The 72089-nt window shown below is 42.2% G+C and overlaps 1 protein-coding gene across 3 annotated transcripts; it reads right to left on the bottom strand.

Annotated features, from left to right (window-relative positions):
• Positions 1 to 22775: 22775 nt before the first annotated feature.
• Positions 22776 to 65182, bottom strand: ODAM (odontogenic, ameloblast associated). Of its 3 annotated transcripts, XM_078677490.1 has the most exons (12): positions 65124 to 65182; positions 56651 to 56724; positions 56500 to 56541; positions 52924 to 52977; positions 47179 to 47418; positions 44258 to 44302; positions 42874 to 42969; positions 38525 to 38575; positions 34552 to 34638; positions 32720 to 32872; positions 27135 to 27201; positions 22776 to 23178 (listed from the first exon to the last, which is right to left on the bottom strand). In XM_078677490.1, exons 2-11 carry the CDS (start codon positions 56702 to 56704, stop codon positions 27172 to 27174), a joined length of 852 nt encoding a protein of 283 aa, XP_078533616.1. In that variant the 5' UTR covers positions 56705 to 56724; positions 65124 to 65182; the 3' UTR covers positions 22776 to 23178; positions 27135 to 27171. The 3 variants fall into 3 exon arrangements, with proteins under 3 accessions (XP_078533616.1, XP_078533617.1, XP_078533618.1); XM_078677491.1 differs by lacking the exon at positions 38525 to 38575; XM_078677492.1 differs by lacking the exon at positions 42874 to 42969.
• Between the last annotated feature and the right edge of the window lie 6907 nt (positions 65183 to 72089).

Here is a 72089-nt window from a genome sequence, read left to right as displayed (position 1 = left end):
TGGAGCACAACTGATTTACAGTGGCTGAGATTAATTTGAGCATTCCATCCATCACCGTGTTGTTTTTGCATCCGGTCCAACTATAAGCGAGGTACAGGCAACAACCGCTGCAAGGTTAACAATACATATTTCAGGGACAGCAAAAGTGTTGTCAGCACGGGAGACCTAAAAGTGAACAGGGAGTTGCTCATTAAGACATCAGGATGCTTTTATACTTGAAAAAGCCATAGATTCCTTTGGGACCACTGGGGCATACAGCAGTAACATGGCAAGTACGGGTAAAATACACATTTTTCAAATATATGTGTGAGAGAAAGTTACGTAATTTGCAGAGATCCAGAATATTCCTACCACTCAGTTGTACCATGTGTGAATGGTTAACAGAATGCTGCATTATATTTATGACTTCTACTTTTTTATTATTAATTGACACTAGGAGACAAGAATGCTTGACATGAGTATCAGATTACTTTAAAAAAAAAGCCAGGTTTATTTTTATTAGTTTTTGGGTCTACGGAGATTAAGTAATTTCAAACTTTGGGTCTGGTTACATTGGCGGTGGGACCGCCACGGTCAGGCCATTGGTGGCAATCCGTCCGCCATCCACCCAAATGGATCCGACCATCGGATTAGGATGCAGGCAGTTGGATCTCGGCTGGCGGGGGAAAAGACCGCTGCATCCGGCAGTCTTATGGATCTTGTCAGTGCAACGGTCAGACTCCTATTCCCTACAATGGGGTGGTACCGCAGTAGAGATTAGGATGTCCCTTTCCGCTGGCCCTTTCATGGCAGTTAACCAGTGACTATGTGGGGCCCCCTACCCCCGGCCCTCCAATATAGTGCCGCCCTAAACATCCCTGCACCATGAGGCAGGGACCACATGGTGCCTGTCACATGGTGCAGGAAAGTTTTAAATGTGTATATTTTATACTGCCGAGTGTGCTGCAGCCCACAGCACATGCTGCAATGCAAAGTATACACATTGCGACTGCCGTGAAGACAGTTGCATTATAATGGGGACAACTGGACCGACAACTTCTAGTCAGTCAGTCCTGCTCCCGCAACAGTGTCCGACCGGCATCGTAGTAAGGCCCAATACTTCCAGATTACAAAAAAAATGACTCCGGCCCATAAAATCATAAAATGCAACTGCTTCGAACTTAACATATATATATATGTATATATTTATATTCTTATTAATCCACAACCCCGAAGTACGGAGCTTCACCGCGGCGGTCCTGGGCGGGCTCTGGCTGTTCCATCAATCAGGCAAATACTTCCCCCTTTCGCCGTGAACGAAATCCAGGACTCACAAAGGTGCTGTTTTTGAAGTTTATTAGAGGCAAGGGAGCGCCTCACCCACGCATTTCACTGAAAAGCTTCTTCACGGTTTAGCCTATATATATATATATATATATATATATATATATATATATATATATATATATATATAAATATATATATATATATATAAACACGAAGTTGTAGCGGTTCCCCAGCCTCTGTTTCGGCGGGCTCACGGCAGGGGTAGCCACCCCCTTAAATCACTCACGTTAACACCAGCGTGTCCCTTTCCAATCGTCGCGGAAAGAACTACACAGGAGCCGCGGCCACAATCAAGGTGCAGATTTATTTACCAGACACAATTGTGTCTGGTAAATAAATCTGCACCTTGATTGTGGCCGCGGCTCCTGTGTAGTTCTTTCCGCGACGATTGGAAAGGGACACGCTGGTGTTAACGTGAGTGATATATATATATATATATATATATATATATATATATATATATAGAGGTGTATATATGGGTATAAACAGGTACATAGTTATATAAAATATGTTATTATTCAAACAAAAAAAAGCTTCTTTTGGCCAAATGTAAATACTTTATACCAAAAGAATTAGTGAAAACAAGCATTTTCCATTCACATCTGCATATTTTAATTGCAAAAATAGATTAAAACGTATTGCTTAAAACCATGCCATAACAGTATTCGGTGAGGCCTGGGCAGAAACAGCTGCGGTGCTTTAGGGGAGGCATAGACAGAGGGGCAGGCACCAACATACATGTAACAGCTGTATGTCTAAGCTTCCCTCTGCGGTAGGAGAGGTACAAACCGACGGGGACGCAGAAATAGTTAGAACACCACCCAGAAGCAGGGTTATAATAAAACACTTCCTAGAAATGCTCACAACTCCAAATGTGAGCATCTTTTGGAGTTGTGAGCATTGCGTTGAGGATCTTCTCGTCTAAATTCAGCAGGAGTTAGTGTACAATTCGACCTCAGCCAGTAGGATTTTTTGGCTACTGATGTATTGTGTGCTTTTAACACATGTTTAAGCAGCCATGGCCCCATAAAAAGGGACTTAGGGTCCCGAAATGCATTGGGCATGGTGTCATCACATGCAACAATCATCGAGTGTATTCGCAATTTTGTTTGAGTTGTATAATCGTTATTGGTGCACTAACAATTCTGACTTAATTTCATTGTCATTCAATCAATGAACTGTTTTCAATTTCAATGTTTCATCCATCAATGAATATTGATTGAGACACCATTTAAGAATATTGTGGTTCATTTTAATTTTCGCGCATGAACTTTTAAATGCGTTTGAGTACTTATTTTGTGAAGTTAGCAACACAGTCATAGGCTGTGAACATAGTTCTGTTCATGCTATCCCGCTTAACTCACCACATACTTTTAGTTAACCCTCCTGCCAGGCCCAAACCTTCATTTTTAATACATATAAGTCACCTCTAAGGTAAGCCATGGACAACCCAAGGGCAGGGTGAAGTTTATTTAAAAAGTAGGACATGCTCTTTTTAAGTTTTACATCCTGTGGTAGTGAGTAACCCTTAAATTCATTTTTCACTACTGCAAGGCCTATCTCTCTCATTGGAGAACATTGGGATTACCTTATTACGTTTTATAAGTGTGATCTCCAATTGAGAAGAGATTTGACCACCAAGTTTGGTGTCTGTGAAATCACAATTTATGGTAAAGTCAGTTTTTAAATTGCAATTCTGAAAATACCACTTTTAGAAAGTTGGCATTTTCTTATTTAGCCTGCTGCCTGCCTCTGATCACTTGTCTAGAGTGGGTGACAGCCGGGCTTTGTGTATTTCCCCTGGAGAGCCACACACAATGGGAGCTTTGATGTGACGTGATGGGCCATCCTGGGAGGATCAGTGGGAGAAGATGGAACCAGCCTCACTTATGCCTAAATAGGCTGTGTCCTGTCCCCTCACAAAGGGATTCATATCAGCCTGTAGTGACTCTGGAGCCAGGGCAGGAAGGGCTGTGCCTCTGTGCACTTCAAGGATTTCTTTGAAGTCTCTCCACTTCAAAGACACCACTGGGTATAAGAACTGGACCTCGGACACCATCACTTCAATATACTTCTGGACCTGTGGATACTCTGCCAAGAAGAAAGACAGCGGTGCTGCTGAAAGGATTGCCATTCTGCAGGACTGCTACTCTGGAAGAGCTGCTGCCTTGTTGTGGAGACCTGCTGCAGTCTTGCCTGGGGAAAGAAGAACTATACTTGAAACCCATCTTGAACCCAGGACCCCAGAGTGACTCAAAGGGTTGGTCTGCTGGCCTCCTGATCTGAGCCTCAGGGACATAACAGGCTCCCCACATCTCCTGGACCTGTCTTCAATGAGCTCCTGTCCCCCCAAGAGGTGCCCTTAAGGTCCTGTATCCTTGGAAGTTTTTTTTGGCTCCCTACATCAAGCTTTTGGGCTCTTCGCAAATGGGCCTGTTCACTCTGGGACCGTGCTGCTCACACAAAGAATCAGGGCAAGCTGCCCTACACTCTGTCTCTTCCCACAGCAAGCATCTTTCACCAGCGTGGATCGCCACTGTGAAGCTCCAGCCTGCATATCCTCGATGCCCAGCCTCCTCATTGGGCCACACTGACCACCCGTAACAACTCTCTTCTTGCTCTGGGTGACCTGTTTCCCCGTGAATGGGACTCTTGCCACAAATCTTGGGAAGGTAAACCTTAAGGGGGACTGATCTGTAACTGTATCTGACCTGCTCCATTGAAGTCAGTCTGGACTTTTGAATTTTACCAAGTCTAGCTCGACCAGACATCCCCGGTTGGTGCTTTATTCTTTAAAGCACTATTTGACAATTTAGTCTTTAAAAATTCATAACTCAGATTCCACTAATTGGAGTTGTGTTGTTTTGGTCTTGCCTTGTTCATTAAATCAAGCTCTATGTTTTTAACCGGGTGTGGGATCTTTTTGTGTGGTGTTTTAACTGTTTTAAGTGTTGCACAAATACTTTACACATTGCCTTTGAAGTTAAGCCTGGCTGCTCTGTGCCAAGCTATCAGAGGTTAAGCACACGTTAATTTTGGGTGTATTTGTGGCTTACCCTGGCTAGGATTTTCCTTACTAATTGATCAGAGCTTGTATCCCAGTCAACCAGGAACCCAATTTCTAACACATACCTTTTAAGTTATCCTCTTACAACACACACTTCATCCTCTGAATACTTTTCATAACTCTCTTCTTCAAGGGAACTACTTAAATCTGCTTAATCAAAGCAGTCTGTTCTGAAAAGGGGAACAGCTCCCAGTTTCCATATTGTGGTGGCCCAAGATTTTGCCTCATTATAAACTTTTTATTCTATGACAAATGGGTCAACACACAAATAGCTTCCCAATTTTTTCCAAACCCTTTCTCTAACTGAAATCCAGATCTATTGGCTTTGCCAATGATTGTTTTGTATTGTTCTTATAAAAACACTTTTCCTATCATGGGTATGTTTTTTCCAGATGATCTTTTATGTCATGAATAATGATACTACGTTGCATGAATGATAGAACAGTAATTAATTTTGAATTTCAAACTGTAATTTTGTCTTTGCTCTTATGTTGGATTACTGCAACACTTTGCGTGAGTAAGGGAAAAACCAGAAACGCGTTGAGATACTCATATAATATTGTGGCAATCGTATGAATTGCAATTTGAAAAATAAGCATTTAAATGAATCAAAACTATTTTTGGGAGAATTGTTTTTTTAAATGGAGTTGATATCCTTAAAATGTGTGCTTTACACAGTTTGCACAATATATAATTGCAAGGGTTCATGGTATTCCACTGCAGGTCACTGAACATCTAAATTAAACAAGTGTGACATTTTAGACTATTCCAGGTTACCTCAGGCTGTAGGGGTGGCATGAAAGTACTAGTTTTAATCTTTTCCTTTCAGTGTTTTGAATTGTTGAGCACTCTATTAAGATGTTGTGCTCCAAAATAAGCAGAGTGCCACCATGTGGTGTATTCTGATTAAAAGGTGGCAGTGTTTAGAAATCGGTGCCAGTGCTAGGCACCAACAAAAGCCAGCAAGCATAACTTACGCACTGACTTTACATCGTTTGAAGTTTTGTGAAGGCAGCATAGCAGTAAACTTGAGTGGCTGACTTTATTTGCGACTAGCACCCTCAGATATTGGAAAATGACACTAGACTGAGGGGCTCATTTACAAGCCCTGTGTGATGCCGAAACATCACTTTTTGTGACATTCCGGTGGCACACACGACTTAGCCATATCTACAAGGTCATGTAAAGCCATCCTGCGTGGCTTTTTTATGGCCTTGTAGAAATGAAGTGAGGCAAAGTAGCACAAGTCCCTGCGTTGCCTCACACTACGATGGAGAGTTGTGCCAAGGGCGTTACTGTGGGTGTTCCCATGTAACACCAATGGCATTTGACACATTCCCGGATATACAACAATTTGTAAACCTGAGGAGGGATGGTGGCTGCGGAGTCCGCACAGCCTCAGGTGATCTCTTCCAGGCCCTCAGCAATGGTGTTGGCACTCAGCAGGCAGGCAGGCAGGCTGGCGTTCCTTTTCTCGGTGAGTCCTGCTGAGTGATCGTAAACCCCCTTACTACTTCCTACGCGTGGTGCAAAGAGGTTACCGGTATCGACGAGACTCCTGATTCCCTCTCTTCCCTTTTTGTGGGTATTGGAGTGCTTTTCAGCGCCGACTTTGGCGGCATGTTTCTGCTCCCCTGGCGGGTTTGGAGCCCGCGGCAGGTGAGGAGCAAAGATAGAGGCGGGGTCGCGGCCGCTTTAAAGCGAAGTGAGAACGCTCAATGCCGGCGCTGGAGCCTTCGCTTCCCTGGAGCCTTCGCTTCCCTGGAGCCTTCATTTTGCTTGTTTTGGCTGTTTTTTCTTCTACTCTGTTTGGAGCATTCTTCCTAGAGGCGACTGTTCTGCTGTGAGCACAAGTTGAAGCACCTAATTAAAACAGTAGAAGAAAAGCGATCTCTTTTTTTTTGCAGAGTTTTATATAGCGCGAACTAGACCCGAACCAAATCAGGTATCAGAGCGCTTTACATATTTTTCCAGTTACGCTACGTTACATGAGGACACACTTTCATTTTTAGGCACGGGGAGATTAAGTGATTTGCCCAGAATCACAGGAGGTTTTTGGCGTCGTTACCGAGACTCGAACCCAGATCCCCAGGTCTGAGGTCGAGCGCCCTACCTTCAACCCTCCTTGACATCTGTAGGGAATATTGATTTGAACTCCTTGGCTGAGATTCGCAGGGAGAGGAAGACGTCCTCTGCTTCCTTCACAGCCTATAGCAGGCCAGAGAGACTTTTGCTCCCTTTTTACTGCTCCCATAAGGGATTCCTTTTGTTTTTGGTGACTTTTAAAAAATACGCTTCATCCTGGGAGAATTACGCTTCATTAAAGATTTATTGGGGCGTTTGGGAGAGATTGTGAGAGACTGCGAGAGACTGTTCAGAGGTATATGTTCACAGAATAGCACAAAGAAAGGGGCTAAAATTGATAGTGGAGTCGGAAAAAGCCGGTCTAAAAAAAAAATTTTTTATAAAACTATCTTCCGCGGTGCTAATTTTAAACGTATGCAATTTTATAATAAATGGCTAATTTATAGAACCCCCTCTTTCCTCCACAATATCTTTCCCCAAATTGCCGACAAATGCTTTCGGTGCGAAGAAAAAGGTACCTGGAAGCATATTGTCTGGGAGTGCTCAAAAATTCAGCCATTGTGGAAGGAAATTGAAAAATACCTCTCTTTTGAGCTCAAAGATTCTATAGTATTTGATGATCTAATTCCTGTCTTAGGATGTTCCTTAATTTACACCCCACACGACGAGTCACTTTTCATAGCTTCTCTTATAGCCAAATCCCTTATTTTGCAGTCCTGGAAAACAGATCTAGTACCAACATTTCAGGCATGGAAGGCAAAATTATTACGAATCCAGGGAAGGGAAAAAAAATACGCACTGAGATCAGGGGCTCTTGGAATGTATTTGAATTCTAGACTGTTCTCTGACAATATCTAATCTGAATCACATTTTCTTAATATTAGTTTGCTAGATTGCTTCTATTTATGCACATTGCACTTTAAAATTAAGTTTAGAATTGATGAAATTTGAACAGGTTTCTGTATTTACGTGTCCAGTACTGTATGATTCTGTTTTTATCACTGTGTTTTGAAATGCTGATTTTGTCTTCATGAACTCTCAATAAAAATATACAAAAAAAAAAGGAAAAAGCCGGTCTAAGGGGGGAAAAAAGAGAAAATGGGCAAACTATTGAATGCTCGCATTAAAGCAAAAACCCGCCGACTCCTGGTCAAAGAAGCAAAGGAAGCGGCTCGGATGGCCGGCAAGGAATCTTGTCAGTTTGCCTGAACTTAACTCCACATTTGAGAGCTCAGATGAACAGGACTCACCCCCAACTGCATCATCAAATCAGACTAGCACCTTAGTAAATGTGACGACGGTCTACATTAATTCAATTACTGCTAGTCCAGCGTCGTCTCTGCAGGATAATGTGAGATCTGACGGTCTTAAAAAAGTAACAACAATTAAGGAGTCAAAGCAATTTTAGATTTTTTGGAAAAAGACAACTCCACAGCCCTTCACGAGTCCTGCTTTAGATTCACGGCCTGTTGTTGAAGCCTCTGGGATTAGCCAACCTCTAGCTGCTTCACCACGAGCAAAGCTTGACATAGCCAGCCATGGAATTCCTCAGGTTAATACAAAAACTAATGTGTATTTAAACACTGCACCTCTGCTGGGAATGGTATCCCGTCAGGATGAGGAAACATTGTTACTGACTGTTCACAAGGAGGTATATTCAGGAATCATCGAACCAGTACAAGTCTCCAACCAGGCAGGGGGTATCTTTAGCGCCCCAGGTACTCCACTGATTCCGCTGGCTAAATCCCAGATACAACTTAAATCTGCTTTACAGAAGTTAGCTCCGTCAGAAGACAAGCTGTCTCTGGGTGAGCATATGGACAATCATATGGACAATCATCTACCCTGTATTCTGGATCCCTTCCTCCCCGTCACTAGTTTGGACACTGAGTCAGCAAGCGAAGTTCAGATGACTGTGAAAAACATGTTAAATTTAATTCTAGAGGAGGTTCGGGAGTTGGAAAGAACACAGAGAGCTGAACTTTCCTCTATACATCTGTTATTGAAGAAATTTGAGGATGCAATTCCAAGTTTCCCACTTAAACTCCAGGAAGTTGAGGCTCGTATATCAACTCTAGAGGATCAGATGACGGTGCTAAAGGCAGATCTTAAGGCAGGAAAGTAAAAGCAAGCAGGCACTTGAAAATAAACTGGATGAGTTGGAAAGTTACACGCGGAGATCCAACCTTCGAATAGTTGGAGTCCCGGAAGGGTTAGAGGGCTCTAATATGGTTCAATGGTCACCTTATTCATAAAGCAAAACGTCATTCCAGAGTTTGAAGGTGACCTTACTATCACTCGGGCACATCGGGTACCTGCTCGCCCATTTCCTAACTCTACGTTGCCACGCACAATACTATTACATTTTACAGACTATCGTATAAAAGAAACAATACTATCCAAAGCTATACAACAAAGACAGTTTGCAGTTAATGAAACAACAAAGTGTAGAATCTTCTCGGATATATCTGCAGTGGCGGCACGGAGGAGGAAGGAATTTGTGAAAATTCTCCATCTATTTAAAGCCAATGGAGCACAAGCTAACATCGCCCAAAAGTCTAAACTGAAAGTCTTGGTTAAAGGCAAATTCTATATGTTCTCTGATTTAGATGAAGCCCAGGAATTATTAAAGGAGATATCACAGGGCCAGAAGGGTTGAATGAAAGAAAGGAAAGTTAAGACCTCTGCTTTACCTATATGGTGTGTTCAGAACTAAGCTTTATTTCTTAACTCTTGTTATCGCCGCCGTCCCCCGCATCCGAAGAACGACAACAGGAGGAAGGTCCTTCTCCCACCTGGCCGCCAAGACCTGGAACTCCCTCCCGACCGACCTGCGCCAGACCCAAGACCACCTCTCCTTCAGGAAGAAGCTCAAGACCTGGCTGTTCGAGCAGTAGCAGCACCCCCCCCCCCCCTAGCGCCTTGAGACCCTCCGGGTAAGTAGTGTGCTCTATAAATGTCCTTGATTGATTGATTGATTGATATTTGATCTGTGTGTCGTAAATCAGCAGGTTTTGACTCTGGATTCACTATTCTTCCACTAGATGCTCAATTAATCAATGGAGGATATGTATGTACACTTTCTCTCATTGCTGGGGGGGGAGAGGAGGGATCACATGGGTGTAATAACATGACACCCAGCTTGCAAGGGGGAAGGGAAATGTGGTTGGTGTGGTGGAGGGAGGTTGGACTGACTTCTGGGGAGAGGGGCACAGGGGTAGGTTTAGGAGCACTAAGGAGGATGGTAAGGGTCACAGTAGGTGGGTTGGGAGTAAAAGTAAGGGAAAAATGAAGTCCTTTATTTTGTTTGTTTGGTTATTTATCAATCTAGGTTTTTTGTATTTCCTTATGAGGGCGAAGCGTCTGCAAATTTTGTTAGCACTGCTTTGAGGACTAGCAAAGAACAACTGAAAGTGGTATCATTTAATGTCAATGGCCTAAATAATCTTAAAAAGTATGCGGGCCATAGAAATGTGGATCGAAACAGAAAATCCCTCTATAATTCTCTTACAAGAGACTCATATCTCATCTATAAAACTATCCGATTTCTCTATGTTTAGGACCTGGGCATCACACCGAGGCTTTTCCCCATCCTCTGCGTCCCATAGAGGGACAGCTGTTTTTTTAAACAAAAACATTCAAGCAGAGGTTATAAATTCTGAAAGCGATCAGTTGGAGCGTTGGTGTTGGGTAACCTGTACAGTTAAACATAGACAGAGACCTATAACTTTTGTTAGTTTCTATGCACCGATCGATGACAATTTTAAGATTTATAAAGAGCTCTTTCAACCCTGACTGACTGTTATAGGTGATGTGATAATTGGGGGTGATTTTAATATTCTTATCAACCCTATAATAGATTCCTCTACTCAGACAAGAAGACAGCTAAAGCCTAAATCCTTAAAAATGCTGCAAAATTACAGAGCTACCCTTGACTTGCACGATCCTTGGCGTAGGAATTTTCCAACTAAAGCAGAACTTACGTGTTGGTCAGGCAGATTTAAGTCCTCACCACGAATAGATTTTTTTTTAGTCTCTAGAAATCTCTGTTTTAGTCAGCAGAGATTTCTCTATAATGGATTTTCGGACCACCATCAACATCAAAAGATATATGAAGAAAGCAATTTCTCGGGTAGATTTTTGGCCTGGCAGGCTAGGGAATATGCTGCCGCATTAAAATGTCCTCTCACTGATTTAGTGACAGATGACTCGATTTAAATAGGAAATATAGTGCTTAAGCACTATGAATCCATTTAAGGCCAGTGCCAGAGAGTAGATACTCTTTTGTTAGAAACTTTCTTACATAATAATGAACTACCCACACTTTCAAAAATAGAACAACAATCCATGGCCAGTTCATTTTCTATGGAGGAATTAGAGAGAGTTATTAAAGATCTTCCTATGGTAAGGCCTGCGGCCAGGATGGGTTTCCAAGTCTTTTTCTGTACATTTGCTGATTTTTTTTCTTACTTTAATAAATTCCATGTTAGAAGGAGGGACAATACTAGAATCCTTCAGACTGGGCAATGTAGTGAGTTTCTTGAAGAAGGGGAAGAATAGCGAAGATCCAAATTCTTATCGTCCGACAACATTGTTAAACTCGGATTACAAAATAGTAACTAAAATACTATCATTACTTTTTAATCAATGTATGGTGAAATTGATCCATCCAGATCAGAATGGTTTTATTGCGGATAGACAGTTAGTTACTAACACTCATTATTTAATTGAGGCTTTGGATTATTTTCAGACAAGGGGGATACCTGCTTTAGTTTTTTTATTAGATGCTGAAAAGGCTTTCGACCTTCTGGTGTGGGAGACATTGTTTATTATTTTAGGTCACTTTGGGGTTTCTGTTAAAATGATATCCTTAATTTGTAATCTCTATACCAATGCCAAAGCTAATGTAATCATCAACACCTCAGTGGCTGGGTCTGTCTTAGTTAGACGAGGCACAAGACAAGGATGTCCTTTATCACCAGTCTTTTTGCTTTTTTCATTGAGCGTCTGGCAATAGCAATAAGGAACTGTGCGGAAATACCCCCTCCAATTCCTTCGATGGCAAAACTGAAATTATATGCGGATGACATCATGCTTATTATAAAACCTAAATTGAGAGTCCAAGCTAAAGTATTTCAGCTTTTTGAGGACTTTGAGGCCTTAGGGGGATATCGTATAAATAAATAAAAAACTGAAATACTACAATGTGGGGTCGCAGCTTTGGAGTTACATTCAGACAGTCTCTCTTGTACCAATACTAGACCCAAGAGATATCTGGGAGATTTTTTTTCACCTTCTGTCAGGGATTTATATCATCTGAATTTTGATCCCCTTCATCGAAAGGTTCAGACATTGTTTTCACGTTGGAATTCGCTGCCATTATCTATTTTAGGCTGTGTGGCTTTAATCAAAATGTCTGTTCTTCCCCTGTTTAATTTTTTGTTTTCAACCATTTCATGTCCTTTGCCAGGCTCTTTTTTTACCCGAGTTGAATCTATGTTTACATCCTTTATTTGGGCAAAGAAAACGCCTCGTATTGCACTTAGCACCTTATATGAAGATCTGGACCAGGGAGGGCTTGCACTTCCAAATCTCAGGGATTATTATAATGCATATTTTGCACAGTATTTATCCAGATTTCAATTTCAACCACAAACAAAAAAAATATTTATAAATACTTTTTTGATCTAATGTGCAAAGAAAATCCGATAACTGCTCCGTGCAGATGTTTAAATCTCCCAAATTAGTTCGCTATAAGTCCCTACAGTGGTTTTTAAAAAAACATCAGGCTCTATTTAAAAGATATTTTATCTCCGCGATTAATTCAACAACCTTACTATCCTAAATTCTGCCACTGGCTGGTGCTACACAAAGTTTAAATCTTGCTGTTAATTGAGCTGCGGTAGGATTTTTGAAAGTCGCAGATTTTCTTAGAAATGGGAAATGGATTACCCTGGTGGAAATGTCTCAATTGATTACTAGGAACGTAATTCTACTAGGGTCATATAACATTCTGTACACATTCCTTGTTCAACTGGATATTCTCAGATGGACCAACAAATTCAATTAGTCAATGAGTTATTAGTTGAAGTACCCAATAGAAAACCCGGGGTATGGAAGCGTCATCTTGCCCAAAGCCGGAAGGTAGATCTCAGTCAGAAGGCGATTAAAAAATGGCTGGATCAGGAAAATCAGGCTATGCCTTTGAATGTTTGGTCAATGGTTATTAAATTTAATTTCAGCACATTACGAGGGGCAAATTGGCAGAGAATGTTATTTTTTAGTAAGTGGCTACTTTACCGAACACCTTTTCTATTTCCAAAATGTATCCTAATCATTCTCCACATTGTTTTCGATGTATACATCATTCTCCAGCTAACTGGTCACATGTCATCTTTCATTGTGCCAAGATCTCTAAATTTTGGGAAGAGATTTTCCGCTATCTTCAGATCAAATGTGGTATCAAGCTGGTAGTGAATGATAAATTAATTTTGTACGGTTTTGATCCTGATCTTTCTTTTCCTGACCAGATGGCTACATTGTTATATATTGCTATGGCAGTGGCTAGATCTCTTTTGTTACAACAATGGTGTACAGAGCAGATTCCATCTATCTAAGAGTGGATACATAAGATGAAAAGGGTTAAAAGCAGTGAGCGGACTTCTTTTTACGAGTTGGAGGTACTAGAAAATGTTATAAGATCTAGGGGGCATTCTTGGATTAAAATCGAGAGGAATTATTGTTATTACCTGATGTAGTAGTTCTTAAGCTCCACAGCACTTTATATGCTTATATTGTGATTTTTAATTAATTCCCTGCTTTTGTACTGCTTGGTGTATGGTATATGATTTATTTATCAGGCCTATGTAAATGTTTTCTATGCTAAAAGAGTTTTAAAAGTGTTGTTTGGCTGTATATTATTTTGTATTGCTATGAAGGACTTCAATAAAAAATAAAAAATAAAAATAAAAAAACAATTTGTAAACCTGGCAAAGTGTCAAAAGCCGAGGCCTCCCCACGGGAGTAGTAGCAGATTCCCCACGAGGAGAAATACCATTATTTCTCCTAGTTATCTCCTATTTCTATGTGTGCTGCATTCTGCAACACACAATGAAAGAGGAGTTTGCCTCAATAGATTATTTTTACGCAGGAAGGTTGACCCTTCCTGCACAAAAACAATCATCTCTACAATGCGGACACCCTTGCACCATGGTGCAAGGGTGCCTGCTTTGGTGCAGCATATAGCCATGTCTGAACTGGGGTGGCAGAGTGGGCTAAAGAATGTTGATGGATTAAACCCAGATCTGTTGGCTGGGTGTGAGTGTTTGATTGATTCAGATGCTCCGTCCATCACCACCCCCTTTTGTACCGCTGCTTTGGTGCATGGCAGCCAATTGAGCACCACCGCAGAGAAGAAGGACAGGAATGCACCCATATCTTATAGATATGACACACTGCTGCTGTTTTCCTTTGCCGCAGGGCAGCACAGCAGGAAGGCTTGCTGCGCTGCCCTATGGCAAACGTTTGTAAATGAGGCCTTTGGTGTGGAGGTGACTATGATTATTTATAATTATTCACAAACCCTACCAATGCCCTTTATCACGCTCCTCGCACTGCTAACTTATGGCTGCTTGACATAATCAAAAATGGTACAATTGTTGAAAATGACAATATATATGTACATAAGCGGCGTTCATTTGTGTTCACAGTACCCCTTGTTGTAAGCAGAACGGATATCGCTAAACGCTGACTGTGTTATCCCGCCAGCATAGACCCATGCGCACACGTACAAGACAGCCATTTTAGGCACCATGGCCTCTCTGCCCGTTTGTTAAACCCCCGGCACCCCTCCCCGCGCGCACTGCTCATGCATCAGCCACAAGACCCTCTCCCTCTGCGTGACCCTGCTATAGAAGTAGCACTCCTGCTTGACCCACACCCCCCCATTTCCTCCCAGGAACAACATTCCCCTCAGCTGACAAACCCCCCCCCCCGGCTACACTTGACCTTTCGACCCGGTCCCAAGTCCTAAGACCAAGCCTCGGGGGTGTACATCCCCCTTTTCCCTGCCCAGCACAACAAAACCGTGATACACCAGCCAAAGTGCACGATCTTATCGCCTGCCCAACCTTTGATCTGATCATCCCCTCCTGCCCTCGTGTCCGGTAGGAATGTCCGGCTGAGAGATCACAATCCCTTGTTACATTCAGGAGGGGAGGATCACATCTGAGCGACTGGTATGGGAATAGGCCTGAAGCTTGGATTCCAAGCATGCTTTCTCCTATTTTCAAAGCGTCTTTATTGCAATAAGGAATGTTTGTGCATCATAAACATGTGTATAAAAGACGAAGCCTCAGAGAAACTTGGCAGAGCACCTCCTGAAGACACTATGCGAGTGTCCGAAATGACAGGCTCTCCTCATGAGAAATAAAACTCTATTCTTGTTTTCCTACCTCCAGCGCCCGTCTCTTTATTTGGTAATTGTTCAAGATGGGAACCAAGAGGCGTCCTGCGCCAGCAGCCTGGGCATCAGGTGCGTTATGGGCTGACTTTTCCACAATTGGCGTCCCAACGCGGGGCCCATCAGCGACATGAGGTCCGGTAAGAGAGGTCCAGACGATGGGGTGAACATCTAAACGATTGGAGTATACCTGCCTTGAGAGGGCCCTCGTCCGGCTGCCGATTGAATGAACTTCACCGATTCCGAACGGACCTCTCTCAAGTGACCTACTGTCCTGACTGGAATCCCACAGGAATGCTGCGGTAAAAACATGGAGAAAAAGAACGATTGGGCGCTGGAAAAAGGAAGGCGAAGAATTGCCCACACGGTCCGGTCCGGGTAAGATTAAGTAGGACGTCTTTACGTCCGATTGGTAGGATGGCTTTATCCATCTGATTGATTGATTGATGGTATTTGAAGTAGTGGTTCTCTTTGAGACATTTTCTATTTGCAAACAGCGATGAATAGGAACGTTCCTCTCTCTTTGCAAATAGTAAAGGATAGGTAATGCAGACGTTTGTCCCCCATTGTAATCCGTCATGCCTATTTTTCTCCCCACTGATTGTTTGATTATCGATTTTTATCGATTATTGCTCTTTGAGATATTCTCTGTCTACAAACAGGGAAGAATAGAAATATTCTGCCCCCCTTTGCAGATAGTGAAGGATAGGTAATGCAGACTTTTGTCCCCGTTGTAATCCGTCATGCCTGTTTTTCTCCCCATTGATTGATTGATTGTCTGGACATTTATTGTTCAAGGAATAGTTCTCTTGAGGTATTGTCTGTTCGCAAATAACGTAGAAAGGAAATATTCGGTCTAATATTTGCAAGTAGTGAAGGGTAGGTAATGCGGACCTTTGTCCTCCGTTGTAATATCTCGGGCCTATCTACTCCCCACTGATTGGTAAACTAGTTCCACCCGGACCATTTATTAGAGGTAGGTCATCTGGCTTGATCAGAGGGCACCCCTAATAAAAAGGACATATGCAATAATAATGAAGTAATCACCGTATCCTGTTAACAGAAACTTTAGCATGAAACACGATAGGAATAAAAAGGGAAGAAAGAAATAAGAAAGCAAAATCAGTAGGCCACTGATGAGTTTTTGATTTCGCTGCAAATAGGAAAACGTTAGAAAAAAGCTCACGATAAAACACGTGATTTCGCTAGAAATAAGAAACGTTAGAAATAAGCCCGTAATAAGAAACATGACAATGGTGGGAGAAGCTAAGCTTGACATCACGGCAGCCACGAGGCAACAAGGCTTAGTCACCCCTCACTGCTCCAAACATGTCTGCCCCACCGCCTGCCACGCCCCAATAACGGTAACATGAGATAGATACAAGTCAACAGATACCTACCCCCATTCTGGAAACTCCCGAATGCAGCAGGTTCACGGCTACGCCCATCCGGAAGACGAGATCTTCGGCACGTGTAGGGCGGGTCCTGCTGCCAGCCGTCGGCCGGAGGTCATCGAGTAAGGTGGGCCCGAAGAAGAGCCGAGGCCGACAGGGTCCGGCCGTCCCCACTTCTTCAATAATGGCTGCGACAACACTGGGGGGGGATGTCTTGCTCGTGCCACCGACCCCCCCCTCGCATCTGCTGGTCCAGCCACGGCTTGGTAGAAGCTCCCCGTCGGCCCTGAAGCGGCACCTTGCAGGCCAATGGGGGGGGGATGTCTTGCCTATGCCTCCGACCCCCCCCTCTCTCATCGCCTGGTCCGGCCATCATGTATATTAGCGCCGAGGAAAACGGCGTGGGGTGCGCTGGGAGGGAGAGGCGGCGCGAACGAGCCTCTCCCACCTCCCCAGGTGGAGGCCCCCAGCGGCACCCCCAACGCTCCACTCACCCGACAGGGGTTCGCCCACTCGTAAAATGGCGGACGATCCTGCTGGAGCGGGCCCGGGGTGAAGAGATGGCCCGGTTGCTTGTTGATTAAGAAGCGAGTCCCACCATCATAAAAGTTCTCCTCGACCTTGAAGATTCTATAGGAGCCACGGGGGTCCCCGACCCCCGCAGATACCCCCGAGGGGGAATGACTGCCATGATTGCCCGCGGAACGATGAAAATGTAGCCGCGGGACGTCGGCGCTCCCATGCTGACGCCAGCCTCAATTTGAATGACTAAAATCCTGCAGACTACAGTTCGGATCAGTTCCGGTGAAAAAAACCCAGTATGACCCGGTAGGAAAAAATTTTGCCTCCCTCCCCCTCTTTTTTGACTGATGGTTCATACTGCCGATCCCTTTCTGTTGCCCTTTAACGGAACTTTTTGGACTGCCGAAAGAGGCTCTGGGCCAACCACGAGTTGGTGGAGATTTTGACTATGCCTAGATCTGCCTGGCTGCACCCAAAATGGCGCTGGTACAAATGAAACTTTCAACTCCTTGTTGTACCCCGATTGCTCAACCTTGGTGTCATGAAATATGTATACAGTTTAAAAAAAAAAACCAATGAATTGATATGGGATGGGTACTGATTATGTGTTCGGACAATGAATTGAAGTGAGATAGGTGCTGATTGAACATTCGGACAATGAATTGTTGTTAAGTTTGGCGCATCATGATTATTGAAAGTTCGAATTTCAACACTTATGATACTTGCTCACACTGAAGTTTCGATATGATTTTATTGCACTTGTCGCACTTTTATTATGAAATCAACGACCACCGACTCCATTAGGTTTTCCACTAATAAGTATCCCCACCTGTACAGTTCTGGCCGGCCCACGGGTTTGTAGGCTCGTATTTATGCACCGACATTTTTTATTAAAGATTTTTGGAGAAAACGTACGTAGTTGTCACGTGTAAATTGGTAAGTTTCGAATAAATGACCACTGTTTCCGATATAACTGAATTACAGGTGAAATGGCTCAGCTCGATTAGTTAAGGGTTAAAAAGTATAGTACGCAGAAATATTGCAAATATGAATGGTCCAGGTTTTTGTTGTATGTATTTTGCACATTCTTGTACAACCTAAAGCAACCGCTAAAAGATCCTGGTATTTAGCCTATACTTTATATGCCACCTGTATCAGGAAGATTGTGCTAAAAATGCCCCTAAGTCGCCCCGAAGGAGTGCCACCTGGCCTCCCTGCATACGATCCATAATACCACACTTGGGTGACCTATGCTATCCACCGGCTTCCGATAATCATCTCTCCCACACTAAAAGGTCCACCTGGGCTCAAACGCCAAACTGGCAAGGACTGCGTTCTGTGGAGATAGGCCGAGTATGTAGTAAGTAAAAGCCTTTTCGGGTTTATGCGCGCTAATATGTTTCTAAATGCTGCCCCCGTCCCCCTTCTTTTTCCCTCTTTCTGCAGGTCACATTGGAACGTCGATTAACATACGAAGAAGAAAATGGTGATCTAGCGGACGAAGAGATGGGAAAAAGGGATTCGATTATGGTGCCTACACACGATGAGCGAACAATGCCCTGAACTTAGTGCTTGGGAGGACAGCCTGAAGCGAAAAATACAAAATGTGACTTCACTTGGCACCCCGAATAATACAACCAAAAATGACGTGCACTTATGATTAAGCATTCTACACTTAACTAAATAGGGAAAGTTTAAAAGAATATTCTGAGGTGAGGTTTACTCTAGTACCCTCCGCTTGGAGGACTAGGAATGTTGTCAGTGTTTGGAAATTACTACATCCTTTCCGCACCCTCATGGACCGGAAACTCAAAGCTGCCCTATTGTTCCCCCAACTGACACCCACTGTTGCCTCAGCCTGAAAACACATTAGCCCGACCAGGTTAGTTCTTGACCGGTTGCCAAAGGCGTAAGGGTGTACAACCACAAAGACCAGTAAAGGCAGCCGACAATAAAAGAAAAGAAAAAGGGTAAAAAGAGATTAGATGCTAAGGATGCGCAGCATACAGGAAGAGATCATTATGGCCAATAACGGTTATATGTCTTGTCTTGGATTTTTTTATATAATACGTGTACTGTCTCCCTCACCTGAGTATGTGTGTACGTAATGTATGGATCTACGTCATCCCTCTGCCTGTGTTTCCGTATTACTTAACCCCTGTTGTTCTGTGTTGTGTGTGCACTGAATGGCCCATTATTGTACACGTCTCTCTCTCTCTTTCTCTCTCCGTGTCATACGTGTACAGAATGGACCATTTAGAGTGCGCTCTCTCTCTCTCTCTCTCTCTCTCTCTCTCTTTCTCTCTCTCTCTCTCTCTCTCTCTCTCTCTCCCCCCCTTTCTCTCTCTCTCTCTCTCTCCCCCTCTCTCTCTCTCTCTCTCTCTCTCTCTCTCCCTCTCTCTCTCTCTCTCTCTCTCTCTCCCTCTCTCTCCCTCTCTCTCTCTCTCTAAAGTCCCCCTGTTCCCTCCTTCCTTGTATGGTAACGATTGTGCCCCCCCCGGCACAAACGTAATTGGGCCTCCTCGAACACAAAGGTGTTCGGCAAAATTGACAGGAACTAAAACGATTGTGACTTGCCATATTACTACCTCTCCTTTCTGCAAAACGATAGAACCCGAGTTGGTAATGAAGGAAAGGACAGGTAAGACGACTGATGTCCCCTAATCTGGCCTTTTTATAGGGGGACTATAACGTCAATGGTCTTCTGTTTTCCAGCTCATTAGAAATACAATTCCCAATTCCCAGATTACCTCACCCCTCTGCACTTAAGTGCGGATGTCCAAAGCGTCCCCGCTTCCCCCGATTAACCCCAGCTTCATGTCAGCTACCCTCGAAGCGTAATTGATGACCTTGATTAACGGTCACTCCCCAAGAAAAGCATGTTTTACATCTGCCCCCCCTCCCCCTTCTTCATGACGATAACGCCCCTGCTTGCAAGAGTTAGCCGACCCCAAAGGGAAATGTTAGATTGTCGGTACTTGGGTTAAAAAAAAGAAAAAGGGCGAGTCTCTACATAAGGACTCGATTTTGAGTTTGATATAATACACTGTGTATAAAAGTCCAATTTCTCTCCACATACATCACGAATGAGCCCCAAACAGGTTTATGAATTCAATGATAATGCCCTCCTACATACTCCATAAGTGATGACTTCTGACTGTGACCGATGAACTTATCCCCCACCTACTTAGGAGTGGGGACGGAATTGAAATATATAAATGTCTTCTCCTGCCAGTTTTTCTAAAACTTGTTTTGTACCCATTCAAAGATACAAGCACCGGAGGAGAGGAGCTGGACGTGACGCACAGCCTGGCCACAGATCATGAAGCACGTGTGACAGCGACCAAAGGTGGAGTCACAGAGCAACGAGACGCGGGACGAGGCACCACTCTCAAACTCAGCAGATTTAGGAATGAAGGGCTGCCTTGAAGCCCTCGGTTTGCTGACCCACTCGTGCCTGAAGTCCCCGTCCCTTTTTGAGCCCGACTGATGGGCCTGCCTGCTCGTCGTCCTTTGCTCCTTTGGTCCCTTTGGTGTGCTCTGAGATCTGATCCCACTCCTCCCTCTCTTCCCTTGATTATTCAACAACATCACCCTTTTCGCATAAACTTTTGACTATAGAATGAGGTTTTGCCACGAAAAAAAAAAGAAAGACACGCAGGTGCCCAGCATGAGGCACCCCTAAGAAAATCAGTTAGGAAACAGGACTGTGATCTAACAGCAGAGGACTGATCACACCCTGCAACGTGTAAGGATGAATCCGAGCTGGACCTATAGCTCCCCCGCCGGTGCTCAACAGCGCCAACAAAAGAAGACGGACTCTGTTAAAAAGACATTGTGACTACGACCCCCCCCTTTTCCTGAACTTTCTACTCACCCCCTTGACTAATTGCTTGTATCGAATTGAATCCCTCCCTCAACCATTTTGTATTGCTTTCTAAAATGTTTCATCGATCACTCATGTATTTAGTTTTCCAAAAGTCCCTTATAGCACTGACAAGACCCGAAGGTATCAGAGCACTTTCTACTGTATGTTGATGTCACCGGAGAGAAAGTCAGAACCTGATTCTATAATATGTCTGAACCTTTTTCTTGATTAACACCGACTAAGGGGGTCATTAGGATCGCGGACGGACTTGAGTCCGTCCGCGACCCCAGAGCAGGAGGGAACCTCCGCATGGCATGCGGAGTTCCCTCCAGTGCAATTAGGATGTGACCGCAAGGGTTGCGGTCACATCCTCTATTTATAACATTGCGGCGGGTGGAGCTTCAAGCTGCACCCGCCGCAATGTTAAAAATGCACGCATTGCATTTGCATGCAGTAAGAGGCAGGCACCGCGCGGTGCCTGCCGCTTTCTGCATGCAAATGCAGGGGGGTACCATAGGTACCCCCCATGTGCACCCCCCACCCCCCCTTCACCTAGGGGGCCCGCAACGGGCCCCCGCAGTGAAGTTCCGTATGTTTTTCCACGGCGGAAAACCCGCCGCGGAAAGGCATACTTTACGGGCCATCCTAATATGGTGGACGGTGTCTGACAGACACCATCACCATATTAGAGCTTTTCCGCCGCGGTTGTAAGCCAGCCGCGGCGGAAAAGCTGCGGACGGAAACCAGGACCCACCAGCCATCCTAATGTGGCGGTGGGTCTTTGGTCAGTCCGCTGCGGTTTTCCGCATCCTCTGGGCCGGCGGTGCCTTCCGCCGGCCCCGAGGATGCGGAAAAACCGCGATCCTAATCGGCCCCTAAGTATTATATCGATCTCTAGACTTGTATGAAGAACCCAACAAATGTAAATTCACATGTACCGCATTCTGCCTATCGTATCGACTATATAGAACTGAACTAGCTTATGTAAAAAAGCGGCGACTGTTGAAAATGACAATGTATATGTACATAAGTGGCGTTCATTTGTGTTCACAGTACCCCTTGTTGTAAGCAGAACGGATATCGCTAAACGCTGACTGTGTTATCCCGCCAGCATAGACCCATGCGCACACGTACAAGACAGCCATTTTAGGCACCATGGCCTCTCTGCCCGTTTGTTAAACCCCCGGCACCCCTCCCCGCGCGCACTGCTCATGCATCAGCCACAAGACCCTCTCCCTCTGCGTGACCCTGCTCTAGAAGTAGCACTCCTGCTTGACCCACACCCCCCCATTTCCTCCCAGGAACAACCTTCCCCTCAGCTGACAAACCCCCCCCCCCCCGGCTACACTTGACCTTTCGACCCGGTCCCAAGTCCTAAGACCAAGCCTCGGGGGTGTACATCCCCCTTTTCCCTGCCCAGCACAACAAAACCGTGATACACCAGCCAAAGTGCACGATCTTATCGCCTGCCCAACCTTTGATCTGATCATCCCCTCCTGCCCTCGTGTCCGGTAGGAATGTCCGGCTGAGAGATCACAATCCCTTGTTACATTCAGGAGGGGAGGATGACATCTGAGCGACTGGTATGGGAATAGGCCTGAAGCTTGGATTCCAAGCATGCTTTCTCCTATTTTCAAAGCGTCTTTATTGCAATAAGGAATGTTTGTGCATCATAAACATGTGTATAAAAGACGAAGCCTCAGAGAAACTTGGCAGAGCACCTCCTGAAGACACTATGCGAGTGTCCGAAATGACAGGCTCTCCTCATGAGAAATAAAACTCTATTCTTGTTTTCCTACTTCCAGCGCCCGTCTCTTTATTTGGTAATTGTTCAAGATGGGAACTAAGAGGCGTCCTGCGCCAGCAGCCTGGGCATCAGGTGCGTTATGGGCTGACTTTTCCACAATGTGTGTGAAAAAGGGCATAATAGTAAATAATTAGGAAGCCAATTATGAAGCCCTCTTATCTGAATCTTTCTGCAGACACCTTTTGCACTAACAGACCATTTACTCTGCTGTTACAGCATGGAACAAAATAACATGAACACAATCATTATGTTTGTCACAAACATTTATTTAATCTGGCATGGACAGGAACCCAAAAAATACATCTGGCTCTTTAACAAAACATTTTTAAAGGGGTAACTCAATGCTGTCATGTTAAACGTAACAAGATTCCCTATACAACATGTGACACACGTATATATTTATGTAGGCTATTTCTACCAAGACATAAATTGGTGAAACTTTCTACATATAATTAGTCTTATAATATTAGTCAAATCAGCACAAACATTGCTGTTGAAATGTTTATAAAATAAACCGAGAAACGTAAATACACAGTGTAAATGAGTGTGGTACTTAGCATGTCTGCTAAAGAAAAACGTTAACTTGTAAAAGAATAAATAGGTGATCAAATTAAAATCGGTTTCTCTGGCTTTTCAGCATACTTCTCCCTGTAGGAAAGATAAATAAAACATAATATCAAACACTGCTTTATGTAGTATATGGAGTTTAGACATCATCGTCACTGTTTCACTAAATTATAAGCAATAACTAACATTAATAATACAAAGGTCAGCTAAATCAGTAAATTTGTTAACTATTCACAATACTATAATGGGCATAGTTTGGCGTCCTCATATGCATAGTTTAAGAGGAGTTTATAGATATGTTTTTTTAATCTTTTTCATACTTCTTCCACGAGCCTGTGATATAATAATCCCTCACAGCTGCTTCATCGACACAAACACACACTGACTCCATGACCTGTTACCGTTTCAAAGATACATATATTACCTGAAGGTAAATAAAGCTCGTCACACAATATGCACAATAAACTCTGATTCAGACTAGAAGGCACAAACCACAAGAGGGCGCCAAATGCTTTATTCAGAGCGAGGGGTAGCTATTGTTTTACTCTCAAACGGACACATTTGTGAGGCAAAATTCTGGGAGCACAATTTTTAAATCGGTGCATTAAGTCAGACTTAGTAGTTTGAGTTTCTTACAACAATGTCGCTGGCGGGACCCTTTACGTTAATGAAGGCCTGGGGCCTAGACATTACCTCAGAAGGTACATGTCTTTTCTTTCCACAAATAAAATAACTAGTGTCTGTGTGGCCAATAGCAACTAACGAAGGAACCGCAAGTAGCTGCAACCATGAAAATTACACGTTGCACCAATAATTACATATGTTGTGAACACGGGATTCCTGGCTGTTACAAGGTGGTGTTTAAACCATCGAGCTCAGCAAATTTAAATATTCACCTATTACAGAGAGTCGCTCACACAATGCCTTGAGGTGGAAATGAGAATGACCAAATTAAGTCATAAAACCTCACGGGGCACAGTATAAAAAAAAGTAGCTATATAATAGTTCATAATTGCAGTCCTATCAAATGAACACATTATGAAAAAGTATGTGCTTGCGATATTGGAGGCAAGGATTTGTGCTACCAGCACATGGCGTCAAGCAGTGCACGAGGACAGGACAAACGGGGGGGGGGGGGGGGGGGGGGGAGAGCTCTAACATGCATCTTGATATGGAAGTAAGGCGCCCTTCCAGAGACCAGAAGACAAATGTCACATCTTATCTCCAAGTTTCAAGCATCACTCCTTTCTACCAAGCTCTATAATTCTTTGGCACATCTCATGCAGGGACATTCTATGCTGATGTAGCTATAAAAATGTCCCCGCAATGCAGAACCTCCCTAAACATTCAGGGCCTCATATTTATGCCGCCGGAAGGTCACTTTTTGTGATGCTCCGGTGGCGCAGGAGCCTGCTCAATATTTATGAGGCAGCATTAAAAAGCCACATTTTTTTGCTTAATGCTGCCTCTTAAATATCGTGACCTTTAACCCCTTCGATGCTGGCCCGTTTCCGCTGCTGTGCGGTAAACAAACGAACAGGGCGGCGCCGTGACGAACCCCAGCCGTCATCCACACACGAGCACCGCGGAGCGTGACGTCTGGGGTTCGTCACCAGCATGCAAGGGGTTAACGCAGTTTCCTAGGTGTTGCTGGGGACGTTACCAGCAACATCCATGGCTTTTTGACACTGCCCCAGATTTACGAGAAATCGCTAATCTGAGGCAGCGCCAAAGTTTGCGCCTCCCCCGAGGAGGCGTAAGCAAGGCACAACGAGGAGAACCATCTTTATTTCTCCTTGTTTTTCCTTTCTCTGTGTGTGCTGCTTTCTGCAGCACAAATAGAAAGAGGAATACGCCTCTTGTGATTGTTTTTGCGCAGGAAGATTTCTCTTCCTCCACAAAAATGCAATGCAGGCACTCTTGCACCATGGTGCAAAGATGCATATGTTGGTGCACGGCAGTCTATTGTGCCCTAGCACATGGAAAAAGGAGATTCTTGCCCTTTTCTTTTGCCATAGGGCAGTGCTGTAGGAAGGCCTGCAGTGCTGCCCTCTGGCAAAACCTCATAAATAAGGCCCTCATGAGCTTATTTACAAGCCCCTTGCGTCGCTGGTGCGTCACTTTTTGTACGGAAGAAGGTGATGCAGCGGTGGCTCAAGGGGCTTGCAAATGAGCCCCTCATGTTTTCTGTGCATGCGCATACCAAACACCATGGAGCACAGAAAAAAAGAAGATGCAGTGAAATGCTCCATTCCAAATTATGCACAGGTATCCTCTTGTGCTCCTACTCAAACTTCCTTCTCACTTCCTTCATATATGCTTTCTCATTTCCACATTTCAACGGCCTTCGAATTTGCTTGAAAATCTTCTACCTGGGTGATGCAGTCCTGACTCCCGCCCTATCATCAGAATGCCTCATCAATTTTTTCATACAATGCATCACTACGAAGGGTTCAGAAAACAAGGAACACACTGGGCCTGATTATGAGCGTGAGTGTTATTTAATGCACCTGATAAAGCATGTTATCTATCGGGTGTGATAAATAATAACTATTAGGAGTTTGTGGGGACAACATGCAGATTTTGGTGATTAACACAACACAATCCGCATGATACAGTAAAAACTGTATGCTTTCCCCTAGTTACATTGCAGCAGGGTTGACCCACCAAAATGTAACGAAGGTTGAGGTTTTTTAAGATACCCGATAATTATTTGATGTTTTAAATACCTTCAAACTCATAATTCTGACTCATGCACAAACATGGGCTTACTCATGGGTCAGAATTACCACTCATCATCAGACATGCCTTGATTGCATGATAATACAACATCGAACCACTGGCCCACTCTCGTATCCAATTATCATGATGTTCTAAGTCTACCATAATCTTCAGCTATGGTTGATCATTCCCTTACCTTTTCATGCTTCCACATTTCTATACTTCACCCACACCTATATTCATTTTTGAAATACATAAAAAATCTTAGTCAACTCCGTCCTCCTCTTCTGTGGACAGACTCCAGTAATCACTGAGTATTTGTTTTGGGGATAATGTCACCTCTAGATCACTTGCATGTGAGATCATCTTAGTCTTTCCCCTCTCAGCCTCTGGTGTGATTTGTCTCTTGTCTCTGAACAGATGTCCGTTTCATGTCCAAATCCTTTTTCAAAGACCAAATCTTAATTTCCTCATGACCCAATACTTTCTTTATTGATCAACCAGCTCAGCATAGTTGATAGTCTGCCCTACTTTTCATCTTTCTCCTTTCCCTCACCCCAGTCCTTTTTAACTAAAGTCATGCCACATACCTAAAGAACCTCCCTCATACTCATCCCTTTGACCTTTTGCATTATCCTCCATCTGCAATTGGTAGTCTCAATAGTCTGCTGTAAATTTCAAAGTCATTGCCAGTATCCCATATCAAGTACATGAACCTGTAAGTCTTTAATGCACCTGAGGACACAAGTGGAAGCAATGTGAAACTTAACAATGATACAATTGGCATGAAGTTGTGTGTAGGTTGGTTGTACCACTTTGTACTCTATTATCCTGGCCATCACTACCTATGGCAGAACACACTACAACATAAAGCCACACACAGCAGTCATGCAAACTCAACACGGGCACACCTGCAATAGCCTGCTTTACAGTCACATATTCCTCCTGTCCCTCCTGCAAGTACAAAAAACATATTACTGCCATCAGTAGTAGCGTTAATCCCACTGTCATCACTGCAGAGGTCTACACAAAATATTCAATAATGTCAGCAAAGGGAAACTACGACATCATCTGAGTTTTGCATCATTACAGCACTCTTAACTACCCAACCAATAGATTCCAGTTTAGAGCACATATGATAGCCCTGTACCATGTTATAGTTCTTTGCCACTGCTGAAACACACTTCTCCTCACAGCTGTCAGACAATCTGCATTTACTAAGGTTGATTGCAAGCTAAGACGGGCAGAGCACTGTTAAATTTTAGTTGCAAGTGCGAAAAAGATCATAGGGAATCATGTTGAGAAAAGATACTTACAGATGCATTACTGACGCCACTCATCTATGTCAGTCACTTATGGCTCCATGAATGGATTAAAGCTGGCCTGGAAAGCAAATGTATTGGTGTCATTACAAGCTTCTTCGTACCTTACGAAGGTGTTGCTTTTAGTTTTCATTAAGCTTTTCATTAAACTTAAATCTGATATATAAAGTTACAAAACTTTTGTTGTTTGTAAACACCTATTTCCTGAATATCCATTCTTGAAATATTTCTTTTGCTCTACAATCGGGAATAATAATCATTTAAATATATGTAACACATCCGTCTGTTGGAAGCATTGGATAGAAAGAGGAGGAGGTATGTATACTGGATTAATCAAAGTGGACTGCCTGATGCGGACTTATGTCATATGACATGGGGTTGTCCTGTGCTCCAGGTGTTTTGGACCGCGGTTCACCTCCGACCGCATACCGGGCTGGGGCACTTTCTTCCCTGCACGGTGGAAACTTGCCTTTTAGGCGGGTTCTCCAGGTTCAAAGCCTGTAAAGTGGGCACTAGCCTACTAGATCAGGCCCTCACGTTGGCCAAACGCAGAATAGCAATGGGATGCAAACCAAGAGTGGGACGTGTGCTTGAAACATGGGCATGGGACTTCACGACCTGGGCTAGGGCTGAGGATAGGGCCCATCGTCGAGAGGAGGCCAGGGAAGGCAGGTAGGTGCCCTATAGCAGAATTATGGACAGAAGTACTGGATATCTGGGAACACCCGGGAAGGGATGTGGATCTTGAGTGGTATACCTCAGATGACCAGGAGAGAGTAGAGGAAGTAGGGGACCCAGAAGAGAGGAGTGATGTAGGGTCTTTAGAGGGGGGAGTAGGTGAATAGATGATTGGGATAATGCGCCTTCCTCCATGTACTGTGAGTGTTTCAGTGATATAAGGTTACATGAGTTGCTTGCCTGACCAACTTCCCTGCACACCGTTTGGACCCTGTCTTCCTGACTGCCACAAAGCATGTGCAATTTGCTGTCCTATACCAGACACCCCCCTTATCATGAGACACATTTAGTCCCAGAGCCACGTTCGGTCCCAGAGCCAAGTTTTTTGCAGTTTGGTTATGCACATCCTACGATACGGGTTATTGCAATTCTTTTATTTTGTATTTTTTTCTCCCAGTCACCCCTTATATTTTGGCATTCCTATGGAGTCAAGTAGGACTTGTGCACACTACCCCTTCACTGACCACCTTGTTATTGGGCTCAGCCTCCCCAGACATACCGTAAATAGGATGTCATGGATTGATAGCATTCCCACACACGCTAATACTGACCAGCACATAACGATGTGGAAGTGTATATTGTATTACTGTTTACTAATATGCTTGGAGATAAGTGCCACATGATTGTACTCCATGAGGGTCATTAGGATGGCAGGCAGTCCTGACGGTAAAAGTGACGGCACGCCATATGTGCAGGGATCCCGTGGGTGACATTAGGATGCACCCGCCACACTGGCAGGCGCATCCTGCATTTTTATCATTGCGGTGGGTGGTGCTTTTCAGGTGCCTGCCATGTTGTGCATGCACATGTAGGGGGTACCGTAGTGTGCCACCCCAACATCCTGGGGGCCCTCAACGGGCCCCAAACTAGGAAACTGCATGCCTTTCCGTGGCGGCATCGCCACCATGGATAGGCTCCTCCCACCTGCATCCTGATATGGATGGCGGTGTCTAACGGACACCGTCACCATATAAAACCCCAAGTCGACCGGGCGGAAAAGCGGCAGATGGTCTTGCCGTCAGCCGCACTCCCCCGCCATATTAATATGGCGGGGGGAAAAGAATGGCGGGCAGGCTAGGATGTAAGGTGGATCGCCACCGACCACATGGCGGTGGCGATCCGCCCTACATCCTAATGTGCCCCCATGTTTGTAATCTCAGCATGCTGGTCTGGTGTATACAGTACCTGGTCTATGATGTCAGGTAACTGAGCAAATCTTTAAATGGCAATAAATATATGTTTACAAAATATACTTGACTAACGAACTTTGGGATAAATCCTCTATAATACCTTTTGAAATATTACAACCCATTTTATCACTATCCAGGAAATTTCTTAAGAACCATGTGTTATTGCATATCTCCCTTTCTACTTCTTATCTGGGTATTCACATTTATTTCCACTTGATCATAATGATACTTCACCAGCTTTCTTGTACAATTTGATTTGGAATGCTACTATAGGAAGAGCGGCCCCTATTTGTAGATCAATTAATCTACCAGCAGTTATCATAACTAAAATCATCAATTGAGCTCTTGTGGAAACATGACAATCAGTGCATGTTTGAGTTAAAAAGTTGGAACAAAATTTGGCTGAAGGTATTTAAAATTTCCATATCGCCCAGTATTACTCAATTGTTGTTTTTCATTTACAATAGACTACTTGTCACTCCAAGTTCACATATGTAAGTTTGATATTTCTGTTTCTAACTTATGTTGGTTATGTAAAAGTGAGGAAGGTACATTATGATATTTTCCAATTTAACTTTCCCCTCTCTTTTGAGAATAATTTTCTGGGTTCATTATCACCGTTATATAAATCCTTACCCTCAGTGCTAAATGAATTGCTCTTGTTATTGTTATTGCTTTCATGCAAATAACCTCTTGCCAGAAGGATGTTACCAAATTATCCTTCCAGTCTGGGTGCAATCATATAGGTGACAAACATAGACTTTAAAGTGTTTCTCCTCTAGACGCTAATGACAAAATAAAAAACAGTTTGCTACAGCTGCCATGTGTTAAGTTTTTTATCCAGCTACTCTTACATTTAAAAAATGTACATGAATGTATTTCTTCTTTGCTTTCTCTCCTAATTTTTTCCTCTTTTTTCTTATCATTTTTCTTTTAGTCTTTTACTGCAAAATAAAGTATCTTATTTGCAAACATACATACACTTCTCATAATTAGGTATACTGCTCACTGATATATGTCTTACTTTATGTGCTTTCATGTAAATGCTTCAATAAAACGTTTTCAAACTGTGAGCTCAGCCAATTTGGTGCTGTATATAAGGTTTGCTGTAGTAATAAATAAGGATCATTCATGACAGAACTGTGACATCGTTTTTTTTACTTTGTGAGCTGTACGGGCTTTAGACTTCCTACTTTTTCATTTATTTTTTAAGTGCTTGCAATATGTGCGAGTCAGTGAAATACTCTTCCTCTTCTATAGATTTTCATGTTCCTAAATTGATATGCAAAGTTAATTGCGCATAGAAATGCGTGTTTCTCCAATGAAACTACTGTTAAACCTACAGCAAACGAAGTGGACTAGACATTGCTGCAGAAGATCTACAGATAGTAAAACAAGCAGAACTGCCCGATTATCAGACTGTGTGATTTTTTAATTTAATTTATGACTTTATATAGTGCTAGATATCAAATGACACGCTAGGATGTTTATATTAGTAGAATGCATGCTATGCAGATTTTGTGGCTTTTAGAGTGGGCCTGCGAAACCTTGTTTTGTGGCTCCATGCACATATTGGGGAAGTGAGTTCAGGCTTTCGAACTCCTATAGAAAGTCTTAAGGGAAAACTAGAAGAGGAGAGCGATAGAGAGTCCTTAGACTTTTGGTCTCAATTAAACATAGGACCAAAACTTAAGTTTAACTGAGACAAAAGTCTAATTTTATTGCTCGTAAATGCCTTTGTGGATACTGAAAAGTTGTAAAGTTAGACTTTCGTCTCAGTTTACCTTTGTGAATCAGGATCCTAAAGAGATAGCCAATAAGAGAGCTACGGGTGGAAAAAAGTGATAAATATGAGATATTGAAAGGGACAAGATCTTGGTAGAGATGAAGGTAAAGCGAGCTAGACGAAGGTGGAGGGCGAGCAAGAAAGGCAAAGAAACAAAGGAGATGGTTATTCATACTGATCTGAAGATGAATATACAACGTTAGTGTGCTATATACTGTTCCATGGAAATAGATAATAATAAATAATAATACAGAAACTTGTTAAGCGCGTACAGCTACCTCTGGAGAGGTGTCCCGGCGCTAGCGAGTCCTACAACAAGAGTGGGTAATCAGGAGGGAGAACAGGATTTATTGCGTGAAAAGCCAAGTTTTTAGGAGTTTCCTAAAGCTGGCTTCTGACGTGGCGGATTGGATGGCAGGGGGCAGGGTATTCCAGAGTTTTGCCGTGCCGGCCGAGAAGGACCTGCCTCCCAGTCTAGCTTTCCTCACGCGCGGTACAGTTAGCTTGAGCAGGGAGTTTGAGCGCAGCTCTCGTTTTTGGTGGTAACGGGGGAGTCGGAGTTTAAGATAATTGGGACACGTGCCTTTTAGCGCTCTGAAGGCCAGGGTAAGCACTTTGAACTTAATTCTGCTTGCCACTGGCAGCCAATGCAGCTTGTGCAGATGCGGAGAGATGTGCTGCCTAAAAGGGACACGGTTTATCAATCTCGCAGCCGCATTCTGCACGATCTGTAGGCGATGCACCGCGTATTTAGGAAGACCAAGATAGAGGCCATTAGAATAGTCGAGTCGAGATGTGATTGTGGCGTGAACAACCATTTTACGACACTCGACTGGTAGCAGAGGCAGAAATTTCCGCAAATTTTTGAGTTTATGCAGGCAGCCAGCAGTGAGCTGTTGTATATGAGGTAAGAAAGACAAGTTCTCATCCCATTTTACTCCTAAATTTTTTGCATGTGTGCCAGGCGATGGGGCAGGGCCCATTTCAATTGGCCACCACAGATCCGGCGGAGGATGTTTAAGATTTCCGAAGAATAGCACCTCCGTTTTGCTCGCATTCATTTTGAGCTTATTAGTGTTCATCCATTTGGCCACGTCTTGAAGACAGCCCCTGATTTTACTGAAGGCTGCCTCGGACGTGTCTGTATATGGGAAGACTAATTGAGTGTCGTCCGCATAGGATATTGCCTTGACCCCCCATTTGGCAATCAAGGTGAACAGCGGGGCCAAATAGACATTAAACAGCAGGGGGCTGAGTGCCGACCCCTGCGGGACGCCACACCACAGCTTTTTTGGTCCAGAAGAGAAAGGGCCCAAGGCCACTTTCTGGGAGCGATTAGTGAGGTAGGAGAGTAGCCAATTGAGTGCTTTGTCACCAAGGCCTATGTCCTTAAGTCGGGTCAGCAGACTGCTGTGATCTACAGTATCGAAAGCAGCTGATAGATCCAGGAGCACCAGCATAGCTGATGCCCCTGAATCTAAGGACCACCTGATAGACTCGGCAACTTCAATGAGGGCCGTCTCGGTACTGAAGCCGGCCCTAAAGCCAGACTGAGTTTCATGTAGGGCGCCGCTTTCTTCAATATAATCTAAAATGCATGGCATATTTAATGCTGAAAGTAAAGATCATGCTGCACTATAAGGGATTTATGAGAGGAATTTATGAACCAACAGCAATCAAAAAGTAAAACCTACCATGCCACTACAACATCTCATTCTCTTGGTAAAAATCCTTTTGTACTCATGTGATCAAAAAGCTAGGTTATCATCTACCTTAGCTCTATAAATCAAATTTACCTATGCATTTATCCCAAAACAAATCACAACACGTTGCATTACAGACCCTGACAGTTGATACTCTAGTACCTTGTCTTTCATGTAGTTGGCATCACCAGTTGGCTCTGGAGAGGAAGCCAGAGCATCAGCAGAAGGGGTAGCTTTGGTGGTGGGGAGCATCAGACCTCCATTGGCAAAGTGCATCCTGTCTCCATGGAACTGTGGCATCACACCTCCAAAGGGCTGCAGTGACAATGAAAGACAGACAAGATGATTAAAGGAAGTGTATATACTATATACACACCTGCCTCACTGCATGTGGTAACAGTCATTAAGTTTACTGTAGTTACACTATTATCAAGAGAAATGTATGAGCCCATGTTCCTCTGCAACTGCTTTGCATTGAGATCAGATTGTGTAGGTCTGCACACATGTTAACCCACAGCCGTGTCCCTCTATGTGGTTATAACATTTACTGGCACTATATAATGTACAATTGGAGGTGATCTATTCATCATTATATCTATCACATAAATATGCTAGTTTGTTCCTCATGTAAGTAGCAAGTATATGCAATACAGTTTGTCTGTGACTATTGAAAAATGTATGTTTTATCATGAGGATGACGATTATTATTTTCAAACTACTTTATTATATCAATTGTTTGCAGATGTGTATCACTATTGCCAAGCAAAAACACTGTTAAAATATATTTGCATCCTATTTTCCAGTATTTTCGCTGCTCTCCACATACAGAAACATATTTTGTATGTTAAGTCCTACAGCAATCTATAGGCTGTAATAGCTTCTCTAATATTGGGTATCAATAGAGCAAGGTTAATATATCACTTGGCAGACAACCAGGTTGCTACAAACGTGGGATAAGTTCAACTTGCAGGCCTTTAAATGAATTATTCTTTTAGTCCTTTCAGTTATTTTTTAATGACTGTTATTTCCAGAATTCTGAAGCCAGGATGGTGCCTACCTTAAGCTCTTTTCAGAAACCCCTATTTATGTACTTGTTTACAGATTGTTAATGCTTTTATTTGTACAACAGTTATCCTTCTGTCATCATCCACATTTCTAATTTCCACCTTGAACCCACGTTTTTATGTTTAACAATGGTATGTATTCTACTGTCACTTATTATGGCCTTTTGTCATTGATTCATTCAGACTCGTTCTAATTTTACATCTAACATGTATTATTCGTTAAATTAACTAGCTCCTGCTCAATAGCTATAATATGGTTAGTTAAGAAGGACTCCCCATATGATTTGTTGAATTAACAAGTACGTATTGAATAGCTTCATTATGGTTAGCTAATAATGTCTCAACATGCAATTATTAAATTATTAAAGTTAATCTCACTTGTCACCAATTTTAAACATCATTTCGAAATTAGAAAAGAACATATTTCTGAAGTTCCTAACTATCCTTAAACATTTTGAAAATGTTTGCAAGAAATTTGTATATATAAGAGCAACCACTGCCTCTTTCTTCTTGGTGGCTTGACACTAGTGTAGGCGAGCACAAACTTGCTGCACAAGAAAAAAACCTACATAACTAAATGACTACACAAATACAAAGTAAAAGAAATCAACAAGGAATGTATGAAAAGAAAGCAGAAATATTTTAAACTTTGGAACTCTGTGATGTGTGTTTGTTTTTATACATCCATATTGACACTGAAATCATTTCGTTCTTTCTGTGTGAGATTTTTCGATTGCGCTATATGGTCATAACACGGAAGTCACATGTGATCTACTTGGCTGCGTGGCCTTCTGAAAGCGTATCCCTACCACGACTGTCTCCAGCTAGCTTAGTCATGGGTGTGTCTTTACAATTGGTATAGGTGTATGGGTAGGCGAGCGGGTGGTATTTTCTGAGTCAATCGGTCATTCTTGAGAGAGACTTTTTTACCATTGTCTGGGTTGTAAGTGCGCCTCCTGCTGATGGGTCATTGGGCATCTGCTGCTGTTGCTGTTGTTGCTGTGCACCTGGAACTACCTATGAGATTATGAACAGAGTAAATACTATGAAGAGACCATATTGATTGTATGAAAATACCTTTCCCATTTTGGAAAATCACAGGGCAACAATGCTCTTTTTACATTCTGATCTCATTCTACAAAATTTACAGCATGACAAATATGTTTCATCAATTGATTTTATCATTTGATTTCATAAAGAGCATTTTTCATATCAAATGGATTAAAAAACAACTTCAGTGAGAGCAATTCAAATACAATAGAAAACTAACCCAAAAACCTAAAAGAAAGGTCCCAAAATAATATTTACAACAACAATACAACATCAACAATATTATTCATAATAATACTATCATTGTAGAAGAGGGATGGGTCTGGGTCTACAGGGAGAGAAACATAGTAGGGGCAAGAATTTATGGAGTGCCTGTGAGGGAAAGGGAGATGCAAAAATAAAGATGAAAGCTGCAATATCACAAGGTAGAGAACTGGTGTACAGGGAGGAGAAAAGAAGGGTGTAAAGGGGAGAGTGAGAAAACTTGAGGTGGCTTCTGGGAGCATTTCCTCCTTTACATGGGCTTACAAAAGAAAGAATGCACCTTAACTAATATAAGATTCTGACTAAGGACATAGATTATCTTCACCACCCTGACGGACAAAGTACTGTCCACTTAAAGGTAGACCAAACCCTTAGGGCTCCATTAGGATGTCAGGCAGACCACCATGCTGGCGGTAGCGATCCCCCTGACATCCTTCCCCGTCTGCCACCCATTTCCCCCTACCATATTTCTATGGTGGGGGGGACCGCGGCGGACGGAAAGACCGCCTGTCGCTTTTCCGCCCGGTCAAGGAGTTGACCGGGCGGAAAAGAGTTTCATATGGTGGCGGTGTCTGTCAGACACCGCCATCCATATTAGGGTGAAGGCTAGAAAGCCACGGAAAGGCATGCGGGAATGTCTTGTGGGGGCCCGTTGCGGGCCCCCAGGGACTACGGGGTGGGGGTGGGGGGTGCACATGGGGGGTACCTATGGTACCCCACCTGCACTTCAATGCACAACGTGACAGGCTCCGCACGGGGCCTGTCACGTTGTGCATTGAAGTGCACAATGTACATTTTTAGTAATGAGCATTTTAAAAATGCGGATTGCACCCGCCAGTTTGGCGGGCGCAGCCTAATGGCCCCCACGGGACCGCCGTCCTTATGGCGGGTGGTCCCGTTTTACGTCGGAATGGCGGGTGGACAAAGTCCGCCTGCCATCCTAATGGGCCCCATAGTCTTACCTTTCCACAAATGCTTTAAAAAATATTTCTAGTCAGTCCTTCAAATCCTCAGCTTTCTAGGACAGGCTGCTTCTAAGAATTAGATCACTGTCCGGCCAAGCCTCCTGCAGGGTGCACTCATCTGTGGTCAGATTGACCCTGATGGAGACAGTAGTCCTTCATTTTTCTGCCGTAGGATCATCTAAACAGGAGGACAAACCCCTGACCCATGAAACAATTCTGTTCCCTGGTGGTCAGCGGAAGTTAGGAGTGGGCACTCATCTTTGTTGCAGCAGGAGTTAAAATTATTGGAGTAATTTTCTTGTAGTAAAGTCATGAGTCCTTGAGTCATTTTCTTCCAGCTGTGCCTTGCTATTCAGATAAAGTGTTCGTAGGTCCATTAATTTTCTAAAGAGGTAGTGGTTTAGTGCCAGACGTGTCCTGTGCACCAGGAAGTGATTATAGACATTCTGCCACCCATTAATATCTCATTATTTGCAGTTCTCACCTCATTTTGCACCACTTCTTCTTTGCCTTAATGTGAAAATATGGCAGAGTATCAATCTGATGTCACCATTAAATCAGATTTTGAACATTAAGTGGGCAACAACTTTGAATGAGTCTGCTAGATTTTCCCAGGTGGAGCTATGGAATTAAATATTTTAAACCCACCTAGTCATGTTTTATGAAAAATATGGACAAGCCTACACAGTCAACTAGCTATTTAAGACACTGCGATGGCATTAACTTAGAGTGTGGCACTTTTTTAATATATGAGACAGCCTGACTTATGAGCTCATAAGGTAGACTTTAAGGGTGAATTGTCAATATAAAGTACGTTTTCTACACAGTTGGTGCACCTATCCTTAGCATGTGTTATTGCATTGCCTTAAAAATAAAGCTCAGCCAGGGAAGAGTGGTGCTCTTGGCAGCCATTTATTTTGGTCATATATGTGGGTGGTATATATACACAGTTTAGCCCCCATATATAATTTAACATCCAGGCCATTCATGCATTTCCGAACCATCTGCTATGTCCTTACAAAAAAGTTAAATAGACAAAGTGAGTGAAACCAATTTTACAAATCCAATTTTTGGGCCACATCACACACACTGAGGCAGCTAATAGCAGTGTCACGATGCATTGAGTTGTAATACCAACTAGAATAGAGTCTAGAAAAAAAATCAAGAAATGTGGTAGGGCCATACAGAAAAGTCAAAATAGCTACAATTCTCTTCAAGAATTTCACTAAACTTGAAAAATAATGGAAAACTAAACAGGAAGGTTTTCTCCTGTAATCTCAGAACTAGTGAATGTGATTGCCTCCCTTCAATGCATGTATGTGCTAAGTTAAAAGATTTACCTTTTACCCTATCCAAATTAAATAAGAATTATTTATTTAGAAAGTTTATGGAGCCCACCTTAATTATTCATTATATGGACTAAGAAAATGGCTAAGATAAAACCCATATAAAGCCTTATTCTGATATTGCAGCAAGTAAGGGAAACAACCATTACAATGAGGCTGTAACCACACAGTACCTTTACCACGCATGCGGAACAATGCATGCACTGTTACCACGAATAGCCATTACCCCACATTTTGTTACAACGCATATGCCTTTACCACTCGTGCCATTACAAAGAACTAACGTTGTAGAGGTATGAATGGTAAAGGCATATACATTGCACTGGTGGTACGGGCTTATGCTGGTAACGGTGGTAAAGGCACCAGGTGTGGTCAAGGCTATCAGTGTCATTAGAGCAAACAGAAAGACCCTTCCGCTTCCTCTTGACGACCTGTGCTGGAAAATTCGTAGTAAAGGCATTCTTGGTAAAGACATATTTCTTATAAAGAAATGAGTGGTAAAGGTCATGTGTGGTAAAGGCATTCGCATTGTAACACATGCGAGGTAAAGGCATGCCTTGCAATGGAATGCTCTGTACCATCATACATTCGGGGATAAACATTAATCTCTCAACAGTGAGATATCTCTGAAGCTACGTACCCATTCCTTGCCAATTTTCTCCAAGAGCATTTTGGCAGGTCTTATTGGCCAAAATATGTGTAGAGAAAGAATACCAGCAGTGTGTTTTAATTGGGCAGTTTGAAATTCCACCCTCATCTGTATTGCGATAATTAGAGATTAAAGATCAATTTGCATTAGAGTAATTATGTACTTCACCTGCAAAGCAGGATTCTTCTTTCAATTACATTTTGAAAAGGTATTACATATACTTCTGTTTGGGATTTTGTAACCCAAAATTGACATTTGGACATATGGATTTCAGCTTCACTTCAGACACTAAAACTTTCTAACCAGTTTGCTTTGTGTTACATAGGTCACGGCGTACTTAATGCACAGACACTCCTGTCTTATTATCTCCCACAATTTCCCACACTGTTCCCACCAAAAAAGGTGAGACCACGTAGTAAAGGAGCTAGTCATATAGTATGTTTACATCTCCACCAAGTTACTCCGTTGACAAGATGAAGGCACACATTTCCTTGGTATAAGCAGGCAGTTATTGGACAAGGACTTGTTGATGTAAGATCCCAGCTGGCAGCCAGAATACCTTTACAAAATGTTTCTATCGCACCTTGTTCAAATGTGGGCACAAACCCCCTGTAATAATATCCACTTACTGGTGCTGCTTGCTGAGGAACAAATCCACGCTGATTGATAAAGGGGGTGTTCTGTTAAAAAAATGTTAATTGTGAGTTAGTTGTCATTTTGTAGAGTGCAACACCTGAAAATATGTGTGGCCCTCTTTAAAAAAAATTACACGACTTTGAAAATAATGGTAGTGACCCTTGGTTTCTCGCAAGCACATCACAATCAGTATAATGTCATCATTAATGTGCTTCAGGGCTTTCCTCAAATGCTTGCATTTCCTATCTTTTCAGTGATGAGAGCGGATTGACATTAATGACAGTCATGGGCATCGGAAACTAAAGTTGTTAATTTTTAATTTCGGTTATTGAAAGGTTAGATATTTTCATACAATTTGTATCGTCAATCTTTTCACACTTAACTATAAATGATTTTCTAATGTAAATAGGCGACTGTGGCAAATTCTAGGTGAGACCAATGCTCGTATATATGGAAAATGGAAAATGATATTAACAAAGAGCAGATTTTAACAAAGACTTTCAACTTATTTTACTTATTTAATTATTTTAACTATTTAATTGCACCAACAGTTTTATAACGTGTGTATCTTTGTACACCTTCTAGCAAATGATGCTATCCTTTTAAAACGTTGTTAACATAATTCTAGTCTTTTTTTAAATTTAACTTTGTTGAATAAAATGTTATGAAATTTGTTCATGAGGTATTTTAAACAACGTTTATGCTTTATAATCACTTTACAGTAAAAGAAAACTATATAACATAGAGAAAACTGACTGTAAATAAGTATTTTTGCAAGACTTTTTGAACAAACAACAAGGGACCAAACGCAGTAGAAAACTAGAAGATTTGGTGTCTCCCAGTTTTTATTCACCTCTAGGACGCACCACTACACAAGGATAATTTCAATTAGAGATTACAAGAGAGGAAATGCACCGTAGCTCCCATGGTCCCAAACAAAGATCTGGAAGAGCCACGGGAACAAATATCCCCAGTTAACAGGTGTGTGAAGTCAGAAGTGTTGGTGATACACCCTCTGACTGCGGAGCTTGGCACCAATGCCAAACTGGGGACGCCAATTAGTGATGTCACAAATCCTGACACCGGTGCTGAGTTACTAAGTTCCTCTAAAGAATGTCAAGATCTTCTTCAGCTGACATGGAAAGAAACAATAACAAATGGGCCCTTAGCAACCCTTGTCCCTCTGGATTCAGGTGAAATAAGACATGCAAACTTAATAATGTCTGCTTTCCTCCCTTTAGTTGGAAGGTAGAATGCAGTTGAGATGGGCAGGCCGGCAAAAGTTGATTTGGTATATAGGGAGGTGTCAGTGCCCATTTCAGGGATACGAATACTCAAGTGGCATTTTAGGGTGGAGAGGAACGCCCTAACATCTTGAGAAGTATCAGTGCACCAGGGAATAAATGACAGGGGGATGCTACATTAATTCCCCAATAGGAATATGTCACTCGCGGATGTGAAAACATCCTTAACTGAAGAAATATCTGAAAATTATTCTCTGCACTCCCTGGTATGAATAGGATTAAGTCTAAAGAGATTGAGTAAATCGCCTTTGTTCCTGGTGCCCTGATAATCCAAGTGAAGCTACTAAAGTAAAGTTCAGTCACCGGGAAGTTGTAAGAAAGTTTGTCATAATGGAGTATTTTTTTTGTAAACCGTCTCCCACAAAATATCCTTGGATCTTGGCCAAACCTGTTCTAGCTGACCTTATAAGGGCCCAGTTCTTCGCTGTTCAAAAGGTCCAGAAAATATAAGGCTGGGGTCAGAGCCACTATGGGGTACAAAGGACTTCTCTAACAATACTAGATGCTGGATGGCAAACAACCTGAACGGAATGTCTTCTGGTAATCATAGCAATCTGGTCGCTAACAAATCTCCGTCTATACACTTAACAGCACTGCAGTTCTGCCCTAGGAACATTTGTGGCTTGAAAACCTTGTCTGCTTTACTGTAACAAGGCAAGAATGTGATTTCCGTTTTTTAGGTTTTGTATTATCTAGTTTTTAACTTAAGTATATTAATTTGATGAGTTTGATAACAAACTCATGTTTGATGAAGTGTTTTTTTAATTGTTTTTTATCTGAATCTGGGGTGTACTTTTAATATCATTATTGTTTTAATTAACTAAACAATAAAAATGTACCATATCATACCTTACACTAGTAGTTCGGTGTAAGTTGCAAATATGGTGTCACTTAGAAGTGTTCCTTAAAATAGCCATCATTAGGGCAGATTTAACAGTCAGCAAATGGCAATTGAATCCCTCCAAGAGTGGAGCAACATTTGTGCAGATTTCTCTGCAGTTTCTGTTTACTGTTTTATCAGGTTATTGTTAATGACAAGATCTGTAACTTAATTCACACAGAAAGCCTGGAATGGCATTCAAGAAGAATTCCAAATTGTACTACAGGAAAGACAAAATTGTTGTAGCTTCCTAGGAATACCCACCTAAGTCAATATTTAGACATGCAACAAGCATAGATTTCTGCATGGCAAGGTGTAGCGTTTAGCGTAAATACACTGAAAACAAACAGCTACCCCATTAGAAGTCCATTCCTCTACATCTCACCAATTTTGGTGATGTTCTCTCCCCTTTTGTACAATGAAAACAGATCCATTCCTGCCCTTGACTGGATTAAAGCTCCATCTGTTTTCAGCTGGCAAATTAACTTTAAACCTCTGTTTGTTCATTGCTTTTTGTAGGTATCCACCAGATCCTGGTTTGTTAGTTTTCTTTCAGATCGCACCTTTCAAGTTTTTTCCTCGTCTTCTGCTTCTCTAACCCTTACATCGGCGTACGGGGTACCGCAGGGTTCCATCCTGAGCCCCTTGCTCTTCAATTTGTATGTCAGACCTTTGGCTACTATTGCAGAGCAAGCTGGGCTCACTATTTACTCGTACGCCGATGATACCCAGATCATCTATTCCCTTTCCTCTGACTCTCATTCCTCATCTTCTTCCCTCCGTACAGGTCTGAGTAACATCGCAGCCTGGATGTTGGATCACAAATTACAACTAAATGGGGGCAAAACTGAGGTTCTTCTGTTTGGTCCCAACACCACCTTATGGGGACCTAGGCAATGGCCTTCACAAATGGGCCCTCTCCCCACTCCATCCATAACTGCTCGCAACCTTGGCGTCACCTTCGATAACCAACTATCCATGAAGAACCATGTGGTTAAAACATCTTCCACCTGCATCACTATCATTAAGTGGTTGCGAAAAATCATTTGGATGCTTCCCTTGGACACGCAGAAGACAGTGGTCCAGGCTCTTATAACTTCTAGACTGGACTACGGGAACATCCTTCTTCTGGGAGCCAGTAAAGAGGTGACGCGCAAGTTGCAGACAGTTCAAAACATGGCTGCACGACTCCTCTGCAAATTACCTAACACTTCTCCCACCTCCAATGCCATTCGTTCCCTGCACTGGCTCCGAATTGAAAATCGGACAAAATTTAAGGCCCTCTGCATCATCCACAGAATTAACTCTGGATTAGCCCCCGCTTATCTCAACCCCCTTGCACAATCATACCTGCCCCCTCGTAATCTCCGATCTTCTAATCAAAACCTACTGTCAGTTCCCAGAATCAAGAAAGCCAGAATGGGTGGCCGCTCTTTTGCTTGGCTGGCCCCCTCACTCTGGAATTCTCTCCCCTTTCAGATACGCATTGAACCTAATTATCTCAGGTTCCGTGGACAGATAAAGACCTGGCTATTTGATATCTAAACAGTTCTCCTCTGACTTTCCCCTCTCACTTTTTGGTTTTAGCGCCGGGAAACCTACGGGTAGCTGAGCGCTTTAGAAATTTAATAATAATAATAATAATAATAATCCTGGTATGCCCACAAGTCACTCCTGGGAGAAGATTTACTCAACTTTAAATGATTCTATACTGGTGTCATTTTAAAGATCCCTCCCCAAAAAGAATTCATGACGTTGCAAATTAGAAACATGAATTTGCATTTATAAATATTTGTACTAACTTGCCAAAATCAAATTTAGGTGCACAGATCATTTTCTGATTAAGGTCCTTAAAGATTGCTACTTATTTCTTTTGTCTGTTTTAGGATGGAAAAGTGGATTATCACAATCATTTCTCGTTTATTTTGTAAAGCTAAATTGGGATCAGTAGACCATGTACTGATTGGTCTTAGGCCTAAAAATGTGCTGGGTAAAGTGACACTTTTAGTGCATTGCTTAAAAATGATGTATTCATACCTTTGAACAACCACTCTTATCAAGACCATTTTGGTAGACTCATTTTCTCAATTTTTCCTATACTTTATCATGTAACCAATAAGCCTGAAGATTTACACCCCAAAATATGAATGTTTAGTACCTGATCAGTGGGCTGCTGCTGTCCTGGTTGCTGTGGAGCCTGCTGTGGAGGCTGTTGTTGTTGTGGGTACATGTAGAATGGGTAATATTGCATCATCTGTTTGGGGGAAGATAATGAAGGAGTGCAATTTCAAATATAATTGAGGAGGAATTTTTGGGGAGGATCGTGTGGCCATCATCGTGGTAAAGGATGATGGAACCTAGAGGGCTCTACAAAGTACGGCCTCTTTGTGTTTAAATTCACATTTTCACTCTGAGGGCAGAAGTTGTGTGCATCTGGGAACTTTGTCTTAAACATACAGATAGCATCTTCAGTATATTCACAAAGAAGCTGAACTTGCTATTAATAAGCAAAGAACTCAATTCACCATTAAGTGAACTTAGTTTTCCTCTAAACAATGTGGCCCAAAATTACAATTCTCATTGGCACTGTTTTGCATTTTGGGTTTGATGAGTCCACTGATTTTATATTTTTGTGGGTTCCATTCAATGAAGAAAAATTGTTAAATTGAACATGATTAAGTTCTCAAAATCAAGGTTATTGCATATGCCCTCCAAGTTTAATATTATGAACCACATGTGAATTTACACACAAGCTAGATGTGCTTTGAAAAGCCCAAAAGGTATTATAGAAATGTGCCTTTCAAGATCTACTAAGGATGAGGTGTATCCTCATTCCTTTAATCCGAGGAGATTATTGGCGTGATGAAGGTGCCCTTAGGATCCAGTGCCAGAGGATTCCATTTATTGTTAAAGAACTTCGGTTGCATTTCCGTTAGTGTTCTCAAAATCATTGTTTTTTGGAAGTCAACTGTTAGTATGGTTCATGCTGAATCTTGATGGCAAACTGTTCTTTGTTACGCATTTGAGATTAGAAGGTATTCGTCAGACATTTGTATGACAAGTAGCATTGTTGGTCCACCAAAAATGTGAGAAATTCAAAAACACATTTTTGTCTGCAAATCAAATTTCATCTCCTTTGATACAGGATCGCTTCCATGATCAAAGTACACACAAGACTGTCCATGAGTATAGGCAAAATTGCATTGCCATGCAATTTCTGCAGAAAATGTGAAAATCTATACAATCCACAAATAAATGGCTTTTAAAGATACAACTATGGAGATTTTTAAAAGTCGGATTGATAAAAAGAGCTTAGACTAAAGAGAGAGGGATGCATAGGGAAGCAAGAGGACCCTAGGAATAAAGAAACCTTGGGGAATGAGGCAAATTGATGAAAGGAGAGACATATGTGTGTGGAAGAATGTTGAGAAGAAGTAGAACATGGCAATGTTTCCCACACACAGTGAAAGCCTGGTTGTGTGAACATGCCAACAAGTAAAGCAACCAAAAATGTATTCCTAAAGATATGACTTAAAATGTACCTGTCCCTGCCCCTGTCCTTGTGGGAAGACCATATATGGCATCACCTAGTGGAAAAAACACAGTAACATGAAGCAGGGAAAATACATTGAGAATATGCACAGTTAATTGGAAGGCTTTTCATTAGTGGGGTACCTGAAAACAATTTTACTTTCATTAATGCAATAACCGTTGATTAAAAAAATAAACATGATACTTACCAGGAAATATAGAGGTGAATTAATATGTTAGAATAGTAACAAAAAACATGTTTGTAATTTTTTTAGGTGGGAGAGGGGTTTGTTGAGTCTGACCCTATTCACACAAGACATTTCTACAACAATGAATATGAGGATACATTATAAATATGGGTTATGAAAATTTTTATTTTAGGTATGGCTAGTTGATATGTGGAAAATATCTGACTGACAGTGATAAGAATGGGCGTGTCCCTGGAATACTGAGGTAGAAATCTTGATGGCACCAAATATCATGGAAATAATATTGAAGGACAAAATAGCAAAAGGTAAGTATGTTTATATTTTCTATACCTAGCTCCATATATATGTGCCTTGTCGATATCTATATCTTCAAGGTACACAGATGTGGAGTTAAGAATAGTAAATCTATACTTCTTCTGTATGCACCTACATTTCGATATTTTGTCCCACAAAATTCTGTCTACACTATTAGTGTGCCGTGTTATTCCTAATCTCTCGATATTCCGTAAAATGGGCATAAAAATGGTTTGCACAACAGGAAAGGGAAGACTGTGAGGAACATGCTTTATTATTAGACCAGCTCAGGTATAGGATGAAGGCAAGAATGACAGGGTGAGCATTGCCGAGATGATGGCAGACTATTGTTTACACATGACATCAAACACACAAAAGACTCCAAGGTCTAGTATTTGTGCATCATTAGGTTTTCGCTAAACCTGAAGAAAGCACATGAGGTGCAACTGGATAAGCGAGCATACCAGTATACGTTTACATGACCTTCAAGAATACATACTCGTGGAAGAGATCAAACATAATTTAAGCAGCACTGTGAACAAAATAAATAGAAACAATAAGAAAGAATGTTTAATTATTTAACAGAAAACAACTTGTTCATGTCCTAAACACAAAGAAATTGACTGAGAAGGTAATTTAGTGTTTGGCTGATGAGCTGCCAAACTACTGGGGTGGTGGAAGCTCCACCTCTGCAAGCCCATGTCCACCAGCCTGGAAAATTTAGGGATTTGTTATTGTCACTGGCATGGCAGTAAATCTTTCTGTGAAATTGTGTTGCGGGCGGGGGGGGCAGTAAATGCACCCCCAAGCTACACACATAGCTGCAGAGCATGACCTAGTGCAACACCAACAGTGACACATATGCACAGCTATAGCCGCGTGCAAAACCAAAAGTGACACATATGCAAAGCTATAGCCACCTGCGGCTTGGCCATTGGATATATGGCAACCATTTCATTCCTATCTGCTGTCAACATGGGACATGGGTGGTACTCCACCACTACCACAAAACATTTCTGCGGGGGCCGGGATGGAGAGGGAAACACCTGGGATTACCGTAACACCGCAGAGATTGTAGAGAATATTAATGAGTGGGCTTCCTGTCTCCCTTGCTGAACGGGATTACTGTACTCAGAGTTAACCTGGTTTATTCATGCCTGGACGTTGACATATACCCAACGTTTCTTAATTTGTGATCTATCATAATGCACTGTAACTCTGTGCAATAAGATTGTGAAAATCAATAAAAAAACAAAAATTTAAAAAATGTGTTGCTGGTGGGCCGTCAGTTCATGATGGCCCAATAGGATTTTGCTTTACTTGCCAGAAACCTGACATTCTTAAAAAGCAATATTTAAGACAAAATGGGTGTCTTCTCCCTGTATGATAGGTGTATTGATCTTTTTCTTGTGCAAGGAATGCCAGCCCTTGATTTTTATACGGTTGTGGGAAATTAAAATTAGCATTAGAACGCCGATCCTAAATATATCTCAATTTCTGATGCCGGGTGAGAGTGTTTCTCCTGCAGGGGCCACCGAGGCTCCAACTTTCAAAACCAAGAAGTTCTCCAACCTCTAAATAACATCAGGGCCTAAGAGTGACTTAGTCAGGAACAAGCTGATGTTTGGCAGGCTTCTTATGATGGTCCCATTAAAAAATGAGGCTCTTATTTAAATCCCAGCTATTGACAGAAATTGATCAAACTTAAGTGAAAAGTTTGTCCTGCTACCACCCTTACAAGTTCGCAGCACACGTGTCATGTAGGCCATAGCTCCATATGGCAGGAGTCTGAGCCACATTCCCATATAGATAAAACTTCATGAGACAATTAAAAACATGAGGTGAACCGATCAGATAATAATGGAAAATATTGGGATATAGTAGAAACGAAAACTAAATGTAGCCACCCATTTCATGGTTAGGTAGGTTAGAGGGTGGATTGGTGGACCTATGTTTCACCACATGAGTGGGTCACATTAGTGCTGCATCATGAGAGTAAGATGTTCTACAATCCAGTGTCTTTGCCTGCTTTATTTTTATTTACTACACATCTCTTTATCCCCTTTTCTATCTCTGCATCTCACTCTTCTAACCTCTATGTCTATATGCTCAGAGGTGTGCACTTCTGTCGGAGTACTATAGGCTGTAACTCAGTTATGTAGTGAGAATGAAATTGAAACAGTTCACACACATTCAAAGCCATAGTACAAGCAAAGAACCTTGCCTAATTCCTGTACTTGATTAACAACCCCCCCCCCCGCACTGTCACAAACAAAGAAACACAATGCTGTATTATGGAATACAAAACAAAGAAATGGGTAAAAGTAATCCTGCACATCATGCATGCCATTTCACCACTGAAAGAGCATCTTGGTGAGTGTCTATGGGGCTTGGACTGCAGGGCAGAGGAGAAAAGAGAGTGCACTTACTTGGTTAGGCTGTCCGTTCTGCTGAGGCATTTGTGGGTTGTTAGGGTCCTGTTGCTGGGCTTGCTGTGTTTGCTGGGCACCTTGACCAGGACCCTGGGGTAGCAGGCCTTGCCCAGGGAAGGCAATCTGATTTGGTAACTGCCCTATAAATGGTCCTCTTGGTCCAAATCCCACCTGGGTCAGGCCAGGTATCTGTGGCTGCTGAAGAATTCCAGGAATCAATCGACCCACTGTTGCACCCTGCATGAGCAAAATAACAATTCTTTGTATAAATATAATTTCAAGTTCTGTAGCATATATATATAAGAATGCTCGCATTTGGAACTTCAATGTCCATCATGCATCAATGAAGCCTGCTCATATGCATACGCCCACTGGGGGCGATCATGTAAATAAAAATGCCAGAAATGGCTTAAGGCCTTGAAACGCTTCGGCACGAGTAAACAAGTTGGAGCAAAGAGGCAGGCTGCATCATACTGCCGGATGGCTGAGCACGGTTGAGTGCCCTCTCGTTGCTTTCGGCACATTGTTGAGGAAAATAAATATATATATATCATTTTTTACCTACTGACGGTCAACAGTTGGTAGTTATAGTTAGCACCATGTTTCCATAGGAAAAACATTTATTGAATTGCCTATATCTTTGGCATTGTTTGACGAATCTTCATGAACTTTTCCAAAGAAAGTGCCCTGGTGATTCTAGTTGTGCACGGGGGATACATCAAGTGAAGGTGGAGAAAAGGGGGGGGGGGGGGGGGAAGTACATTTCAAATATTAATTTTCATAGGGACTTTAGGGATGCCTGCAGCCCGAACTGCTGGATGGCATTGCACAAAATTGGGTAGAAAGGGAGATTTTGTTCCGGAGATCACAGTTTTTGTTCTTTGCTGTAAGTCCGCTCATTAGTTTTGGAGATATTAAAGGAAAACCAAATTTGTATATCTGTGCGGAGCCTATGCACAGATCTCATGGTGGTAACTGATTGGCTGCCAACACTTCAACTAGGAAGTGTTAGCAGCCATCTTGAGACCAAAATACATGATAGCACCACATTCAAATGCATTTTAGTGATTGGCAGGTTTTGAGGGTCAGAAAAAGGAGACCGTATAAGGGTGATAACAGATTTTAGTTACAATATAAATCATTTGTTGATTGTACCATACTAATTTTAGGAATTGTGATGTGTTCATATGTGATTTTACCCTGTGGAAAAACATTCTGCTGGGATTTCATGAATCATGTTTGAGAGAAAACTGTTTTCTCATGATTTTCCCATGGAGGTTATGGAAGGTTCTCCAAAAGCTAACATGAGCCCATATTTTCTATAAAATCCCACTAGGTTTCCCAGCCATGTGAAAAGGAAGCCTGACATTCTCAGTAAATCATCAACTTCCAACTGGAGCAGGCTGTCAGTTGATTCCCTTGTGTACAACTGCAGCCTCCCAGAGTGTTCTAAAGAATAACTAGAGTGCTACCTGTGTTTCTTATGACAAACATATGGCATACCTGAAGCCATGTTGACTGAATCAAACTGGTAAAACTGAAAACATTTAATTTAGAAAGGAACAAAATGAGGGGGTTCAGTTTGTCATACAAATAATGGTTAGTGCTGTAGAAAGAAAAATGTGTTCACATTTTAAGTGAATTCACAAATATCTTCCTCTCCTATTTCATTCAAACATTCTGACATGCAGACTGAAACATGTACTCTCCACACTGGCAGCAGATTGCCATATAACTACCTGGTGATCAGCAGTTTTACTACACTTCTAATGACCATCTAGAGTGCTACCACTCTGAATTAATGACAAAAGTATTGCATATCTGAACGCCATCTTGAGGAAATCAAAGTGGAAAACTGAAAGCTTTTCTACTGAGGAGACTGTTGTAAATGAGGAAATTAAAGAGCTTTATAACAAATAAGTCTCCAAGATGGCCATCAGAGAAAAGAGAGCCCAAATATAGCACAAATATCACCCAACAGCATCCAAGTACAGTCCAATGACAGAAGTGTTCAAAACACTTGGTTATAGGAGTGTTTTACACGAGCATCAGTTACATTACACAAAGGCACATTGATTTTGCTTTTAGGCTCAGGGAGATTAAGTTCTTTGCCCAAATTAACTGGATGTCGAGCTGTCGTCGAAACTCAAACCTGGGTACCCAGTTGCAAAGTCTGTGGCTCAGGCCATAACGTCACATCCTCTCCCATATAATTAAGTGATCAACTGGATAAAAAAACATGAAGATAGCAAATTATTTAGAAGTGTTTTGTGGCTATTTGCAAACTCAGGTAAAATGTCCTCATGTTTTTTGTTTAGAGGACTAACCATTATTTCTATGGGAATGAGACCCTCTCACACAGGAAGGTGCAGATAAACCAAGTTGACCACCCTGTGTAGGCGGGAGGGGCAGTAGCAGCACAACGGGCCATGGAGGGCAGGGCCAACAAACTGACCACGCAGCACAGGCAAAAGAGGATGCGGAAATATAAAAGACCATTGAGGCAGAAGGAAGAGGCAGTGGCAGTAAAACTAAACATGCCAACATACCTGATTCAGGCAGGAGAGTCCCAATGTTTTTAAGCTCAAAAGGGCTTTATTTTATCTGTCTCCTGCCTAAAATCTACTCTTTTTCATTGTAAGTCAATGTGGAACATTTATTCCCCAGGTTTTATTTTCAAAATCTCCCTCTTACCAAGTTCAAAATGTGTGCAGGTAAGGTACGTTGGATCCCAGAGGGCAGGAGTAATGGAGTAGGGACGTCGATTTAGATAAGATAGGGCAGGAGGGAGATGGCAGGGGGACCAAACTGACCTTACAGGGAAGGTGTCAGGGGTAGCAGCAGCACAATACACCACGCAGGGCAAGCTGGACGGGTGTGCAGCACAACGGACCATGGAAAGCAATAGGGAGGGGACAGAGCACATGTACAACAGAGAGCAGAGGAGAAAGAGGCAAGGGTAGCAAGCTGATCATATTGGACAGAGAGGAAGGACAGTTGCAGCAGAACAGACCATGAAGGCATGAGGGAGGGGTCAGGGACATGACAGCAGACCAGACAAGGTAGGAGGCAGGGGATAGGGATCTACACATGGAAAACGGAGGGCAGGGGGCAAGGCGACAGGGCAGGAGCCGCAAGCTGACCATGGAGGACTGGCAGGATGGGTACTAGAATCACAACACACCATGGAAGACAACAGTGAGACTACAATGGCATAGACACAGACAATGGAAAGAATGTGGGAGGGGATCATGGGCAGCAAGATGGCCACACAGGGCAGGTTGGAGGGGCTGTGGCAGCACGGAAGACCATGCATGGCAAGCACGAGGGTTAGTGGCAGCACAACAGCCATTGTTGGTGAGAGGGGGGGCAGGGGAATTTGCAAAGGACCAAGGAGGACAGCCGGAAGAGGTAGGGGTTGGACACAGACAAAAGATGGCAGGGGAAGGGGCTCCACAACAGACCATGCAGGGCAGACAAGAGGAGCAGTTGCACCACAACAGAGCAAGGAGGGCAGAGGGGAGTGGAAGCAAAATGGACCAGGGAGGACAGGAGGGAATGGATAGGGGCATATAACTTGGACAGGCAGGGTGGAGGTGTCAGGGACAGGCAGCAGCTATCTGACCATGCTAGGCAAGTGGGCGAGGCAGGGGCAGCGGAAGCTCAACAGAACACTCAGAGTAGATAGTATGGTGGCAGGTCCATGGAATATGATTGTCAGAAAAGAGGGAGCAGGGCATGCACACAGACATCTTAGGGTAGAGGGAAGGAGAATAGCGGCATCAAGCTAAGCTCAAAGGGTATTCAGGAGGGCAATGATGGGGCACAGACTTGGGCAACGGAGGGCAGGAGGGGTGGGCTGGAACATCAATCTAAATGGAGGGCAGTGGCAGCACATCGGTCCATGCAGGGCAGGAGGGAGGGGGCTGGTGTATATACTTGGACAACAGAGAGTTGGAAGGAGGTGGATGGGGCAGCAAGCTATCTGATTAGGGCAGGCAGGTAGGGCAGTGGCAGAACAACAGCCACACATGGCTGTAATGAGGAAGCAGGGTCAAGAAATTGGCCAATGAGTGGCTAGGAGGAAGGGGACAGGAACAGCAAGCTTGGTTGAGGGCAACACAATGTCAGGTCAGGCCCTCCGTTCAATCTCCCCTCACTATGCTTTGTAATGGGCATCTTATCTAACATTTAGAAAAAAGCTTAGTAAATCATTGGAAAAAAAACAAAGGTTACAGAGATGTTATAGTTAGGAAAAAAAATATAAAAAACCTAAGAAATTCACAGAAAAAACATAGGTTACTGGTAATTTGGTTCAGATTTCACTCACAGAAACAGTGAAATTCAGCAGTTACAGTTAGCTGAGCTAACTATAACTTACACCCCCACAATGCACAGCCTATGACCTCACATTTTACATAACTCATGACTTGGTCAACGGCATTACTGAGGACATCACCGATGACATTATCCTGTGATTGTTAGTGTTTCTAAACATTTTTGAGTGTTAAACATATATACTAACCTACTACAAAAGTTAGATCAGTACACTAGATTTACTACTAATGAATTATACTCTTTCTAACATATGTGATCTAAGTGGCTATATGTGACTCTCTGTATGAGTGTATTTTGGTTGTCTGAGTGGCTGTATAGGAGTATGAGAGTATGCATGAGTTGCTGTTTGGGTAAGTGAGTTGGTCTCTGACTAGCTTTGTGGGTGTGTGAGTGGTTGTGTGGTGCATGGTTGTATGGGTGGGTTAGTGGGTGTCTGAGTGGTCGTATAGGTATGTAAGTGGATGTGTGTGTGGATGTGTATGTGTGTGGTTGTATGGGTGTATGAGTGTCTGTATGGGTGTATAAGTGGGGGTTTGAGTAGCTGAGTGGGTGGGTGAGTGGCAGTATGGGTATGTGAGTGGGTGTGTGAGTGGTTGTATGGGTGTGTGAGTACTTATGTCAGTTGCTGTATGTGTGAGTGAGTGGTTCTGTGAGTTGCTGTATGGGTGAGTGAGCAGGTTTGTAAGTGACTGTATGGGTGAGTGATTGGGTGTTTGGCTGTATGAGTGAGTTACTGGGTATGTAAGTGGGTGTACTGGAGAGTGAGTGTCTGAGAATGGCTTTGTGGGTGAGTGAGCGGACATGGGAGTGCCTGTATGAATGTGTGAATGGGCATGTAAGTGGTTTGGTATGTGTATGTGCTTGTATGGTTTAGTGGGTGGCTGTGTTGAGAGGCTATATGGGTGAGTGATTGGGTGTGTGTGTGCATGGCTGTATAGGTGAATAGGTCTTTGTAATTAGCTGAATGGGTGAGTATGTGGCTGTGTGATTGGCTGTATGGGTGACCAACCTTCGCAAGTGTGAGGGGAAAACTGAAACTTCTCAAAGGTTGTAATGTTTTACTCTTTTCCACTTATGTGTTTAACTTGGAACTTTTTCTACCATTTAGGTCACAGATAACCCTATTTTACATTAATTAAGTGATTCTGCAACAGATGCCCCTTTCTTTGTCTTGTAGTTTAACATATCATTCACTCTTGTACATTTTTCCTCTCAAACGCACCCATCCTACCATTTTTCCTCTATAGTTTCTGTAGTTCTGGCGTCTAGTATTTACCATGTCACACAGGAGTATTGCTTCCAGCAGTTTTTAAAAGTTAGAAAACTGCCCTAAGATGGCTACTCAAAAACAGTAATGATGCCCACACAGTGCAGTGTTATCCCTTGGCTTGGGGTTTACTGTACCTGCAGCTGTGGTGGAAGAAGGCCAGCGTTGCTGAGGCTCAGGGCCAGGAGTAACTATGAGACAAAAAAAAAGATGATTACAAAGAGAAAATAATGACCGGCGCTGTGCAGACGGACAATTTATTTGATTCTGTAAATCATGGTGATTTGAAATTTACCTGAAATAAAACTAGTACAATCTCTTTTTTTTCCAGCAATATCCAGTTAGTGCTGCCACTGATAAATATTTTATACTTCTGATGACTTCTCTTAGACTTCTCTTAGGGATACTTGTGCCTGGCCCCGGGCAAGAAAAATTGCAGGAACTTAGATGTTTTTAATCAAAGCCAGTTTCTTTTTGATAATTTCTTCAAAATGCATTTTGAGAGGTTCAGAGAATACTTTACTGATGCTATGCCAAGGGTTTCTTCTGAATAGTTTAGCCCATTTAAATCACAAAATAATGGGCATCAAACATAGGGAATGGAAGGAGGATTGAGAAGCACGGAAAACCAATTTATTAGTAGACCCTGAACTGAATGTTTGTATTGTTGAAAACAACATGATTAAAACCTAGTGAATGATGAAAGGTTGCAAGGGCTAATGTTCCCCAAAGGTGTGTATAGCAGATTAGGATGAGATAAAGACAAGGTGGACATGTCTGCTAATCATAACTAATGCTTTACTGGGATATTTCCTGATGAGATGCTACAATGTGGTCTGGCTTTACTACAGCTAAGGAGTATGTATCCTAGGTCCTTATTTTTGTTTAAAATTTGTTCTGGTCAAGAGCTACAACCTCCAAACTGATATTATATATTTCCATGTGTACTACAGAGATAAGAGTTGCACTGCACCTACTTTGTGTGTCTAGCATTAAGACTTTTTAAAGGCCTGCTTTTGGGCTCAAGTCCAGCCCAGACTGGATTCGAGAACATGTAGCTTGAGTGTCAGATCATGTGGCTGTATGTTGCCTACCTGTTCTTCTCACAGCAGAAACAAGCATTTTGGTTTAGGCATGAAAGGCAGGAACCAAGCTAAATTGTCCGTTCTGCAGTGTTGTGACACACAGCTCACTTTACTGTTTGGCAATTTACATTAAAGGCCCTGTGACATCTCAAAAAAACAATGATGATGCAAGATTTCAAAAATCATAATACAAGACACATTTACTGATTGAAGCCACAATAAAGCTGAAAGTGCACCTTGCACGAGTTAGATGCAGTAACTCATGAAACTGAGACAAGTGTAGTAGAAGCAACATTAATGCATGTTTTAAAATGCAAGATGAATAATAAATATATATGAAACAATACTAATACATATAAACTAGTTGCATTCATGCGATTACTTATAAAAATATTGTTTATCAGCATTTACCTATGAAATATTGTGCCAAGTGGCCTAGAGTTTATATTGCCTTCCATTATAATACATCATGTAGAAGAGTTGGTGAAAAACTGTGAAAATAATAGATATGAACTTGAATTTTAAACTGACAATGCTAGTAGTTCTATAGTTTATTAAAAACTGTTTTTTGTTACATGGACGGAGACATTTTTATACTCGTGCAAGTTGAGAAAAATTGTGGTAGTAGGCTATTCTTAACATTAGTTAATATCATGTGATAATACTTGGTGAAAGTTCTACTTCATTCCTATATAAAATGATTTTATCACAGTATATTTGATATTGAATTAGAGTTTATTTCATTTAAAAGTTATATGCAAACGTAAGGCCTTTTCAAGCATGTTTATTCTCAAATGCTGACTTATTTTTGGCTTAATACAATGGTTCTTTTGCAGCTGTTAAATGTTGCCTTATTTGTTGCGTACATCTGAAATATTTCACATTTCTAAAAGATTCTTTACGTGCATGGGAACATCTTCCTGTGGGAACCAGAATTTTAATTGCCATCATACACGGAGACAATCTAATATTTCCAATGTTGTTAGGCTTTGAGGACTTTACATTTCTGGTTTCCCATGACCACCATTGGAAATCATCTCACAATTGCTAGTGTCCTAGGTGGCATTATGTGAATCTGAGTACATGGAAATCGCACAACAGTGGTGTGATGCCGCATCACTAGGACCTTAACTAAGACTTTATAAAAGAAGAAACCCCAAAGGAGGGGCTACGCCATACTTTCTCTTTTTCCCATGTGAGAGCATCGGTTGCCGTTTGATGATTTTCGAGAACCATGTTTTTTGCACTTGCACTGCCTCTGCGGAATGCTACAGTTGGTAGCTAATGGACTGAGATTTTCCTTTGCCGAACCAATTTCATTTTCTTGTTTTCACTTTTTGTCTTATGCTAATGGACTTGCCTTTAATGGAGGTTAAACCTGAACTCTTTACCCTTTTTTAATGATTTTGAGCTGTTAGTAGGTAAACCACCCTTCGGCTCTAAGTGGTAGTAGGATTCCGTAAAACTGCAAATTGATTTATTCAATAACTATCCTTTGAAGCTTAACCTAAATGTATGACATTCTACTACAATCTGTGATATTCTTACCTGGATTACTCATAAAACTGCTCAGGAATTTTGAATCTTTAATACAATAACCATATTAATGTAATATATAGCTGAACCTCCTATTGAGTCTTGCTTATTCTTTCATTGAAACTGTGCTATTTTACTAATGATTTAGGTGCATTGTAGGGAAAATCAGACATCTTTTACTGAACATAAAGTTCTGCTTCTTTCATTCTGTGTGGCCATAGCAGAACTTTTGGTCTGCATAATTCTAGTCTGATTTAAATTCTTCAGGTGATTGGGCCTTCCTGTTGCAATTATTTATTTCTATAGCATGGAGTTAAGAGTGGTGTACTTAAACTTGATTTTACATTTGTGAGTTAGCTGTCAATTTATGGTCCTCATTGGACAGCTAAGGTGATGTTTTGGTCACCCTAATTTCCATCCCTCCTTTCGGCTGAGAAGCATTCATCAGAGGATCAGTTCCTCTGTGGTAAATGAAAATGCTGCAGATTGCCTAATCGTAAAGGGCCCAGTACAGGTAGAGTAGTCAGGAGAGTAAGAATTATTTTGCCACACTTATGCTGCAACACCACATTATTAACCTTGGACTGTTTTTATCAAGCTATGAAATTCTGGCACAAATTCCTTGGGGAGGTTTAAGCCTCCAAAATGCGTAGCACATGCCACAAATTTGAACTTTGTGTTCATTCATAAACGTTTTTATGGCCGTTACCCTTTTTCGAACCATGTGTAATTTTATTCCTCGGAACGTTGAATTAAGTTTGTTTAGAAGGGTGGGCAAAACGCCACAATATTTTAAGGGTGTGTAGGAGAACGGGGGTTCGCCAATTCGAAATGTTTTTTTTTAGGTGAGGAAAAAATGAGAATAAAGTTGCATGCGCTAATGCATATCTTTAAAATGTGTGTCTGTCTGTGGACAGATGGCAGAAATAGATGCTGGGTGAGGGAGTATGGCTGGAAATGTTTTCACACATTTTCAACAAACTCCTAAGCAATTTAGTGAATCCCCTAAAAGTCAGACATTTTGGGAATCATAACAAAAGATCTGTGTGAATCTGACAATGAAACATTTGTTTTGAAATTTTGTCTACAAACCTCATTGCTGGCACTTGCAGAAAATATGCGTCGAGGTATAATCTGGAAATACAGTTAATTGAAAATGAGCTGGAGATACTGCAATACCTTTTAGAAATATATGTTTAAATCAAGGTTAAAGAAAAAACTCAATTTATTCTAATTCACTTACCGGAATGGAACAGGAGGTGCCGATAAGGCAGAAGAGCAGAGCTGCAATCTTCATTTTTTTAATAGAGAAATTTCCTGAAAAATACAAAAAGAATCATGTTTTAGAATAACTTTACTTTAAATGTGCTAATCTGGCACATCTGAAATACGCACAGGCCCTGAAGCAATTGGTGTTTATCCAAATTATCACGAATAAATAGAGCCTTTACTGATGACTTGTTGATGATTGCAGGGTCGGCGCATTATTCAACCAAACTATCTCACTAGCAGGATTCCTGTTCGATTTGAGGGTCTCTAGTTGGCAGAGGTAGGTACCTTTGACAAATAGGGACCCTTGCGTCTAGTCAGGGTAAGGGGGTACACTCCTAAAAAAAACCTGCTCACCCCCTCAGTAGCTTGGCAAAAGCAGACAGCCTTATCTCAGAGGCAGTGTGTAAAGCATTTGTGAACACATACAGTAACCCAGTGACAACACTACAGATGGACACCACACAAGTTGTAGTCTAAAAATAAGTATTTTTATATAGAGTTAACACAAGACCACAAATGACAAAAATCCACAATACTGTACGTTAAAAATGGAAGAAATAGCTTAGTTCTCTTTAGATGTAAAATGCGATACTTTAAGTTTAATGTACCTTAAGATGCATAACGCTATACAACAAAAGTGTTGCAGGGAAGGTGATGCTTTGGTTCCTTACACGCAAGAACAATGATGCGTTGGATCCCTACTGATGCGTAGCGGATGCGTCGGTTCTTCTGGGCGTTGGGAGGTGATGCGTTGGTTTCTTCCTGCGCTTCCGTGGCGCTGCGACAAGCAGCACCGTGATGCGATGAAGATCCGGTGCAATGAAACAAAAATGGCGTCTTCTCCTTGATACAACACGATGCCTGCACGCCCGACGGCCTTGCGGCGACTCAACAATTCTTCTGAGCCGCGACAGGCCCTGTGAAATGCTTCTCCGGTGATGTGACGGTGCCTGATGCGACAATCTTTTCCGGTGATGCCTGACGCTTCGGCGATGCAATGCGACAGCTGCAGCGGCTACACCCTTCTTCAGTGATGTGACAACAGCGGCTGCGGCGGCGACGCGCTTCCAGATGATGCGACGGCGTATGATGCGACGGCGACACTCTTCTCTGGCGATGTCTGCAATGTATCTTATTCCTTTGCAAAACACCGGTTTCTAACTATGCTCGCAAGAGCCGGCGGACGACCGTTGAATTCTTTGTGAAGGATTTAGATAGACCTGCCCAAAAAAAGTTACAATTCCTACTGTACGTGGCCTCTGACGTTTGCAGATATTTTCTCATTTTTGGAGGATTCACAGGTATCATCAAAAGAGCCCTTGGAACAAAGACAATTTAAGGGATGGGCAAAGTGAGCACTGGCTCAGGGCCCCATCATTAGGGGAGTAGGTGGCAGGGGCTAATAGAGCTGGCTCTGTTCTACAGACAGTCCTGATGACCTTGAATGATCATTAAACATAGGTTGTTTAAATATGGGGGCAGATGTATCAAGCCTTTTGCGATTCGCGGCCTTTGCGAATCGCAAAAGGCTTATAAGCATTTTTTGATATGTATCAAAAAATCGCAAAGTAAGGAATCGCAAAAATTTGCGATTCCTTATTTTGCTTAAGCATTTAAGGAATCGCAAATTTTGCGATTCCTTAAATGCGATGTATGTAGGTTTTCAAAATTGCGAATTTGGGTTAAAAAATCGCAAATTACCACCAACTTGTAGTTGGTGGTAATTTGCGATTTCTTTTAAAAATGCCCTATTTGGCATTTGTGAGGGTGGCATGTGACGCACACACATGCCCATAGGGCATGTATATGCGCCATATGCACACACATGTAGATTTCAGGGGTGCAGCAGGGTGTCTTTGAGACACCCCTGCACCCTTGAAATTATTCTCAATTTGCGATTAGCAAATTGCGAATCGCAAATTGAGAATTATTTCACAATCATTCCTATGGCCTCCTGGCCCATAGGAATGCATGGGAAATTATTCCTTAATTGCAAATTCTCAAAATGCGAATTCGTAAATAAGGAAGACTAAGAAATCGCAAAAAATAGCGATTTTCTACATACATTCCATTTTGCGATTTCTAAATAGCAATTCCTTAAAAATCGCTATTTAGAAATCGCAAAATGGAATCTTGATACATCTGCCCCATAGTTTTTCTTTAATGTATTTTAAGTATGGCTAATGTGCGGGTATTTAATACAGACATTTTGCAAAGAAATAATGGGTCTCATTTACGAGGTCCTAGGCACCTCTGGAGCGTCACTTTTTTGTTGCTCAGGTGGTGCAATGTGCCGCAGCTTATTTACAAGGCCACGCAAAGCCTTGTAAATATGTACCTCTTTCACGCAGAACCCTGCATGAAGGGGACTTCTATTGTTGTTGCTGTGGGTGTTCCCACACAACACCCACAGAATCTGAAGCATTCCCAGATTTACGAGGAATCGTAAACCTGGGAATGTGTCAGATTCTAACGCCACCCTAGGGGTGACTTTAGGGAGGTGTAACAAGGAAAATATCCTTATTTCTTCTAGTTTTTTCTTCTTTCTATGTCTGGTGCATTCTGCAGCACACATAGGAGGAGGAAATCCCCTCCATAGATAGGTGTCCCTCCGTTGGCGCTCGGCTGCTTTATTAGCGCTGATGCAGGGGTCGGTACAGGAATGCACTGTATTCTTGTAAATATGGCACATTCCTGCACTTTTAGTAGGACGCAGTGCGGCACTGCAAAATTGCTTGCGGCACCGCCCTGCACCATTCTACTGTAAATGAGGCCCTTTGTGTTTATGGATCTTACCACCATGGGACAGCCATAAAAACATTATTTTAGAAACAGGAGGTCACATATTAAAAGTGGTAACAGAGATTATTTGCAATAACATTAGTGAGTTGCTGCTGTATTACACTATCTGAAAGACGCATTACAGTCCCTGAATATTAGATGAAAACACATTTACAATTTGGAGAAAGGTGTCTGTGCACTGTCAGTGCCCTGGCCAAAGAGGGCATCAAAGAGGTGTGATTGGATCTTGAATGAAAAGCTGTTCCGAACATGGATGCCCCAACATACGCTTGACCCAGGGCCCCCAAAATCCTTAAATTCTCACTGCCTTGGAAATATCCACATTTTTATAGAATAATGGCGTACTCTTACTGCTATTCATTAACATTTCCCACTAGCTGGAAAATCAGCATGATTTAGCGCCCAACTACGAGTGTATTGGAGTTGTGTTTATATAATTTGGCACAACCAGCTATCAGTACTGGAACCAACTGTAATTCTGCGATGGGGAATTACAGGTCCATTCAAAGGTGGACCCTGAGAAAAGAGGAATGACTGTGGAACTCAGTATTGCTGCACCAATTTCCATGGGTTCACCCTGTTTCCCACCCAGAGATAGTGGCTATTTTTTAAAAGAAAAAAATCCAGAGAAAAGATTGGAGATGTAGTGTTTTCACATTACGTTTAATATCAATGAGTCCAGCAACTCCCTTTACTAGATGCACCGAGATTACCAGGTCACTTGCATTTAGGCGCTAAATAGGGTGAAAACGAGCACATTTAAATGTTTCCTGATTTTTCCTTTGCATAAAAAATACTTTCTCCTGTTGAGAAACTCCTACCCCCTTCCATCCAAAATGCGACAGGAAGCAGTTATCGTCTCTTTCCCCTTCTGGAAAGACAGTTACTCCTGGCTTTGACTAGAGCAATTTTCCTGCATTTGCAGGTTGGGAAAGTAAATTACAAAACGGTTGTGAAAAATCAGTATAATTATGGGTGTTGACTGCACTTTCAATGGCCAACTACCATCTCCACTGGAAGAATTTCGAAGTTCTCAAAGGCACTTAGAGCTTTGAGAATTCTAAGAAATCAGATTTTGTTTTTCATAATGTGGACTACCAATTCACAAATTGGTTTTTACACACCTCAATGATACTTATTATTGCACCTGGTGTTTTGGTATTTTTGAACCACAAATCACCAACTTCAGTGTTCAAGAGGTTGTTCTACTATGGCCCTGTTACACGTTGCGCTGTGCAGGGATGACAAGATTACTGGGGCTCGAGAAACGTATTTCATGCGGTAATTGCACAAGTGCACCATGTTATTGTGATTTTCAGTTTCTGGAATGAGGAATAACCATGTAGATCTGGGGGTGCTCTGTTTTTTTCTGCCAGGTTATTCCTGATTCTGGGGACTTTTTTGCTACTACTTACCACCTGCTTTAAGCAGTGCTTAACTCGAGCCAGGGGTTGCCGGGGAGGAGGGACACAACACTTGTTTTTGAGGACCAACACTTAATTTTTCATATCAGATCAGAAAGACAAACGAAAACAAAGGCAGAAAACCAGTCACAAACAGAAAGCAGGAACCTGCAAGTGTGATCAAAATAGACAGGTAGTGTCTAGTAGTTAACTAAAGACTACAGCCTTGGTATTTGGTGCTCTGAGGTTTAATTGTACCAGCCTCTGGCTTCGGAGCATAGCTTTGGGCACAGAACTCTTTTTTTCACACATCAAGTGGTAGATCGGCATGGGGGGTTTGGCCAATGAAGGTCACAGGATGGGGCTGAAAGTGGAGTGGGTGTTCGGTCAGGGCAGGCTGAGGGGCTGTGGAAGTAGAATTCCATGCTCCCCCTGTGATGTAAGTCTGCACCAGGCAACTTGGAACACACAGTTTTGTTTCCATGGAAAGACTCTTCCATAAAACATGCAACCTCACCTAGATTACAATAAAGGCAAATGTTGGTAGCAACTGGCGGGTAAAAGGCATATCCTGCCCCCAAGGCACACTAGCTCCAGGCTGCCCACACTTCATCTCACAGGAGAGTGAAGGATGCCTTTATCTGATCCATGGTCCAGTCACCATGTCTGTGGTAGGAAGCAATAGACCTCTTTCCCTGGGGTGCACTCTCTCCTTGGGGGACAGGAACCTTGGTTTCCACCTAGACCCCTGCCAAATGTCCCTCTGGGGAGTACACATGTTCCTCAAAGTGTGACTGACATTGTACGTGTGTTAATTGGACACATGCCAGGCAGCCATCATTCATGTGTTCCATGCGCTAGGACAGAAGGGACGTACGGAGCTTTTAAATATCAGATACCAACCTGAACAAAGAAAGGCTTGCTTTGCTGCACACTGTAAAAGCAATTAAGATTATTTACAGCAATACGTTTTACTGGAGCATTTGAAGTGGATGAAAGGGATTCACAATTCCAACTTTTAAGTTTGGATGCAACTAGAATCGGTGCGATTTTTATTCTATTTTTTACACGGCACATAGAATTGTCTTCCAGCACAGGATTGTGCAATCCAAAACAGTTAAATAAATAAATAAATAAATAAGAGTTAGGCAGCAAAGGACCTGTGAGTTATTGTTCTCTAGAGACTGTCTATGACGAGTTCTGTAGATGGACATGGCACTGTGGACTTCATTTGGTTCCTTATGCACAAGAGTCGCCTTTACATTGCATTACATTGAATTCACTAGGATCAGCCACCCTCTTAGGGCCAAACTCACAAATAATGCAGCAAAACTACGCATCACAGAGTTCGTTCGTCCCACTATTTATGAAGAAATCTGCATTTTTCAACATTTGTAAAAAAAGTCTTCAAAATCTCTGCAAGTCTTACATTTCCAAGCATGTCCCTAAGCGCCTTCACTAACCTTTAATGACTGTCCACAGAACTGTAGTGGAAAACGACATTTGCACAATTAACTTATTTTGCCTTTTAGGCATAATTTCCCATAGGGAGTAAAGCCTTCCAGTTTACCTCTGAAAAATGTGTAGGTTTGCATCACATTCACTGACTGAACCCTTTCCCAGTTTCAAAGCTAAGTGTGTAAATATGGTATGAGAGGTCACTGGTAATATTTGTGAAGATAAATGACCAATGCCAACACGTGTTTCGTCAGAGGGTAAAATAACCCAAATGACTTCTTCAGGGCAAAAGATACAGTCCAAATTTGAGGTCAGGTAAACAACTTCCAGAAGATATTAGTTCCTCAAATATTACTGAGAACTCAATCCATTTTCTATCTCAGAGTTCTTCTTTGTAGAGTAAAATATAATAAGGATCCAGGAGAGTACTCCTCACGCCGTCAGAAGGGGTTCGTTTTCTGTGAGACTCACAGAAAACGAACCCCTTCTGACGGCGTGAGGAGTACTCTCCTGGATCCTTATTATATTTTACTCTACAAAGAAGAACTCTGAGATAGAAAATGGATTGAGTTCTCAGTAATATTTGAGGAACTAATATCTTCTGGAAGTTGTTTACCTGACCTCAAATTTGGACTGTATCTTTTGCCCTGAAGAAGTCATTTGGGTTATTTTACCCTCTGACGAAACACGTGTTGGCATTGGTCCTTGATGCATTGGCTACATTTCTATGTCAATTTGAAGGAAACTATGAAGAATTTCGTTGATATATGAAGAGAAAAGAAATGAAAATTAAAGGAAATTAATTTGAGGAACTTTTGAAAGAGCAATTTTTTGATTGTGGTTATCTTTTCTCTTGGGACAATTTAAGAATCTGTATCTATGTGCTCGGGGACAATTTATCTTTGTTAAGTGAACTCCCTGGTTTCAGAAGAGTTCTCCTTTTGGGGGCGTTGGTGGCCGTTTCCCCCTGTTCCCTTGAGCCGCTTTATTTTGAGAATATTACAGCAGTTGTTGTTGTTGCGCAAAACTTACCCAGCCACTACTTGGTCTGTATTGGTAATATTTGTGATTTCCTTAAAGTTATGGAGGTTTTCCATCCTTTGTTATGGCTACGACCTTTGGATCATACATGACATTACCATTTAAATGCACCAGAAAATGACAATTAACATGACATTTTTCAGCATTTGTGAGGAGACTTTGCAGTTGAGAAGTTCTGCAAATCCAGATTCTGTACACAAGGATTCTAGAAGTCTGACTGAAACACAACTTTTTTAGGTTTCCCAGTCCACTTACAACTACAAAGTTAGCTCTGGCTGTTACTCACTGTGAAGATGGAAACGGTTGATGAAGAATAACACATCAACAGTGAAGGAGGAAAACAACGTTTTCCAGTTAGTTTCTTAATTGCCATAAATACCACTTATCTCAGCACATTTTAGGAGCTGATGTTGCAATATTCAAATTCAATGCAAACATTGAGATTAAAATGTTATTGTTGTGAACCTACACACACACACACACACACAAATGCGCACACATGCACACACAACCACACCCACATTTTAGAAACAGCATTTTTTCCGGTAAGGTAATCCTCCAGGAATCACCCAAACTGTGAGCATCAGAAATTGCTGAATACAAAATTTTAAAGGAATTCTAAATTATATTCACTGGAAAAAATGTGTGTTTCTGCTCAAATTTCTACCGCTTCCCCAGTGCCAGGCTGTTTCTGGAGGCATATTTAGCCATTCTTGAGCAAGCGAATATGCCCAGGGAAACCACGAGGCAGTTCTGCATGAAGTGTGCTGCTTTGCTTGCAATGTCGATTTTGGCGGGAATTCTTCCTCTGCACAAACTGGTATTACAAACCAACCCATAATACCGATGCTGCTTGCTCCTTCTGCATCACACAGGCCAGGCAGGATAGGGCACCGCCTCAGACAGTGTGGTGCCAGCATGGGTGGTTGTGCAATCACCTTTAGTAATGACAGGCCTTTCTGCATTTGGCTTAAGTGCTAATCATAAGATTGCACCTATCTAACAAGCGAACATGCAACGTTGCAGCCCACCAGCTGGCATGGGTCGAGGGGCGGGGCTTCACAGAAGTACTGTGAAAAGTTAGCTAGTTGTTTTTTAAAACATTACTTTGTCGAGAACAAAGATTTATATATTAATAGTGTAATTTATCCATTAACCGGTAAATCATTGCAGCTGGCCTTAATAATATTCTACATATATCTAGATCCTAAACAAACACATACACTGACTTTTAACCCTGGACTTTTAAAATAGTTCGACCTGGACCATGTTTCATACCAAAAACCCAATATTTTCTAAAGGTTACAACCACCGTTTTGCAGGACTCTGCATACAGTGCGCCATTATAACAGACTCCATGGTACTACATTTTTCAATTTGGGGGAGAAGAAAGACCGAGTCTGCCTGGTTGGACTCGAAGCTGCCAAGTGCAAGCCATCTAGGAACTTGAAAAACTAACGTTTTGTGTTCAAATATTTCTGTCCATTAAAACTGGCTCTGAATTTCCTAATGTTTCAATGATGAAAGGCTGAGATGGGTGAAATCAGCGACACTCAAGATAACCATGTAACTTCCTTAGTAAATGCATGAATCAGCAGTGGCCTAGGAGACTCTTGAGACTCGAATTTCTTGACATCTTAATATCTACACATAAAATTGCAAATTGAACCAGATACAAGTGGGCAAGAAATTGCACACTATAGGTAAATCTGCATTTAAATCAGTATTTTAATGCCATACCTCAAGTAAGTCTTCACAGCAGCAGAAGCGGATGAAAAAACACGTTGTCAAGCGTTGGTTCCTTCTGACCTGCAGACTCTTTCACTGTCATTTAAACCCTGACCCAAACGGCCGTCAGCCAATCACCGCTCAGAACCCTGTGACTCACTAAGTGTTAAATAATTATTAAGATAACGGCACCTTCCGTAATCACTGTGGTCTTAAGTGGAATCTCGCACATCAGCATTATTATTAAACTGTGGTGTCGACATTGCCTCTGTAATATGTACCTGCGTGTGTTTTGTAATGACCTTTCCCAGAGAGAATAGTTTCTCAGCTGCAGACTACAAATCCCTTCAGTCTCGCGCTCCTGTAATTCATTGTTTTTAGTCTGCAAGCTGAAGCCAAGATATATGAGAGCATTTAAGACTATAAATATATACTGGAAGGCTTAGGACGCACTCGTGGCTGGTAGGCAAAAGGTGACATTTGCAACTCGTGTTGGCCTCCAAGTGTGTCCGGAATGGTCCCTCTTGGACCACTGAATTGTTTAGTTTGACATCAGAAACATTAAATAACCCCAATGTGACTTAAGGGTGTACCAACCAATCTGTTGTAAGGATCATGTCTTCTAGAGTAGACACCCCTTCTTTTCAGTTTGAAGACATGTGCTATTAAGCATGCAACAAGTGATGAATTACTATCTTATCAAATGAACATTCGTGGCATGTGCTTTTATTCTCTGAATGTATAATGAATATGTCTGATAAGCAAGATCAATAAAAAACACATTCAGTGATAATTTAGTGATTATTTAGCTTAGAGACCATTCCAGGAATGTCATAAATCTTATGTCTGTTTCCCTCCATAATTTTATTATTTTATTCACTTGCTTTCAGGCTTCTTTCGTTTAGTTTTAGGTTCTTAAGCACATACAGGTCAAGTTCCATTTTAGATGTAGGGGTCAATTCCGATGTAGTTCAGAAAGTATTCCTACTGAATCGGTTCCGGAATGCTTTCCGGAAGACTCGGATTGGGCGAGTCCGACCAAGCGATTTGGATTATCCGGATGCTTCCGGATACAATTTGGCCAGACTCCCATTGACTTCAATGGGAGCGTGTTTTCCGAGCGAGAACACAGGCTTCCATTATAGGGAGGGGTGGGTGGGGAAAACCTTACACACAGTGCCGGACACCCCATGGTGCCTGCCACACTGTACATGGTTGGAACGGGGGGGCCCTTGGGTTGCCCCAAGGGCCCGATTCGGAAGGCCCAGGGTAAAGGAGGACCTGCAATGGGTCCCCAAATACAGATTCCGGCAGCCAAATCATTCCGGAGAAACTGAATCGGAATGGCTGTCCAAATGAGTCATCGTTCTCGCTCGCTTGGAAACCGAGTCCATAGAGCTGTACGATTCGGCTTCGAAAGACGAGACCTCTCCGGATGCCTTTCGGAACCGATTCGGACAGCCCTAACGGTGTAGAGGCATTGTAATCAGTCATTGGGAAGTGTTTATAATTTGGTCCAAAACAAGGTTCCGAATTGGATTCAACAAACCCGAATCCGATTCGGAGCCCATCCGAACGACATCGGAATCAACCCCAAAGTCTCATTTTAGCTAGCCTGTTCAGCTTCTTTACCTTTAGGCCAAAATCGATTCTAGGTAATGGAGGCCACCATCTTAGATCATAAAGGCTGCCATTTTTCTCCAAATTATGCAGAATCGTCAACATGTCTACTATTGAGGTTCCAAGAACTGTGAACATGTCAAGTCATTCAGATACAGACATTAATAAAAGCCCCAGAGTGAGATCAGTTTGAGACAGGCGCCTTTTTTGAGATCAAATAGCAACCATAACCTGAATAATGTAGTCCATACTGACATATTTTTACCCAACTAGTACATCCTCTGCTGTATATGATTATGTCAAAACATTTATAAGGTGGCATTGCAAATTCCATCCTAGATAAGATATAATATATAAGGACTACCACTTGATCACTTAGGAGAGAAATTTCACCCAGGTCATAAACACAGACTGCAGATGAGCACAGTACCAGATTCCATCGCAACAGAAAAAGCCTCTAGCAAGACTCCCTGAATCTCTGTGAAGCATTCCAATCTGCCTTCTCAAACTGGTGCCTGGATTGTGTTATTGTGGCCGTGTGCTCAAAATAGCTGACAAGCTATTCCAAACAGACAACAAACCCCACTGTCTGAGTATGCGCACCACTTTTGAGATTCATGCATATTATTTATTTAGCTGCTGGAACTAGCACAGTGCTTAGAGAAAGCACAGTGGGTGTGTAAGGACTATAAAGTGTGACGTTACAATGTTTCCGTGTTTTTCACTGTTATTAAAAAGAGTAGCTGAATTTATTATCTTCTGTGAAGTTATCAACGTTATGTGCACTATATCTCAAAATCCTAAAATAACTATTTTAAAATAAATATGTTGAAATATTTTCTGTTTCTAGTGATCTTGAGTGTGTAAATCATTAATGAACGATTGTTTGGATTACCACTGCTCCCTGTTAGTAACCCAAAAGCACTGACTACCTCATTTATATATTCGGTGGAGTTCTATGGGGCTACAAAAACCTGTATTTCATGTTCAGTGCTGGTGCACTGGACTAGGTTCCCGTGGGTGTGAAGGCATACCTTGTAGAGTTGAGCCAGAGAATCAATCAATCTATCTATCTATCTATCTATCTATCTATCTATCTATCTATCTATCTATCTATCTATCTATCTATCTATCTATCTATCTATCTATCTATCTATCTATCTATCTATCTATCTATCTATCTATCTATCTATCTATCTATCTATCTATCTATCTATCTATCTATCTATCTATCTATCTATCTATCTATCTATCTATCTATCTATCTATCTATCTATCTATCTATCTATCTATTTCAATATAAATATTGATAATGATGTAGATTGACCAATATAGATGTAGATATGACATTCTGTTAGGGCTGTTCTAATAGACACAAGATTTTTCTGACTACTATGTTATGCTCTCATAGTACAGACAGGAGGACAAATGTAACAGAAATTCAGTTTTCTGCCAGTGATGTAATGTAATGTATGTATACTTGTAAAGCGCACTGTTACCTCGTTACGTGGCGTCCTGGCGCTGTATACCGCTGGGGAACCCGTCCTGGCTTTCCCTGTGAGAGGGCACCCCCAAGGTGAAGCCAGGCATCCCCGGCGCTGCTAGGGCCGTTGTGGAGATTAAGCAAGCTATTGCCCAGAGTTGCAGAGTGGGACCCAAGGTTAGCGTAGGCACCTAGGCGAGAACTATCGAGTCCGCGGACATAGACCCAAGACCCTGCCGTGTCGGGAATTGAACCCTGGTCCCGGGCCGACCTCTGCTTCAGGGTCTGCCGCTTCTAACCAGTGAGCCACACTTCTCCATTCAATTCGATGGTTATGAAGAGGTCTAGAGAAATTATTCCTCTAACACAAAACCACTATCATATATTATGGACCACTATTTCCCAGAAACCTTAGCTTCAGGTCAGTGATCAAAACAATTGGCATGTTCTACCATCATATCTAAGTTTATATATTGACCGTCACTTATATTGAGCGCCAACATAATGTCAATGTAGGTAGGTATGCAGTTAAGAACAGTAAATCTACACTAGCCTGTTTGTGCTCACTTTGAAGATATGTTGGTAAACAGTAATATGGAAATAGATATTCTTGACTCCAATTTTGAGACATACAACCACATTCCAGCAGTCCAGTATTGGCAGGAGTCATGCCATTCGTACTGCCCTTTTTAAAGAATCTTTCCTGTTTGTGGAATCTCCTTCCATTCTGTAACATACCTTGTCAAAGCATCTCTATGGTCAGCCATCCTTCTGTGATCAAAATACTACATGCAAAGAATTAAACCTGAGATAACTATGGTCTTCCCAACCTCAGTTCATTTCAAGATGGTCGTTACTAATCAAAAGCAAGAAAGTCCACTAGATAGACATTTATTCAGAGAAGGCTAACAGAACTTCTGTCAAAACAGAAGACGTCCACATGATGAATGTCAACTCATCAAAACGTTAGTGGCTGCTGAAGTGACATCCTACACCCTTTGACCCTAATTAACATCACATGGTTGGCAATTATTCCCACTCTTAGTCTGTCAATAACCTTGTATTGGCTACCAAAAACCGTGCAAAGGACAGGGAGTAGAAACCACAAAAATCAGGGCTGTATGAGTCCGGAGTATTTTTTGTTCCTAGGTTTGTCACATGACCAGACCCAGGTAATGTTTTTGTAATATGAATGCATTTCTGGGTTTTGAATATTTTGCACAATTCATTTTTTTCAGGATTACAGTCTTCTGTGAATATTACACCTATTATGTTACCATTTACTATATAAATATAGTGCCCACCATTGTATATTATAGTTATGTTCGAATTGCCCTTATCTAGTGGCATGCTGAAGCTATCCACTACAGAGACCAGAGCATCTTTTGTGCTGTAGAGAGGGCAGAATCCTGAGTGAGAGAACCCAAATAAAAAATTGCTTTCTAGATTGCGGTAGCTTTGAAATTTAGGATGTTTCTCCAAGATCGTGGTGGGAGGCGGAAGACGAGACATGGGTCTATGGTTATCCAGATCTGAGAAGTCGTCACTAGGTTTTTCCATAGCATAGATGCATCCTCACCCGATTGTCCGGGGATGATGAAGTTCCAGCCCAGGTCTCAGGGTCTTGACACACTCAGGTGCCCTTCTATTTGTAATGTGCTGCAGTGTCACCTATAAAGGTAGGTCTTGGTGTTTTATGTTCAGTCCTGTAGTGCCTAGGGATACAAACCAATTAGGCTTTCAGCCCACCCTCTCTCGTCACATTACACGGTGAGGTCAGGAACCTCATTTACCCTACCCTACTGAATAATTTGGAGAGTATGAGTTGAAAAAGCAAGTGGCTCAAACACGAGCAGGCACGGCTCTTTGGCAGGATGTTTGCAATATGTAGATTCCAGCTTTCAGTTCTGTGCTTCAGTGCTCAAGGTGGAATGGAGCTGTGTGCCTGCCCTGAATGTCCATGAAGCACCAGGCGATTAAGTAACTGAAGCTGACAGGTACACGCAGCTTACCCCATTAACTGCTGATGCTTTTCCACCCCACTGCAGAACCCTTTTTTGGCTATTTTGAGTACTTTGAGCTTAGCCTTCCATATTTGTTCTCCCACATAATGTATGAATACCATATTTGTGTCCTTTTTCCTAACATCATGGGAATTCTAAAGCTACCCAGGGGTTGTGGATTCCCTTTGAGCTAAAAGAGAAAATAGTCAAAATATTGCTAAATTTAGCTTTTTGTGTAAAAAAAAATGGGAATAAAGTGCTCTGCGAAATATGTTCTGTTTTTCCCCTAGATAGAGCATCAGCAAAATATTTGCTCTGCTAAAATCATCATCTTTTCAGCTTCCAGGAACATGCATTTTTTTAAAAATAAATTACCAATTTTTTGGCTTTTTTTTAAGAGGTAGCCCATTTTTCCTAGTTTGTGTGCTTTTAACCTACTTCCAATTTGTGGTGGAAAAAGATGTGAAACCCATGGATGATGTCAGGCAACTGTGCATTTCTGAAAAGTACACACAAATCTGAATTCTGCATGGAGTCCTTTGTGTACATTCCTCAATGTTATGCTAAAAAATCTACCTGCAAAATGAGTAGTAAAAACATATATTTGTGACAACGTTTTCATCTGTAACTTTTTGTCACAGTGACTGACTTACAAAAGTAATACGCTGGTATGTCCACTACACGCTTATGGTCACAGAGATAAATAGGGTTTGTACGTTTTCCAACAACCCAAGGTATCCAAAGCCAACAACTGAGCTGAACCTGCCAAAGGGATTTGGAGCACTCTGCTGACACGTCACAGCTGAATTACCTCATGCATCATGGTCGATGTGGTTCAGTGTTACTCGCTTCACACACATTTCTCACAGTTTGTTGGCCAGTGCCAGTACCAGTATTCTTTTCAAGTGTATCTCCAGACACGTGTTTCTAGATTCCTCTTTCATCAGTGGGGAAAATGTTCATAGGTCGCTGGACGTGCTGCCGCAGTTTTCTCAGGGTTAGTGCCACTCTCAGCACGCAGGTGCTCAGAGAGCTCGTCAGCTCACGGCCCACGGGAGCCATCTTAAACAGTCAAAGGGATTTGGAGCACCCTGCTGACACGTCACAGCTGAATTACCTCATGCATCATGGTCGATGTGGTTCAGTGTTACTCGCTTCACACACATTTCTCACAGTTTGTTGGCCAGTGCCAGTACCAGTATTCTTTTCAAGTGTATCCCCAGACACGTGTTTCTAGATTCCTCTTTCATCAGTGGGGAAAATGTTCATAGGTCGCTGGACGTGCTGCCGCAGTTTCCTCAGGGTTAGTGCCGCTCTCAGCACGCAGGTGCTCACAGAGCTCGTCAGCTCACGGCCCACGGGAGCCATCTTAAACAGTCAAAGGGATTTGGAGCACCCTGCTGACACCTTACAATAGTCTTACATTGTGTACCGAGTATAGAGCAATTCATTTGGAAAATAAGGGATAGGCAGGAAACCTATGTACTCTTGAAATGTACACCAGATACTGAGTTCAGGAGCAGTGGTTATGTGTATATCTTCTTTCTTACACACTGGCTTCGATTTGGAAGATACAAGTACAAAGAAATCCAATTGGTACAAACAAATGTCCTATTATTCTGTGTTTCCACGTCTTGCAATAGAAATGGGATCTCAGTGATGTAAGTATGCAACAGGAAAGGGCCCAAAATGCAACATGGAGACATCAACTTTTCCTTGTTTTGCAATCTGTGGACTTTGGGCCCTAGCTCAGCTGGCACCTAGGGATGTGTTAGACATGGGATTCATGGTTGGCTAAGCTATGCACCCAGACCAGGCAGGAAACAGCACTCTAGTCAGGGTAAGCTTGATACAAACTAAGGTCCTTATTAT

This window comes from Lissotriton helveticus, chromosome 2_1 (assembly GCF_964261635.1).
Source record: "Lissotriton helveticus chromosome 2_1, aLisHel1.1, whole genome shotgun sequence".
NCBI lineage: Eukaryota > Metazoa > Chordata > Amphibia > Caudata > Salamandridae > Lissotriton > Lissotriton helveticus.
This window is presented reverse-complemented; position numbering and strand designations above follow the sequence as displayed.

Coding starts and splice junctions, on each gene's coding strand:
- ODAM (XM_078677490.1), bottom strand. CDS start 56,704: ATGAAGATTGCAGCTCTGCTCTTCTGCCTTATCGGCACCTCCTGTTCC. Junction 42,970..44,257: donor AAGGACAGGGGCAGGGACAG/GTACATTTTAAG, acceptor TCCCCCAAACAG/ATGATGCAATATTACCCATT. Junction 38,576..42,873: donor AGCAGCAGCCCACTGATCAG/GTACTAAACATT, acceptor TTTTTTTAACAG/AACACCCCCTTTATCAATCA.